Here is a 64,724-nt window from a genome sequence, read left to right as displayed (position 1 = left end):
TGCATTTTACGTTATGGACACATGTTTGTGGTACCTTGACAGTGGATGCTCATGACACATGACTGGAGACCACTCTCTTTAAGGTTTTCAAGTCTAAAAAAGGTGGAAATGTCACGTTTGGTGATGGGAGCAAATCACAGATTAAAGGGAAGGGAACCATTTCTCTACCTAGACTGCTAGACATTTCAAATGTATTGTATGTAGAAGGTCTGAGAGTGAACTTGTTCAACATAAGTCAGATATGTGATCAAGACTTTATGGTGCTGTTCTCAAAAGGGAAATGCCTTGTGTTGAATGAGTCTGGGAAAAAACTCATAAGCGGTGTCCACACTCTGGATAACTGCTATGGATTGGTACCTAATGTTGATATTGTGCGCAATAGCATTCGTTTGCCAAATGAAGACCTATGGCACCAAAGGATGGGACATGCTAGCTACAAACATTTGTCAATTGTATCTAAGCATGAATTAGTTTTAAGGATACCAAAGCTTAGCAAAGTTAGCAATGTTGTGTGTGGATTGTGTCAGCTTGGGAAACAGACAAAAGCAAAACATCCAGGCACTCAAACATTAGCTACATCTAGACCTTTGGAGCTACTACATCTGGATCTCATGGGTCCAACCAAAACCAAGTCTCTTAGAGGAAAGAGATACATCATGGTTATGGTAGATGATTTCACCAGGTATACTTAGGTCATTCTTCTAAGATCCATGTCAGATGCTTTTAAGCACATTGAAGCCTTGTGTACAAGATTGCAAAATGGGAAGAACTTGAAGATTGATCGAATTTGCAGTGATCATGGTAAAGAATTCAAGAACTCATACATGGAATCCTTTTGCATTAGATCAGATATATCTCAAGAATTATCTGCTCCTATTACTCCTTAGCAAAATGGTGTAGTAGAAAGAAATAACAGAGTCATTCAAAAGATGGCTAGAGCCATGTTGCACAACAAGGATGTGGCTAGAAATTTATAGGGAGAAGTAGTCAATACCGCATGTCATATGGTTAACAGGGTGTATTTCAAACCCGATACAAAGAAAACTCCCTATGAATTGTGGAAGGGAAGAAAGCCAAATGTGAAGTATTTCAGAATCTTTGGAAGTACTTGCTTCATCCTTAAGGATAGAGAGAATGTGGGAAAATTTGACTTCCGAAGCGATGAAGGAATATTTTTGTGATACTCCTCCACTAGCAAAGCTTATCGGGTGTACAACAAAAGAACCAAAAAGGTGATGGAAACAATCACGATTGTTATTGATGAAGCTTCAGATTCTGGTTCTAAGAAAATTGGTGAGGAAATACCTAAGGAAATTCTTCCTTCAGAACCTAAGGTTGTTCAAGAAATAGTTAATCAAAAGCCCGTTTCTCCAAGTACTCCAAGTGTTGTAGAAGTCTCAGTAGACATTCCTACCTTATCTGATTCTGAATCTCATGAAGAGAAATGACCTTCCTCAAGGATTAAGTTGAATCACCCTCCTGAAATTATTGTGGGAAATATGAATGAACTTACACTAAGAAAGCGTACAGTTGATAAATGTGTTGCTAACTTTGTGTCTTATTCTTGCTATTTGTCACAGGTTGAACCCACCAAGGTTAAGGATGCTTTTTAGGATGAAAGATGGGTTGAGGCCATGCATGATGAACTACTTCAGTTTCAAAGGAATAATGTCTAGACCCTAGTACCTAGACCGGAAGGAGAGCACATCATTGGCACAAAGTGGATATTCCGTAATAAAACTGATGAGGAGGGAAATGTGATCCGCAACAAGGCTCATCTTGTGGCTTTAGGATACTCTCATATGGAAGGAGTAGATTTTGATGAGACATTTGCTCTTGTAGCTCGTATGAAATCCATCAAGGTTCTCCTAGCCTTGGCTTGTCACCTGAAGTTCAAGCTTTACCAAATGGATGTGAAGACTGCATTCTTGAATAGTTTCCTTAAAGAAGATGTCTATGTGGCTCAACTTGAAGGATTCATTGATCCACACTTTCCAAATCATGTGTTGTACCTCAAGAAGGCACTCTATAGACTAAAGCAAGCACCCAGAGCTTGGTATGACCGCCTTACACAATATTTGGTCTCACATGGTTTCACAAGAGGACATGCTGATCAAGCTCTCTTTATCAAAAGGGAGAATGACGAGTTGATAGTTGCTCAAGTCTATGTTAATGATATCATCTTCGGGTCTACAAAGGATGAACTTGCTCATAATTTTTCCAAGCTTATGCAAGCTAAGTTCGAGATGAGCATGATTGGAGAGTTGAATCACTTCCTTGGATTGTGGATCCGTCAACAAGAGTTAGGTATATTCATATCTCAATCTAAATATGCTAAAAATCTTGTGAAAAAGCTTGGATTGGAATCTGCTAGTTCTATTAGAACCCCTATGAGCCCAAATGTTTAACTTATTGTTAATTTGTTAGGAAAAAAGTGTTGATTCTTCTCTATATAGAAGCATGATAGGTAGTCTCTTTTACGTTACTACTAGTAGACCTGACATTAGTTACAGTGTCGGAGTATGTGCTAGATATCAAGCTAATCTCAAAGAGTCTCATATGATTGCTTTAAAAAGAATCATAAAGTATGTCAAATCCATTGCCAATTTTGGTGTGTGATATAGCAAAGACACCAACGATGTCTTAGCTGGGTATTCTGATGCAAATTGGGCTAGGAATGCTAATGATAAAAAAAGTACTTTGGGGGGTTGTTTTCGTGTGGGTAATAATCTTGTCTCCTGGATGAATAAGAAGCAGAATTTCATCTTATTATCCACTACTGAGGCTGAATACATTGCTGTCAGTAGCTGTTGCACCCAACTTTCATGGATGCAAAAACTCCTCCTTGATTATGGTATTCGTCAATAACATCTTACCATTTATTGTTACAATACTAGTGCCATTAACATCTCTAAAAATCCTGTTCAACATTCTCGAACAAAACATACAGAGATTCGACACCACTTCATTCAGAAGCTTGTCGAAGATGGCACACTCACTCTTGAGTTCATCCACACTGATGATCAGAAGGCTGATTTGTTCACCAAGCCTCTTGACAGCAAACGGTTTGAATTCCTACCCCAAAACATTGGTGTAATCTCCATGGAGTGATATCTTCTCTTTCCTCATGCATTTGCATCTAGTTTTATGCTTTGCTTTTTTTAACATGTTTTTGTTTTTTTTTTTTTTTTGTTTTTTTTTTTTTTTTTTCATAAAAATAAAAATAAAAAATAAAAAAAATTGAAAAATTAGAAAAATACAAAAACAATGTGGGTTTTGTGTACATTGGTACTTGTGTACCTTGGATGACCATTGAAACAAAGTTTTCTAAACTTTGTATCGTTTGTAGCTTAGATGAGCATCTCAATGCACAACTAAGCAAGTAAGCTTTGTCGCTCATGTTTGTGATGAGTACGATTAAGTAATCTCTTATGCTTAACACTCATATCACTCTTTTTGACGGGAAGGACTAAAAAATCCTAAAAGAAAGGCATAAATAACCATCTCACCACTAAAGCCCGCCAATCATGAATAACATCTGCATGCTTCGGCATAGCAAAATTGTGATGTTTTTGGCTTAACATAATTGGGTATTTCTTCTCTCTCTCTTATATGCCCATGCATGATATGCTCAAAAAGAAAAAAATATGCAAAGAAAATAATAAAAAAGAAAAAGAAAAAAGAATCAAAATGCTTTCAAATATGGTTGCAAGCATGTTTCTAGGAAATGTGGGAGTTATAGGATGTACCTCGAAGGTGATAGTCCCCATCAAGCAATTATGATTATGTGTAAGTGATATTGATTTTCTCATATCTTAAATCGTCATAAATTTGAGACACTTATGTACTCTTGCTATGTTTTCACACACAACACGCAATTTCTTTGTTACTTTTGATACATGTGCAGGTACAATGTGATTTGGCCATCACAAGAAATACATGTGTTAATATATACTCACTAAACTATCTTAACTTGTTTTTGAAATATAAAATTGGTTAGACTTGTTTAATGTGTGTTTGTGTGTTTTGGATCATGAATGCTTTGCATTTTCTTGTTGAGAGATGTTTTTGAGAGCTTAACATGTTGATTGGATCTCTGTTTGAGTAGCTTGCTTGTTGCATTCATCTCTATGTGTTTTTCCTCTCTTTGAAAAACTCCTTTTCTTCAAGCTCAACAGATCCTCGATAGATTCTTATCTATCGAGCCCCTTGGACTTCCTTTCTCGACAGAAGTTAGCCCATTCTCGATCCATCAAGCTTTCTGGAATTTGTCTCGATAGCTTTTCGACACCTTCTTGATCCATCGAGAAACTTTCTGTTTGGCCAATAAATTCTCGACAGAATCTCGATCCATTAAGGTACTTTTGCCGTCGACAGATTCTCGACAGCACCTTGACAAATTCATATCTGTCGAGATTTAGTGCTCAATAGCTCCTCATACCATTGAGATGCAATTTCTATATATATACTCAGCGCGAAATCAGATTCATTTTTCTCACCTCTCACTCGACAGAAAATCTTTTCTCTCCCCCCAAACACTCTCTTCTCACTCAAATCCCTCTACCCACGTGATTTTTGGCCTAGACCAAGATTAGATCACTTGGTAAGTGTCCTAAATCCTTCATTCTTCATGCATTCATGCATTTTAGACCTAGGTTTTAGGGTTTTTGAAAATTTTTGGGGTTTTTGAGGTTTTTGTGAAATTTTTGGGTTGGGTGTTGTTTAATTGATGCTATATGATCATGTATTGCATTCCATTAGCATTTTTACAATGTTTCATGCATTTAGATGTGTGATGGTAGGTTTGGATTGGGTTTCAACCCATGATGCAATTACTTTTAACACGTCACATATTCATGCATATTTCATGCATTCGTACCATTTCTTTTTTTTTTTTTCTATTTGCTCTGTTGTGATTTTGTTTTGTTTCTCTCTCTCTCTCTCTCTCTCTCATAAACTGTGCATGGCACCCAAGTGCAAATCTAATCCAACTCAGAACCCTTTTCGTTCTAGGTTTTCCTCATCTTCTGATCTTCTCGTTCCCTCTCTTCACATTCGGTTCCGTGGTGAGAAGGCCCATCAAGACTTCTCTGAGAACTTTTCTAAACATGGTGTTCATCCGAAGCACCATGTGATTCTATCAAACTTTGTCGACACTCCTCTACCCGATGTCATTCACACTCGAGGATGGGAATCTCTTTGTGAGATACCTTTGAGGAGTCCCATCATGTTCATACAAGAGTTTTACTCCAATATACACGGTATCGATACCTCTGTACCTCAGTTTGCTATGATACTCCGAGGTACACGTATTGTAGTCACTCCGGATCTTGTATCCAAGATACTACACGTCCTGTGGGTAGCGCATCCTGACTACCCCGCTTGTCAGCATCTGAGGACTGTGTCCAAAGATGAGCTTCTGTCTCACTTCTATGAGATAGCCTCCATATGGGGTGAGCGTCAAAACACCCCATGCTCAGGCTTTGCAAAAGGTCCAAGATTCTTTAGTATGGAGATGACATTTGTTCTTGCTCCACTGTCTCACTATAACTCCATCACAAAGCATTATGCTCGATTTTTGTTGTCCCTCTTAGAGGATCTTTCCATAGACTTTCCCTTTCTTTTCATTATCTCTATCATAGACATCTATAGGGATATGATGACACGTGATAAGCTCATTTTTCCTTTGGCTATCATGTAGATCCTTCACCATTTTCTGTCCCTAATCTTGATTCTCCCTACTACACTGTCATGGGTGCCATCAGCGTAACTTCTGTTCAGCGAAGCAAGGCCTAGCTTTGATTGAAGCGGCCGTGGATGGAGACGATAGATCCTCCAGCCTTTAGCATTCCTTCCACCTCCACTCCTTCCAGTGGTGGTGTGACTCTCGAGACCATCATGGCGTAGCTTCAGTGCATGGATGCTCACCTTGATACTTTTACTACTAAGTTGTATCAAGTGAACACCCATGTCAATTGTATTACACGACGACAGGTTCACCTCGATGGTTTCGCCGCTTCTCCCTCTCCTTCTCTGGATGGTTTGGCAGATGAGGACGGCGATGATGGTGCTGATGATGATGATAAGGATGAGGATGAGGATGCTAGCTCTTCTTGTGATGAGGAGACGACAAACTCTCAGTGACTTACCCTTTGTCATTCATGACAAAAAAGGGGAATAGTTTTGGATGATAAGAGTAGTCTTATTTTTAGGGGGAGAGTTAGCATAGGACATTTTTGTTAGGGAGAGTATTTATATTTTGAGGGATGTAGGGAGGATTTTATGTACTTTTTTTTTTTTTTTTTTTTTATCTTTAGTTACATTATCCTCTTATACATCAGTCTTGTGACCATTTATTTATGACATACATTGTATTTATTTTCATTTATATATATGTTGATGTATGTTGTTTTTCACCTATCTCTCCATGTGTTGTTTTTGCTCTATCTTTATACAAATGTTTCTTTTTGTATGCAATCCTTTATTTCTGTTTCACACTAAGATGCCTTCATGAGTTTTGCTTAAAGTGTCTCAAAAAGATAGGTTATGAAAATCTACCATGCCATGAACTCTCTTCTTGCAAAGTTTTTCAAGAGTTTGTGTTAGGGTTAGATTTTATTGTATTCAACAAGTAGTTATAAGTTTAGTGATTTAAGACTTCTCTCATAATTCAATTGTTGTTGTGGTTTTGTCACGGATTGCCAAATGGGGAGATTGTTAGGACATATATGGAACTTGTTAGAGCCATATGTTATGTAAATTGGCTAATCCTTTAACAAAACGCACTTTACTTGTAATTGGGTAGATCTATGATGGATTTAGTACTTGAAGGAACAAGACTTCAAGTTTAGTATTGAAGCCAAGAAACAAGTGAAGAAGTGTTGTTTATTAAAGCTTGACAGATCATATCTATCGAGGTTTAATGTTGATGCTCGATAGCAGCTCAACAGAAGCTATATCTATCAAAAATTATGAAATTCAAATTCCCAAATCTGATTTCATGCATATCCATGTGTATTTGTGTAGGTTTCTTTTCTCACAACCCTAGATATATATAAGGATTTTGTTAAGTTCTAAAGACTTAGGTTTTTATGTATTTAGAACTCTAATGTATATTGTTGGCAAACCATGATCAAAACAATGTGTTTAGAAGTGTTTTAGTCTTGCTCAAAGTTGTATATTTTATATAAAGTTGAAATCGAGCTAATGCAGAAAGTATTGTGCATTTCGGCCTAGCTGAATCGATCGAAGCTTAGGCTCGATCGATCGAATCTCAGGCAGAATGTGTTTTTCTGCAGATTTCCAACTCAACCGTAGTTGTTTAAAACGTTTAGGATTTTCTAATTTTTCCTAAGTATAAAAAGAAAACCCTAGCCACGTTTTAGTGTTGCTCATATTGCTGTTTGTGTAAATCTCTTGTGAGATCTAGAAGAGTTTTCCTTTACACAAACTTAGGGTTTTCAATGAGGAGATATTATCTACACCTTGATGATCAACTCGGTTGCTGCCATTGAAGCTTAAAGAAAACACAAGCGGGTGTGCTTGTATCTAGTGGTGAATCCAAGAAAGAAGGAGTCCGTAGATTCGGAGCTTGCACGTGGTCGTGTCAGTAAGTTCTACTGGTTGGTAGCAATAAGAAGTCTAGCGTTGGGGCTTGTAAGTCTTATTGTATGAACTTCGATTCTTTCAAAATAGTGGATTCAAGTTGACCTTGAGGATAGTTAGGTCAAATTCTTCCCAGGTTTTTATCGGTTTGGTTTCCTGGGTGATCATATCTTTGTGTTATTTATCTTTCCGTTGCTTTGAATGATATGATCTTTATGATTGTGATAACCTAGATTTGTTAAATTGAACTAAGTAATAACTTGGCTAATTACCTAGGTTAATTCAATTGTGTCTTAAGGGGTCTAAAAACCATCAAGTGGTATCAGAGCAGGTTGCTCTCTTGTTGTTGATCTTTTGATCACTAAGCTGATCCTTGACCCCTGTTGTCATGGAACACGGACACTCTCTAGTTATTCCTCCTCACTTTGATGGGAATAATTATGCTTATTGGAAAGTAAGGATGAAAGCATTCCTGAAATCGATTGATGAGAGAGTCTAGAACTCCGTTGAATACGGATGGGAGAAGCCCACGACTCCTATTAGTGAGTGGGAAACTTCTCAAAAAGAAGCAGCTACGTTCAATAGCAAGGCTATGAATGCTATCTTTAACACTGTTTTTATGGAGGAATTTAAGAAAATCTCTAATGTTAAGGTTGCTCATATTGCTTGGAATATTCTCCAGACTGTGCATGAAGGCACAAAGACTGTCAAAATCAATAAATTGCAACAATTGACTTCTAAATTTGAAAACATTAGGATGTCTGATGATGAATCTTTTGATGAATTCTATGCTAAATTGAATGATATTGTTAATTCTGCTTTTAACTTAGGTGAAATTTATGATCAACCTAAAATTGTTAGGAAGATTCTTAGATCTTTAACTGAAGACTTTAGGCCCAAGGTGACTACCATTACTGAAAGCAAGGATGTGGACTCCATCCTTGTTGATGAACTTGTAGGATCTCTTCAATCTTATGAGTTGGACCTGCCCAAAACTACCAAATCCAAATCAATGGCTCTTAAGTCAGTTGATGATGTTGAAGGTGGTGGATTTGATGATGATCTCTCTGCTACAGAGATTGCTTACCTTGCCAAGAACTTTAGAAACTTTCTCAAGAATAGTAACATAAAGGCAAGAGGCACGAACACTACTGAACCTAGAAATTTTAGGAAGTATGATCCAACTAAGGTTAACAATAATGATAAACCTAGAAAAAAAGTAGGTCAATCTTCTAATAATTCTCTGGGTTCTCAGTGTTTTGGATGTCAAGGGTATGGTCACATGAAATTTGAATGTCCTACCTATTTGAAGTCTAAGGGTAAGGGTAAGGCTATGGCTGTAACCCTTAGTAATGGTGAAGTTTCTGATAATGAGTCTGATTGTGACGAGGATGGAAACTTCATTGTTTTCACTGCTACTACTATAGTTAATGAGAGCATATCTGTTGAAGAGAACCCTTCTGATGAGGAACTCTCTGAGGATGCAGATCTTCAAGAAGCCTATAATAAACTTTGCAAAGTTGCTGCAAGGATGCTATGAATGTTGAACTTGGCCTGAAGAAAATTGAATCTCTTGAGCTTGATAAGAAGAATTTGCTTGTAAAAATGTTTGATGCTAATGAACTTTTAAACAATGTGAAAACTGAGAATATGCTTTTGCTTGATAAAGTTAAATCTTTGGAACTTGATTTATTTGTTGCTAGATCTGCTAGTTCTAAACTTGATCAAATGTTGAGTGTTCAAAAGTCTCCTTCTGACAAATCTGGATTAGGTTATGTTGAAAGCATCTTTATGTCTGCTCCCCATTCCACAAACTTTGTCTCTTCATCTTCTTCTGAACATTCTGTGAGTGAGATTGTGAGTGAAACTGTCAAACCCCCCATGAGTGAGGTTGTCAAACCCATAGAAGTTTCATCATCTAGAAAGATTAGGGTTGATCTGAAAGAGTCTAAGTCTAAGAAGCCTACCCTATCTAAGGACAAGACACATGATAAACCTGCATGGGTTTGTCACTTTTGTGGAAAGTCTTGACACATATGTCCAAACTGTTACAAGCTGCAAGCTGCAAAGAGAGCAAACAAACCAAAAGTACTTGTGCGTCAAGCACAAGATCCTATGGTACTTATTAGTGAATTGGTAAAGGTTTTAAACTTTTATTCCAATCCTAGAGTTGGTAATCATTCCCATGTGAATAAGAACTCCAATGCTCATGGTGCATCTAAAAGGTTTTGGATGCAAAAGACTCGAACTAACTGAGTCTTTCTGACACGGTCCTTGTGCTTCATTGCTCTACCCTTTGTGACCATTGTTCTTTGGTTTTGTTTTTTTTGTTTTCTAAGATTTGCATTGCATAACATTCATGCATTTCATTCTAGGTGTTTTTTTTAATTAAAAAAAAGGGGGGGGGGGGGGGAAAGGGAAGAAAAAGAAAGCAAATTGTGTTTTGTACTATTCTTCTTGGTTTTTTGAGAACAAGGTTAGTCAATTTATTTTCACATAACATGTCTTTTGTACCTTGTTTAACTTTGATGAGCTTACTTATTGCACATTACTAGTTGAAGCTTTGTAGTGCATGTTGTGTGGGAAAGATGTTTATGGTTTTTGATTACTCTGTCTTGATCTTGAAGTCACATGTTTTTAACTGTCGGACTTGATCTTTTAGAGAAAGGCATAAATAACCATCTCACCACTGTTCACTAGCCAATCATGAACACCTTAGTGCATATCGTAAGATTTTGTGCTCGAGAAAGTGTAGCACATGCACAAAAAAACATAAGGTGAAGTCTCGGTTTAATTGCTTAATACTTAAAATTGGTGTGTACTATTAGGCTTGATGCCAAATCACATAATTAAAATTGGTGTGTACATTATCCTGGCTTTTTAATAAGTTTCTGAATGAATTAAAATTGGTGTGTATATTATGAGGCATAAATTCAAGAAACTTACATGATTGCAAGCTTATGATCTAGGAGATGTGGGAGTTATATGATGTAACTCTTTAGGTGATAGTCTCTTTTAAATTCTATGTGATGAATTTTGTAGACTTTGTGATTGATTGCTATTCACATATCACCTCACATGTATCTCAAACTTTTGCTAGTTGCACACACTACACAAGTTACTCTTTGCTAAACATTGTACATGTTATTGTGTGTGTTTATGGTCTGACCAACCAAGTTTTGCTAATACCTTGAATTTTGTGCAAAATTAACTTGAATTTTGAAAATTTATGGAGAATGCAATAAATTTTAATTTTGGGAATTTTGGGCTTAAATTCTTGTTTTTGAAAATCATATCATCACATACTCATGTATTTTGTTCCTCAATTTCAATGCTTTGAGTTGTTCCTAAATGTTTTTTTTCAAAAACTGTGTTTTTCCTCAAATTTAGTGAGCCTCTGTCTGTTTCGATCGATCGAAACTGATTTTTGATCAGTCGAAACTTTTTAAAAAAATTGTTTTAACGAGTCTCTATCTGTTTCGATCGATCGAAGCTATTTTTCGATCAATCGAAACTCGTGAATCAGGTTTTTTAAAAACTCAGATTTGACTTGTTCAAACTACTTTTTCAAACTTTCCTCTCTCTCTCCGACTTGGCAAGGCTCCACTGAGATTTTTTGTCGTTTTCGGCCAATCTTTTTGCAAGGTTTTTCTCTCCCTAAGCCGATATGTCCATTGTACCCTCTCTTTTTCATTTATTTTCTGTTTTACATGCATTTTTTTCATGCATTAAAGGGGTATTTTCAGACTTAGCATATTTTGGGGTTTTTGATGATTCAAACCATATTTTGTGAAATTGATCATTGGGTTTTTGTTCTAGGATGTTATAATCATGATCCTTGTGGTTTAATTTATCAATTTTGTGGTTTTTGAGGAATTGAAAATTCTAGGGCTTGTAATTAACCCAAATTGGGGATTTTGTTCAAATTTGGCTAAATTGATGAAATTGGCTTGATGATTTGATGTAATTGGTCATTATTTTCTGAAATCTATTTTGTGTGATGATCAATTAGTCAATATCTTTCCAATTGATCAAGTGGTTTTTCTAAATTTTGGGGTTTCTGTGTTAGAAACTCTATGCTTAAGCCAATTTTGTGAATTTGAACTTATTTGAACATAATTGCATTGCATTAGGACATGCATCATGTCATTGAATTTGTTCATGCATCATATAGATTTTTGTTCAATATTTTTTTGTGCTAACTTGCAGTCTGCCCTTTGTTTTTTTTTGTTTTGTTACTTTGCTTTGTGTTTTGGTCCTTATCCTAGCACCATGCCTAGGAAAACTAGAGCCCATAGGACCCCCTCCACTTCCTCTGAGTCTCCCTCTAGGAGTGAGGTGTTTCAGAATGATAAAAGCAGAGAGGCCTTTGAGACTTTGAACTGTAAGCGTAAGATTTGGGCTAAGCATGCTGTGATTTTAGATGAGATTGATCCGACCATTAGGGCTAACTTTGAGTCTAGAGGTTGGTTACCTCTCTTAGAGATAGATCATCCACCCCCGACTGCCCTGATTAGAGAGTTCTTCTCGAATCTCTCTTGCCACGTCTATGATTCCAACACCCTTGTTAGGAGTTAGATACGAGGTGTTGAGTTCACTTGTTTTGATAATAATGGATTCTCAAGAGTGGTGACCTTAAATTCACCCGATGGGGTTTTGCCTTGAAGGTTTTCCCCATTCGTAAGCAAATCACCTGTGTCAAATTTATTTTCCGCTGCATTTAACTTAGTTAGTGATTTGTTTGTGCTACCACGCTTTTTGCATGTAATTGAATCTAATTAATTCGCTTGGCAAATTAATTGATTAATTTGCCAAAAGGGGTCAATACATTCTTGGCCTATCATAGGATAAGTAGAAACATATTTAGGATGAGTTTTGATTTAAAGTGGCCAAGAATAGCAATGAACACATTCTGGGTTCATCCATGCGTGCACATGCCTCGTGTTTGCTTGTGCATGTTCGGGCTATATGTGCGTATACAGCATGCATGCGTATGCATACTTGTTCATAAAAACAAGCGTATGTAGGCTTCCTGTGTGCACACAGATACTCAAAAGTATATGCATGTATGCTTGGGCTTATAGACGCAGTTTTATGCCAAAAACATGTTGTAATGTTTTTCTTTCACTTATTTTATCTCAATTTGATCCTTATGCACTTGGTTCTATCACTTTTAGGGGTCGCCATCATATTTGGGTAGGGGTAACTCCAAAAACCTATTCGAATGGTACAAATCGTTGATGGCCAAGACTAAGGCCTTGGTAAGGGTGGTTGGCTTTGTGCCATTCTTGCATCTTCTTCCTAAGAGAGTTGCTAGCAGTGTGCTAGTTTGGGCACTTGCCAAGAGGTGGTGGGATACTACCCACACCTTCCACGTTGCTAAGACGAAGATGACTCTGACTCCCCATGGCTTCCATCGGATGACTGGGCTAAGATATAGTGGGCCCATCATCAATCTAGAGCGCGAGTCAGGTGTAATTCTTGGTACAGATCTTTTGGGGCATACCTACCCTAGTGAGCACGTCCTCTACTTTCACCTTGTTATGGATTTCAGGCGATTCCCGGAGGATTAGACTCTGATGGCTAAGGCATTCTTGCTTTTCACGGTGAGTGCATATATTTTTGCCAACGGTGGCCAAACAGTGTCTCTAAGGTGGTTGGCTCTCTTCTACACCTTTGAGGGGGCTTGAGAGGCAAATTGGGGGCATGCTTATCTCGTTTATCTATGCTTGGCCATGGACACATTGAGTCGGGGGAGTCTACACGAGCTTGTAGGGCCTTGGAAGCTCCTTGAGGTTAGAGTTTTTTTTTTTTTTTTTTTTTTTTTTTTCATTTTTAGATTTCCCTTCCATAACTATGTTCATGGCTAGTATTGCAAACTATATCCCTCACTCTTGCATTTGATTTGTATCTTCCATCTGATTTATGCCTTGCATCTGACCTGCATCTATCATGGTAGCTCATATTTGTAAACCATTCCTAACTTGCAAACTATATCTGTAATATCCTAGCCAATTTGCATGATTAATTGTTATGGATTTACATACTTATCATTCTTTTACTTACCTTAACTGCATAAGACTTTAATATTTTGATGTTATAGGATGAAGATTATGAAGGTAAGGGTATATGTGTAGATTTATTTCATTAGTTGGGCCTTTTTAGAAAATATAACTAATGGGGGTGGTAAGTATAAATTTTGAAAAATTTTAAGGATGAGTCGTCAACCTTTTTACTTATAATGAGACAGCCCTTTTACCTATAATGAGACTAGCCCACCCTTCTCCCTTGTCTTTGCTACACCAAATTGATCGTTCTTTGTTCCTCTTTCTCTGTTCCTCGTTCTTGTTCTTGTACCGGCCATACTTCACCTCACCAACAAGCTCTCATCTCTCTCTCTCTCTCTCTCTCTCTCTCTCTCTCTCTCTCTCTCTCTCTCTCTAAGGAACAAATCAAATACTTAACACTAAGTTTTAGCTTCAAAGTTTGTGGGTAAGTAAATAAAACTATTTATTTGTTATAGGTAATTTTAATGGTGTAATTTTTTGCTTTATTTTCCCCTTTATATTCTCTATTTTGATCATAGAAGCTGGAATTTACTGTATTACGTAAAATCTTACCTTCCACAACCTCCAGTGACCAAAAAGATAGATATAGACTTCCTGGCTCATGGCATCCATAATGAAGTACATGTAAGATAGACAAGAAATCCCCCAATTGAACTCCCTAGCAGCTTTGAAGTCTTTGAAAACCTCCAACCATCGAAGCTTGATTATTTGACCACTATTGGCAAAGAGAGTGGCCCCTATCACATAGAGTAGTAAGGCCTTGGCCATCTAGGCTCGATCCTTAGGTGTTGCCTAAGCTTGGGACTCAAACTCCCTAGCAAGAACATAATATCGGACAGTCTCATTATAATAAGAACATCCTAATAGCTCCACAATAAGAGCTCTCCCAAAAGGATGCTCAAGCTCAACAGGGTGACCGTAAGACCTCAAACCCGTTAGCCTATGGAAGTTGTAAGGGGTTAGGGTCATCTCCCTACCAGCAATGTGGAAAGTATGGATGGTATACCACCACCTCTCAGCAAGGGCCTACACTAGAATCCCACGGGTCATGGCTTCAGATAGATGGGTGACGAAGGCCTCAAAGCCAGCGACTCAGTCCGATTCCCTAGTCTCAGGAAAGAGCCTATCGTACCAAAGTTGGGCAGCAGCCAAGGTACTGTAGACACCGCATTTTATACCCCTTACGACTCAGGCCCCCGTTCCCCAATGATGTTGGAATTCTAAAGCCCAAGGTTAGTTTAGGGCCCGATCAAATTGAAATTTACTTGAGGAAGTTATTTTTGGGAAAATATAACTCTTTTATGATCTAAATAGTCTATTTTTGGAAATAAAAGGCCACAGAAACCCTAGGGCATGCGTACGCATACACGTGTAAGTGTATGCATGCTCTAGCTCTGTGTGTGCATGCTTCATGCATATGTACGCATGCTAGGGTTCCAGAAACTATGAAATGCAAGTTTTTCTACATTTTGGGTTTTGGAACGAATCCCACATCGTCTAGGGGCCATTCTAAACCCCCATTTTCAGAGTATAAAAAGCCATACATGGTACCTTTTCAAAACACGCAGAAAATCCTAAGGGAAAACACTAGATTCACTAGCAATTGTGAATCAAAGAGGGAGATTTTCACAAAACATCCTCACATCAATATTTTTTTGATTAAGGCCTTTTCTGGCCTTGATCTTTAAGTTTCAATTTTGCTAATCACTTTTTTGTTCAATTATGAATAGATTGACAAAGGGGAATGGTAAAAATCAAGCTAAGGAGCTTTGTGTTTTGCGGATAATGTTTTAAGTCATTTTTCTTTCTTTTCTTGTTTTAATCTTCTTTTTCTTGTCTTGTTTATGCAATAATATGCCTGTTTAGTTTAGGTTTTCTTGGTTTCATTATTTTAAGCATGCGAGGTTGCTAGATTTAGTTTTGTGCTGTTGTGTTCTTATTTTCTGGATTAGGGTTTTGGGGCATTTATGCATACACATGTTTTTTGCATGCACACGCATACTCGAAGTATGCGTACATATACAACTGGGTTGCACATGCAGGCCCTATGTGTGCGCATGCATACTTATGCCCAAAAACCCTAATCCAAACCTTTTTTACTTCTGTTTATTTGTTTTATCTATTTAATATGCATCTGTCTTAATCTTTTTTATGCTCATGAGTCTTTGCCTTTATGTTTTGTTTGTTGTTTGTTTTTCACAAGTTAGATTAGGTTTTCTTTTCTATTCTTTATTTAATATGCCATGAACATGCATATGATATGACCATGCATTGATGCATAGGTGCTGTGGTATCGTAAGGTAAGTGAGGTAAGTCATGCATTCATATGAACATACATTTGTTTGGAATATGCTTTTGATGATAAGTGTGAACATGCTTGGTTGGATGATGTGCTCTTAATTTCTAGATGCCTATAACATGTTGTTTGATCTTAATATGTCTATGTTTCTGTCTTGGATGAGATATATGCTTGTTTGTTTACTGCCTTGGATATGATAAGATACATGATAGATGTATGTTGGGGTTTGGGATGAAAAATTCCATGTTAATTGCTAGATGTATGCTAGTGTGTGTGTGAGTCTAGAATGATGAATGTTGAATGTGCCTTTAAAAAGATTAAGATGAAAGATACAATGAGTGGAAGCCAACCCACGGGTTGGATGAGTTAAGTGCCTAACACCGTCCCATCCCCATACCTAAACTCTAGACACATGCACTAGTAATAGATCAGTCCTTCCACAAAAGGGCATTATATTTGTGGTTCCTAGACCTAATCTAGGTGGCAACTCCATTTTCCTTCTCCGCTTCGGTCCACTCAGCCAAGGCGTAATCCCCGTCCTGTAACGCCCATAGGTACCTCAGCCCATGTAGGTTGTAATGACCTAAAATGGATGTGAATAGATGTATGAGAACCACATTAGAATAAACAAAGTGAAAGAAAAACGCAAACGCATGATGGGCTTAAAACTATGTCTACAGTCCCAAACATGCATATGCATGCTTTCAGCATGCATACGCATGCTAGAACCTACATACGCAGGCTTTAAGAGCAAGCATACATACGCAAGCTCGGGCAAGCGTATGCAGCAACCTATAGGCATGTACGCGGCCTTGAACCCAAAAAGGTGTTCCTCACTATTCTTCGGCCCCCTTAGATCAAAACTACTCCTAAGCATGTTTTCTACCCTTTTCTGGCCTAGGGATTTCATCTAAACCCTTCCCACAAAAAAATACAAGAATTTTCAAGGCTAAAAACATATCAAAAAACAAGATTGAAGGAAAACTTGAAAAATGAGAAAGTTTAGAAAACTTACTGATTCGGCACATTCAATTTGAGATAGATGTTGTCTAGGCCCGTGAAGAAGTGTAGGAGACTCCTTGAGATGTTAGGCACCCACCCAACGAGTGAGGTTGATGTTGTCACCAGAAAGGGTGTAGGAAGGTTTTGGTGCCATGGTTTTCTTTGAGAGAAAAAAGGACAGAAGAGAGGAATTTTGGACTTGAGATGGGAGAGATGAGAATGAGAAGGAGGCAATAGGTTTTTTAGAGGGAAAAGAGGAGTTGAAGAGTTTGAAAAGAATAAGGAAATGAAGGAGAAGAAGAATAGTAAAAAGAAAAAAGAAACAGTTTTTAACCATTGAGAAATGAAGAGGCGACAATGACACCTAATTGCAAAACGACACATAGTTTGGGCCATGTTGATGCCTCGTAGAGGCCAACCACCCATCATGGTGACGCACGTGCACTTGAAGTTAAGCTCGAAGCTTAGGTGCTGTGTGAAAGTGAGGGTAAAAGGGGTACCTCTAGTGTGTGACTTTGAATTAATTCGATTTTAACCTATAATTACCTAAGGTAAATGAAGTCGCCACCAATCATTGGGTTTTTTTCTAAGATGTGATTGTCAAATGACTCTATTTGATTTTATTACCAATCCTAGGCTAAGAAAAATGTCATTTTTCATAATCTAATGCGGACAGGTAAAAAGATCTTGATTCTTGAGTTCCAAAGTCTGGTTACGTGCGAGGAAGGTGTTAGGCACCCCGCAACGCTTGTCTAGAGACATTCCTTTGTTTTGGTAAAATCTTAATTTTTGAACATTGGCAATTTAAAACAAGCTATTAACGTTAGCTTCGGGGCTTTAAAATAATTGGGCTTTCAGGTTTGATTTTGGAAGGGGTATGGTCTTAAGCAATGTTTTACTAGTACATTTTTGGAATTGTTGCCAAATTTCCACAATGAAAATCTGGTAGCATTTTGCCTTATTTTCATGGCGAAAATCCAGCAGCATTTTGCCTTTGGTGCATCATAGCACACAAAACACTTACCAAGCTTTTCGTAATAAGAATATGACAGCAAAAGGGTGCCCCATTTTCTTGGCAAAATTCCCGCAGAATTTCACATTTCTGTGCACTATGGCGCACTAGCAGTGTTTCATGCCTGTGTATACGGTGCACATCAACATGTTGATGCATGCCGCATACACAGGGAAACCAATGTCACTAGCTGACATGGATCGAAATAATCATACTAGGATGACCATGCTACACAAATTGTGACCATGCACAAAATTAGAGTCATCTGCCGGCGATATAGCACGCACTTGGCGGGCTTCAGAGGTCCGTTTGAGATTACATGTAAAGACCTTGCAAGCTCAGGTGAGGTATCTTGAAAGTGCTACTGCAGCCAGAGAAGGGTTTACGTAGGAGGAGATTGCTAGGGTGCTAGCTTATGAAAGGGAGCAATGGCAGAGAGATCAGGAGAGCTAGGTCACTGCCATGGAGTGGGAGAGGAGCCAACATATTGCTGAGACAGCTTTGCTCTAGGGGTATATTAGCGTCTTGATCAGCGAGATGAGGGGATAGAGGATGCACATGCCTCCAGTGCCTACTATTCCAGGCAAGGATCCTCCCATTCGAAGACATAAACCAGAGTGCATGCTAGTGATGATGCTAATGACAGCAGTGCCGATCCTTCTTCCAGTCTAGTTACTGATGATGATGCCAATGATAGCAGTGTCGAGCGCTTCACAAATGACTCTATAAGAGATGATGATTCTCTTTAGACTAGCCACTATTGTCATACTATTATGATGATGTAGACCCTACGTGGGCATGTTTATCTTTTCATGTATCTTTTAGACATTGCCCCTTGGTAGGCCTTGTAAGGTTGAATTTATTCAACCATCTAATTGGCTTTATTCCGTGCCAAATTTGCTTGTAATTCAGCATTTAGTAATCCTGTATTTAGGTGGGTTTGTTGTAAGGGTAGTGAGTGAGATAGAGTGAAGATTGCTCAAGAGTGTGCAAGAAAACAGAGTGTCGCGGCTGGGACTCGCGGCTGCAAGCCGCCAGAAGCTGCACACGTGCCAAGCATGCTGGAAGATGAACAGTCATGCTAGCTGGAGCACTACAGGACAAAACAGGACAACTGGCCATACGGTTATCTCGCGACTGGATCTCGCGACTTGGTCAAGCCGCGAGGTCAAGCCGCGAGCCACCCCTGTTTTGCCAAAACCTGACGTTTCACATTCCTCTCCACTCTAGTATAAATACCCCTTTAACCCACGATTGAAAGTGAGCTTCCAGAGAGAATTTTGAGAGAGAAACCCTAAAGAAAAACAAGATTGTTTCACCCACAATCTATACCTTAGAGTCTCATCAAATTCCCTCACTCTCTTCCTCTCCATTGTCAAAACCTTGAGAGGCATTATACCAAACCTGGTTCTCACCATTATCATCTCTGTGAGACAGTCGTTTGGAGTTCTGGGAAGCAGTTAGGAAGGAGCCAATATTCATTGGTTGATGCTACGGTCTAGTAGCGGAATCCGGGAAGCTAGAAAAGAAAAAGGTTCGGCGCAACCTCGTTGGAGCAAGAAGCTTGGAGGGCTTAGGTGCACTGGGTAGATTAGGCTTGGAGGGTCTATTGCTGTCCTTGTATCCCAACTGTATTTTCTAGTGGATTGATTACCGCTTGGAGGGCGGCGGAGAGGTTTTTCGCCGAGGTCTTCGGTTTCCTCTTCGATAACACATCGCGTGTTGTCTTTGTATTTGCATCTTCCTTCCTCTCTATCTTTGCCTTTATATTATCTGCTGTGATTTTATTATGTTATGGCTTAGATAGTTTTTATCCTATTTCACATTATAGCATATGTTAAGTTTCCGCACACTTGTTGTTTAACATATTGCTTGTGTTGGTTAAGTTAATTTTTGGGGGTCTAAACGTTCAAAAGTGTATTGGTACACGTTTTTGAACTTTCAGGCCTGATATGTATTATATTATATTGCCTCTTGGTAGGCCTTTGACATGTATGTATTATTGCCCCATAGTGGGCCTCAGATGTATGTTTCTTGACATTGCCTCTTGGTAGGCTTTAGATATGTATGTATATATTATCGCCTCATAGTGGGCCTCAAAGGTATGTATCTTGACATTGGCCCCTAGTAGGCCTTAGATGTACGTATGTCAGTAGCATTTAGCATTTATAAGTTTGTTGTACCACCGCTTTTTGCTTATGAATTGTCACATCTCTAGGATAAACGATATTCTTGCATTAGTTTATATTTTATATTCACCCTACATTGGTTTGCATATCATATCTAGCATCTGTATCACACTGTATTCGCACGGATTTACTTGTAGACTCTGGTAAAGATTGTTCCACTAGGGAGATGAAATGGAGTGACAGTATAAAATAAAACTGCCCCAGTATAGGTTTTATGCAGTTTCTGACATGAGAGGAAAAATTCCCGGTGGGATGGACCCAACATTACACCTAAAGCTTTAATTTTAGGCACATCGATTTACAGAAATGGATCGAACTGCGCAAAATAAACTACCCTACTGTGGATTTTGCACGGTTCTAAACTGATGAGTCGACTTGAAATGGGATCCAACTCGTACTGGACGATCACACCATAATGGTTCTCTCGGATTTGCCTTGTGCATTGACCGGACCTAGCTATCCACTAAACCGATTGGTCTTTCGAAAATTCCCCAGAGGAATAACATGTGAAAATTAGCTTTTTCCATCTTCATATCAACCTAGATAAACCGTTATTAAAGATTGGGAATGACCTTGGCACTAACCCATCACGTGTCCTGAAGACATAGGCTGAATCGACCCCTAAACCGGGTAAACTGGGTTTCAACAATGAGGTTCAAGATATTCTAAGATAACGGATGAGAAACGCAAATAAACTACCCTAGTGTAGGTTTTGTGGGTCTCGATTTGCATGAGAATTTCCAAATGGATCGGTTTGCTACTAAACCGCCTCCGTTCCACTATCAGTGCACGAGAATCTTTGATCCAAAGCTGTTCGAAACATTTCATTTTTCAAATTCAGTGGTGAAAAGCATGTGGGGATGTGCTGGGGGGCCTGAAGAGGCTTGGCATGTGTCCTGAGGTTCGATGACCCTTTAAGGTGCACCGGCTAGGACAGGCAACCCTTAGGGGTGCACCAGCCCCAAAAATCATGCATAAAGGTCTGGGCACCCTCCAGACCTCCCATATTCCGCTATCCAATTTTTTAGGTCTTCTCCTACCTATTTTCTTCATTTAAAACATCTAAAAACATCATTTTCTTGCATTTTCTTACACAGATTGGCATCAAAACACTACACTTTCTCATATTTGAGCATGGATGCTCTTGAGTGCAAATCTTATGACACAGTTGTGGAGCTTGAGAGGCAGACTTTCCATGAGAGGATGCTTAAGGGGTGGTGGCCTTCATTCACTTCCAACAACCTGGCTTACATCAAGCATTCCTCGAAAATGCAACTGCACTATTTCGCACTTCTCTAGATTGGCACTTGTTGGAGGCCATAGTCACTTGTTGGGATCCCGCTTTAAGATGTATCACCATTGGGGATCCCAAAGGTGATGATGGTAGCGGCCTCCAAGTTTGGGTTCGTAATAGGAGGAAAACCCGCCCATGGACTCCAAATGACCTGTGACAACACATATGGTTAAAAGACAGATCCTAGGAAACTTGCGAAAGAGGATAATGGGAGAAGCTCTTCAAGTCCACCTCAGCTCCACGAGTAATAAGACCCTGTGTTATGATCCACCTCAGCTCCATGAGCAATAAGATGACAATTTGCAAGACGACAGTTTGTAAGATGACAGTTTGCAAGAAAAGCAAGTATAGTTTACAAGGTATGGATGTGAATGTAGATGTAGTTTATGAGATAAAGACTTAATGCAGTTTGCAAGAACATAAGGTACAATTTTGTTAAGCCTAGATGACATATGGATGAACACAATTGCAAGAATAAAAAGTACATACATATAATAAAAAGAAAACCAACCTAAAAGAGCTTCCAAGGCCGCACCAATTGATGCGAAGTCCCACAGTTGAGCATGTCCAAGAAAGAGTAAAGGTATGCAAGGCAAGCCTAACCCCAGTTGGCCCCCCAAGCATCCTCAAAATTGTGGAAGAGGGTCAACCACCTCAAGGAAACTATTTGCCCTCCATTGGTGAAGAGGTACGCCCCCAATATGTAAAACTGGAATGCCTTAACCATCCAGGCATAATCCCTAGGCATCACCCATGGAAGAGGCTTGTAATATGACTCGATGTCAAAATAATGGATCCTATCCATCATGTACCTTCGCCCCAACAATTCTATGCCTAGCTGCACACCCAACTCATCTTCCAAACTAATGATCGCCCTATCACATCGAAGGCCAGTCACCCAATGGAAGTCGTGGGGAGTCACTGTCATCTCCCTATTAACAATGTGGAAGGTATAGGTAGTGTCCCTCCACTTCTTAGCCAAAGACTGCACCAAAATAGCATTAGCATGACTCTCCGGTAGTAGGTGGATGATGGGCTCGAAGCCCGCTGCACGTATAAAGGCCTTTGTGTCATCAGTTAAGACCCCATACCATGAAGCAACACAATTGGTGCTTCCCCTACACGAGAATAGAGGTAGATCTGTAAAAAAAAAAAAAAAAAAAAAAAAAAAAAAAAAAAAAAAAAAAACATTAGAATGGTTTTCGGATGAGAAAAAAAGTGAAAAAGGAGCTAAAATAGTCAAATATGGGTTTTTGAGTGCCAACATGCGCACATAGGTCTATGTATGCATACGTAGAGACGCTACATGCATACGCAGGAATCAAGTATGCATATGCATAAATACAAGCTATGTACACAGGCCCAATACATGCGCACGCATGAACACAAACAAAGAGTGTTCTTCGACATTTCTGACCACCTTTTGATCAAAACTCATCCTAAACATGTTCCTACCCCTCCTAAGGTGTCAGGTTTTCATCTAAACCCAACCCACAACAATACCCAAGCATTCACATGTCCAAAAACATATTAAAATGGAAGATCATAGCAAAACTCGAAAATGAGAAAATTTTGGAAAACTTATGAATCCGGTCCTTGCATTCTCTGAAAGATGATCTTGTGCCCTATAGATTAATGGAGGAGACTCGTTTAGCCTTACAGCCCCATTCCAACGGGTGAGGTTGAACACATTGCCAAAAATCACGTAGGACGTCTTCTTAGACTTAGGTGCCATTGGAGAAGATGAGAGAGTTTGAAAGAGGATGAGAAGATCAGATTGTGAAAGGATGAGGAATAAGAGAAAGGTAGAGTGTTTTTATAGAGAAAAAGATGGAAGTTGGAGAGTTCAATAGAAAATGAAGAGATGAGGAAGATGTAGAGAAATAAGAAGAAGAAGAAGAAGAAACATTTGGTAACTGTTGGAAAAATATGAAGAGGTGGGAAGGCACCTGGTGGGTTAAACTACATGTAGATTAGCGCCCCCCTCCCCCCCCCCCCCCTCCACTAAACTACAAGTAGTGTAGTAAAAAACAAAATTCCAAATATCCCCAGCAGGTACCCAGAAGATAGGAAGTACAACAAAAAATTCAAAAATGCACCCAGAAATACCTTTAGTTGTGTAAAAGACACAAAGTCTCTCAAAGCATCCCCAGTAGGTTTGAAAGTATCAAAAACATCCCTCAACGGATCAAGATTCACTAAGGAAACTCCCCGTGAGTTAAGACCATTAACAAAATCTCTAGTAAGTTACAGTATTATAGAGGATTCCCCTGCGGATCCAATGTTCAAGGACAACTTCCCCGAAGGTTGTGAAGAATAGTAGTTCCCTATGAAGTTGATAAGACTCCCTTATGAGTGACATCAACACAAGTTCCCCAGTGAGTCATGAAGGAAAGGAAGAAAATTTTCCCCAGTGAACCATACAACATCAAATACTTCCTCAAAAGTCAAAATCACCACTAACACTTCTTAGCAAGTTACTTTTCTCAAGCAACTACACACCCTTAAGGACTTCCTTATGAGTCAAATCCCCAAGAAGTCTCCCAATGGGTCACCAACACACTCCTCAGTGAGTTATTCTTCCCAACAGATCATACACCAAGGACTTCCTCGTGAGTCAAAGTTACTAAGGCCACTTGTGCACATATCCTCAAGGAATTGAACATGCAGGCACAATGAAAGATGTATAGATAGGGAGAGAAACCTAGGTCACCATGAGGCAAGAGCCTTACCTGAAAAGGTAGGGATGGAGATAGAAAACAAGAATTGCCTAAAGGTGAAAGCCACCCGAAGAAGTTTGAGGCAAGAGCCCCAAATGGAAACCATATATATATCATTTTAAGCTTGTAAGAGCACCTGGTTTGTTTGGTCGATGATTGCAACCGTTGACCATGCTTCTTTTTCTTTTTAAGTGACTCTAGGATAGTGAGTCACTAGCCTTTTGCTTGCCATGGGCAAAATAGGTTCTGGGATAGTGATCCTATCGTTGCTCGTTTCCCAAGCGACAAAGGTGGGAATTCGGACATACGAATCCCATGCAACTCTATGGAGTTGCACCCCACCCCATGTATGAGTGTTGTTTGCCATGTGCGTGGGTTGGGCTTGAGCCGTATTTGGAAACAAAATGTTTTGTCTCTTATTCTTTTGATACCATTAGCAGAGCTCACAAATCAAAAGAGAGGCATCTGTAGACACTGCATTTTGTACCCTTTACAACTCGGGCCCCCATTCCCCTATGATGTTGGAATTCTAAAGCCCAAGGTTGGTTTAGGGCTCAATCAAATTGAAATTGACTTGAGGAAAGTTTTTTCGGAAAAATTTAACTTTTTCATGAACTAGATAAATTTATTTTTGGAAAATTAAGGCTAAGAAACCCTAGAGCATGCATACGCATACACGCGTATGCGCAAGCATGTCCCAAAGTTGTGTACGCATGTCTCATTCATGCGTACACATACATGGGCCTCCGCACGCATGCTAGGGTTCCAGAAACTATGAAAGACAAGCTTTTCAACATTAAGTGTGACATTTAGAATGAATCCTACATCGTTTAGAAGCCGTTCCAAACCCCCAGTTTTCAACTATATAAAGGCATACATAGTAGCTTTTCAAAACACACAGAAAATGCTAAGGGAAAACCCAAGATTCACTAGAAATAGTGAATCAAAGAGGGAGTTTTTCACAAAACATCCTCAAGACAAAAAATTTCTAATTAAGGCCTTTTTTGGCCTTAATCTTCGAGTTTCAAGCTTACTAATCACTTTTATATTTGATTGTGAATAGATTGACTAAGGGAAACGGTCAAAATCAAGATAAGGAGTTTTATGTTTTGAGGATATATTCTAACTCTTTTTTTTTTCCTTTCTTTCTTTAATCTTTCTGTTTCTTTTTTTCTTGATTATTTAAGATATAACATGTCTGCTTAGTTTAGGTTTTCATCACTTTATCATTTCAAGCATGCTAGGTTGTTAGTTTTGTTTCTACCCTGTTCTGCATTTATGTGTTTCTGGGTTAGGGTTTTAGAGTGTGTATGCGTATGCATGCTTTTTGTATGCACACATATACTCGAAGTATGTGTATGCATACAATTGTGCTGCGTACGCAAGCCCATGTATGCCCACGTATACTCGTGCCTAGACACCCTAATTCAACCATTTTTGCTTCTGTTTCTTTATTTCTCTTGTTTAACATGCTTTTGTCTTGTCTTGTCCTATGCTTATAAGTCTCGGTTTCTTTTCTTGTGTGTTTGTTTGTCCTTAACATGTTAGATTAGGGTTTTCCTTCAATGATTTTGTATGGTTGAATTTATTCAATTAAGTGTTGGCTTTATTCTATGCCAAATTCGCTTATATTTTAGCAATTAGATACCCTATATTTAGGTGGGAATAATGTAAGGATTGTGTGTGAGAGAGTGTAAAGAAACTCAAGTTGTGTGCATTCAAGAGGAGTCTCGCGATTGGATCTCGTGACTGACTCGCGACTGGCAAGTCGCCATAGTGGCACACGTGTGAAGCATGCAGGGAACTGAAGGGTCACGATAGCTAGAGCACTATAGGAAAAAATGTATAGTCTAGCTAGGTAGTTAGCTCGCGACTCGTTCCACTCATGAGACTGAGTCACCAGAATGCCCTGTTTGGATGAAAACTGACTTTTCACATTCCTCACATACACTACTATAAATATCCTTATACCCATAAAATGAAGAGAGCTTCTAAAGAGAATTTTGAGAGAGAAACCCTAGAGAAAAACAAGATTGACTCATCCACAATCTTTGTCATTTGATTCTCCAAATTCCTCTACTCTCACCCTTTCCATTGACATATCCTTGAGAGGTACATTTTGCCAAATCCTTATCTCACCATACCCATATCAATGAGGAGGTATTTTGGTGTTTGGGAAGCATTTCAGAGATGAGCAATTTACTTGGTTGATGCAATGGGCTTATTGCGAGATCCGGGAAGCTAAAGAAGACAAGGTTAGGCGTATCCTTGTTGGAGCAAGAAGCTTGGAGGGCTTAGGTTCATTAGGTAGATTAGGCTTGGAGGGTCTTTTGCTATTCATGTATCCCAACATTATTCTTTAGTAGATCATTTGACCGCTTGGAGGACAGCGGAGAGGTTTTTTGTCGAGTTCTTTGGTTTCCTCTTTGATAACACGTGTTGGTGTTATTTTTGTGTTTGCATCTCTCTTCCCTTACTCTTTACCTTTTAATTACTATTGTGTTTGTGATTAATTATGGTTTAGAGTGCTTTACCTATTTGGTTATACCTTATATTCATCATTCTGCACATATATTGTTTGTGTATAAGTTTGTGTTGGTATTGTTAAAATTAGGGGTCTGAACATTCATTAGTGTTTTACACACTAATTGAACTTTCAGATTTCTTTGCATTGCCATGAGCATGCATTCATTTGTCCATGCATTGATGCATAGGTGCTGTGTTGGAAAAAGATAAGTCATGGATTCACATGAACATGCATTTGGAATATAGGTTTGATAATGAATATGAATACATTTGTTTAGATGAGTTGTTCTTGATATTTAGATACAATCACATGTTTATTTTGATCTTTCCATGCCTATGTTTCTGCCATTATTGGTTTACTGCTTTGGATGAGATAATATGATATTCATGATAGATGTGTGTTAGGTTTAATATGAGATGAATTATAGCTGTATGTTAGGTTTGATATGAGTTGCCATGATACATGTCTAGATACTATATTTTGTCTGCCCTCGATTTGCATGCCAAACCCCAAAAATTCCAAAAATATTAACTTTCTTCCTTAGGGCCACGAAAACATCTATATTGACGTGACACAACCCATTCGAGCATCGGAGCACTCAAAATTCCATTTCAGGTCAAATTGACCAAAATGCCCTTGGTCAACCCTAGGTTGACCAAAAGTCAAAGTCATTCAAAATCATCCCAAAACAACATTTTTCATGTTTCTAAATCAAACCCGAGTTACTCAGTTATTTTGGTCAACTTTGACCAAGTTTGACCCGAGGTTAAATCTCGGGGGCTCCAAAAACTCTAATTTTGATCCAACCATCGAAACAGGTTGGGACTAGTGTCATTGCAAAGATTATTAAAATCCTTTTCCAACAACTATTCATGGGTCAAAATTGGAGTTAAAAAGATTGAGATATCCTGAAAACTGTGCAAAGTGCGTCAGCTTGATTCTTGAGGCCATAACTTTTGATCCAACCGTTGGAATTTCAATTTCTTTAGTGTTCTGGTAACTAGCTATCCAAACCTTTCTAGGGACACCAAGGTCAGCGCAATCGAAATCCGAGAAGACCTTCAAATATGCGATCGAATTCAGGCATGAAAAAGAAAAAATTGCTGATGTCAAAAGGCACAATTTTTCCATTTTTTTTAAATGTAAATATGGCATAAATTTATATAGTCACATGGTGCAATGAGGCACGGTCAACAAAAAATCAAACGTTTTGACTATTAAATATACTAGCATTTAACCCACGCAATGCGTAGGGAAAATTTTATACTTTTAAAATACCATCAAATTGACATAACAATACAATAAAATATAACAATTAATATGTTTATTAAAGACTTTGTTTTAATAATGCCAATCAATTCAAAAAACAAAAATTACAATTATGTGATGTAGAGTCAGGTTCAATAACAATGTCAAAAGTCCAAAATTCCCCATAGCAAAAAATAAAGTCTAAGTACTTATTAACCAAAAAAAAAATATCTAGTGAGCAAAGCCATATTCTAGCTAGGCCTGATTTACTATAAATGCCAACTCTGTTTCACTTGGATGAATTGAGTCATCATCAGCCACCTGCAAAAACTATAGCACATATGTAAAACTCCCTCATCAAATTGACATAACAATATAATAAAATACAACAATTAATATGTTTATTAAAGGCTTTGTTTTAATAATGCCAATCAATTCAAAAAACAAAAATTACAATTGTGCGATGTAGAGCCAGGTTCAATAACAATGTCAAAAGTCCAAAATTCCCCATAGCAAAAAATAAAGTCTAAGTACTTATTAACTAAAAAAACATCTAGTGAGCAAAGCCATATTCTAGCTAGGCCTAATGTACTATAAATGCCAGATTTGATTCACTTGGATGAATTGAGTCATCATCAGCCACCTGCAAAAACTATAGCACGTATGTGGAACCCCCTCAAATGGATTCTTTGGTGTGCTAAATGGGTGATTGTTTCCAACTGGAAGGCAATAGCATAATGAAGACCTATTCAAATGTAACCTTTGAAATAATAGAAACTAATACAACCTTTTGAGCTCCATGTAAGGAGAACATATTCAAAGTCCTTCACTTTAGATAGACTATTAATTCTACTTTAATTACTTATCAAAAAGAACTTTGAAAGAAAAAGACTTCCATTTCTGCACAAACAACATTAAAAAAAAAAAAAAAAAAACTTCTCAGTTGGTACAAACTACTTTCTATTCTTCTCAAATAGCACTTGAATTTACATATCCAAAAAGTGGGTCTTATTAAATACTCCAGAATATTGAAAAAAAAAATCAAAACTCAGTAAATAATTAATTATTTTCATTCATATACCAAAGCAACAATACCTAAATAACCTTCTAAAATATAAGCCTTTTTTTGTTCTTCATGAGCAAAATTCTAGCAATGCAAAACAGCTACCAATTCAACTTCTAGAGGATTTTCAAATTGTCTTTTTTTTTTTTTTTTTTTTTTTGGCATAGCAGTCATTGGAAGAAACACTGAATTTCCTATAACGGCACCCACTTTGGTAGCTCCCAACTACTAAAACTATATTCCTGTGGTGGTTAATTGTGCATTGTACCTCGGTTTTCTACACTATTTTATTGCTGATAAACTGACAGAATTCTTCCGAAAACAAACTAAATTTCAGTTATTGAAAACAACTGAAATAAAAAAATTTATTCAATTCGAAATGAATCTGTTTGACTGCCAAATGTATATTGAACAATTTATAAGAAAACCTTGAATAAAAAAATTTACATTAGCTCACATTTTAAATAAATAAAAAAAAGGTTGACTTACGAATCCAAAATCTTCTCAACTACATTACCACCAGCAAATCATTTCACTTGTCCTTACTAAATTGGCTTGCAAATACGTAAATTGACTGCTTACAAATAAAGAAAATATACATTGTTACACCTCTGTGATATAAAAGACACAATAACCAACATCTTGAGTTGTTACAGTACAACGTTATGGGAAAACAATGCACTTCAAAACACTAAACTAAGTGGCATAATCTTTAATGGGACGTTGTAGGCATCAAGACCTATTATAAAAATATGAAGAATGGAAGTATTTGCCTATTTTAAAAATACTAAACATTGATATATGAAACAGCAAATGAGTTCCACTAACCATTACATATATCATGAATTCCATCCAACACATGATAAACATTATTAATTTAGCCAACTTTGAAAGCAAAACAATATATATATATATATGAATAAAATTTCTACTTTGATTTTAGTTTTGTTTTAGACCTACTATCATATACTATATCTTCAATTTGTTATGCCTTCCAAAAAGAAAAATAAGAATACCTGGAACGAAAAAAAATTTCTCTTTTTCAAACTGTCCCGACCCGGTTTTTCTAGAAATGAAGCCGGAATGTCGTATTTTAATTTTTTGAATTTTTTTGGGAATGCTTTAGCCCACGTGGGGCAGAAACGGTACTAGGACCGAAAAAAAAAAAAAAAATTCCTCTTTTTTGGGCTATCCCATCCTGATGAGAATCAACAAGCATTCAAGGATCCATTGCATGTTTCAGTTGGGCCTATTACTAGAGTAAGATCCAAGAAGATCAAAGAAGCACTTAATGGACTGATTCAAGAGATTTGGGTTGATTCTAACGCAGGACATTCCAAGCTTGGCCCAAAGGAAGATGAAGGCGTAATAAATTTAATCCAAGCTATTGAGGGTTGATCTTGCTTAATTGGGCGTGATTTATGGCGTGGATTAACGGCTGATTGACTTTCCAGCTCCATATCAGTTAATAGACATTTTTTCTATTTTGGAGCTTCTAATTTCATACCAGATCTACCTTAATTTTAGGCTTTTATTATTTAGAACGTTTTTTAGCTATTTTCCTATTTTGGATCTACTAATTTCAAACCAAATCAACTTTTATTTAGGGTTTTATTATTTAGTACGTTTTTTATATTTTCTATTTTCAAGTCATGTCTTATAAATAGCATGCACTCATTGTAATAGAGGGTTATGGAATAAAAAATAAGAAAAATGTGAGGCTTTGCTCTTCTTTTGGTTCTTCAAGAACTGTGAATTATCAGGGATTCTTTCTTGTGGCATTCAAACTTTATACCTTCGGTTCATGATTTAATTATAATCATTGGGTCAAGGTCTGTTACTTATACTTTTGGTTCGTGTTTCACTTATAAACGTTGGGTCAGGGTTCTATCAAAAACTGAATTTTAGCTTTCTTGGGTAATTATTCCAATATTATTTGTTAGGTCTCAAAGCGTGTCGATTAAGGTTCGCATCACATCTTGGTTTAGCTAGAAATGAGGCTAGAATAAGAGTTTTTCTTTAATTTTTTGAGTTTTTTTTTTTTTAAAATTTTTTTGGGAATGTTTTGGCCCGCATCGGGCAAAATGGTACCCGGAACGAAAATTTTTTTTTTCTCTTTTTCTGCCTGTCCCGACCCTGGTTGTTTAGAAATGAAGCCAGAATGACGTTTTTTGAGCTTGTGATGAGCCTAAAAATAGTGTTTGAGCTTGAGCTTGTGGGAAAGCCAAAAAGCTTGAGCTTGGCTTGATTAATTAGTCAAGCCAAACTCAAGCTTAATATCAAGCTCAAAGTCGAGCTCAGGTCAAGTTTTTGAGCTTGAGATCTAAAAAAATTACATTATTAAATGCTTAAATCTCTAAAATTAAGAAAAAAGAAAATAGTATACTCATTTTATCATGCATTTAGTCTTACTTGTGATTAATCATTATTCAAATTAATAATTTACATAATTAAATTCATTCATTCATCATTCCTTGTCTATAGCTTCAACAATTGTTCAAAATACAATTTTTACATTTACATTAGATGGTGACGGACTAAAAAAATACCTATTTGTAACCATTATGAATGAAAAAATACTAACATGTTTCATAACTTTAATTTAGATGATTGATAGGGAAGGATCATATGTGGCCTACTTAATTATTTATTTATTTTTAAATGTAACTATGGTCTAAAGTGGTTCTTGATCAATTTAAAGGGAAGGAAAAAATTAAGGTAATATAGGTAATGGTTTCATGTTGGCCAGGTCATTATTAAAATATGTGTAATGAGTATATTTAACTAACACATATAAACTTATAAATGAGTCTATACTTGAATTGTTGTGTATCAAGCCTAATTGCTCACGAGCTTGATCGTGAACAAATTTTTTTGCTTGGACTCAGCTTGTTTATTAAACAAGCCTAAAACTAAGGCTCAAGCTTGGCTTATATATAAATAAACAAACATGAACAAGCTTTTTATTGAGCCGAACCCGAGTCGTTCATGATCGACTTGGTTCATTTACAGCCCTACCCGAAATGAAAAAAATTTTATCTCTTTTTCAACCTGTCCCGGTTTGGTTTTTCTATAAATGAAGCCAAAATGACGTTTTTTAATTTTTTTACTTTTTAAAAAAAAAAAAAAAATTGGGAATGCTCTAGCTCGGGTAAGGCAGAAACAGTACTTAGAATGAAATTTTTTTTTTCTACTTTTCTCATCCCAGTTTGGATAGAAATGAGAGTAGAATGATGTTTTTGAATTTTTTTACTATTGCTTTTTTTTTTTTTTTTGGGACTGCATCAACTGAGGTTGGGTAGATACGGTACCCGTAAAGATAATTTTTTTCTCTTTTTCAGCTTGTCCTAGCCCGGTTTGGCTTGAGATTAATCCTAAATGACGTTTTTTCAATTTTTCAATTTTTTTACTATTTTTTTGGGAATGCACCAGCCTAGGACGAGTAGAAATGATACCTAGAACGATTTTTTTTTTCTCTTTTACAGCCTGTCTCGGCCAAATTTGGCTACAAATGAAGCCAGAATGACATTTCTTAATTTTTTGAATTTTTTTGGGAATGCTCCATGCCAGGTCAGGCAGAAACGGTTCCCGAAACAAAAATTTGTTTATCTCTTTTTTGACTTATCCCGGCCCGGTTTGGTTAGAAATAAAGCCAAAATGATGTTTTTTTAATTTTTTTTTGCAAATGCTCTAGCTCGTGTTGAGTAGAAACGGTATCAAAAAAAAAAAAAAAAAATTCTCTTTTTCGGCTTGTCTCAGCTTGATTTGGCCAAAAATGAAGCCAAAATAACGTTTGATAGGCCAAAAACGAATTGACCCCTTGTGATGAATTAATTCATTAATTAACCAAGTTTATTAATTAATCAAATTAATATGCAAAGCGCGTGGTAGCACAAACAAATCACTAAATAACTAAATATGCAGCAAAAAATAAAAGATACAGTGATTTGTTTATGAATAGGGAAAACCTAACGGCAAAAACCCCACCGGGTGATTTTTAGGTCACCACTCCCAAAACTCCACTATTATCACAACAAGCGGTTACAAGTAAAGGAATCCCAAGTACCTTACCAACCTACAGTTAAACCCTTACTCCAATACCCAATTGGACTTGTTCTGTAGTGACAGTTCCCCTTTCTGATGCCCGGCTCCCAAGTACGTGACTAACCAATTGTACAGATTCCAATACGCGACTTCAATCACCAACTAAGAAGGTTGTGGGCTGCAAAGTTCTTCAGTTCATCCACACGATGAAAATCAAAAAGATGCTTGGTTATAAAACCCTACGGTGCACATACACAACAACTTCTTCAAGAGAAAGAGATGAATTAGGACAAGAACTTCGTCTCCGGTCACAATTTGCTTGAACAGAGTTTGCTCAATGCTTGTGCAACTTGTGTACTCTTTGACGGCCCTTAAAATAATCTTTTTATATGTTTAGGGTTAGAAGAAAAGAAGACCTAAACACATTATCATGGATTCCAAGAAATCATATCAGAATTCTGAATTTCTTAAATCTCGACAGATAAGCTGTCGAGCAGCTGTCAAGCCACGGGCTAAACAGCTTCCTTAAACCTCAATAGATGCAGCTGTCGAGCTTTAATGATTTTGCACTTCTCAGCTTGTTTCTTGTATAGACTTGATGACTTCAACACTTGATCTTAAAACTTTGTTTCTTGAAGTATTTGAACACATCCTAGAACTACCCAATTACAACTAATGTGCGTTTTGTCAAAGGATTAGCCAATTACATAAAATCATTACATATGTTCTTAACATGTGAACCACATATGTCCTAACAATCTCCCCCTTTGGCAATCTGTGACAAACAAATGAACATATGAAAAAAGTCATAAATCACTCAACTCATTTTCACTTGTTAAATACAATAAAATCTATCTTAACACAAACTCTTGAAAAACTTTGCAAGAAGAGAGTTTATGACAAGTAAACTTTGACAACCTGTATTTCTGAAACACTTTAAACAAAATTCATCAAGGCATCTTAGTGTGAAACAGAAATAATAGATTGCATACAAGTAATATGAAGCATGTGTATAAAGGGAGAAAAGAAACAACACATGAAGGGGTAGGTGAAAGAAGAACATACATCAACATAAATAAGGAAATAAGTACAATGTATGTCTATAAATAGTCACAAGAACTCATGTACAAGAATAATGTATCTAAAAAGAAATGAAAAGAAACAAAAAGATAAATAATATCCTCACTACATCCCCCAGAACTCAACAACACTCCCCCTCACAAAAAGACCTATAGTAACTCTCATAACCAAAACTACTCCCCCTTTTTGTCACGAATGACAAAGGGTAAGAATGTCAGGTAGACATCTCATCGGTAGAGCTAGCATCTCCATCATCATCATCATCTGAAGCATCATCGTTATCACCATCATCAGCATCCTTGTCCTCAGAATCAGAAGCCACGGGAGGAGGAGGTGAAGGAGTAGCCTCAGGAGCAAAACCGCCCATAGTCGCCTGCCGTCTAGCAATGCAGCCAACACGAACATTCACCTGATACAATTCTGTGGAGAGTGTATCGAGGCGAGCATCCATGCGCTGAAGCTGTGTCATGATGTCTCCAAGAGTCACATCGCCCGAAGAAGGAGAAGCGGATGTGGGTCGAGTAGAACGAGATGGAGTCGATCGGGAAGGAGGTGTAGAATCCTGCTATCGTGACCTAAACTACGCTTCACTACGTTTTACGGTAGCGGAATCTATGGCACACATGTAAGTGAAGGGGTCGGACGCAGGAAAAGGGACAAAGAAGTGGCATAAAATCCTCTTGATAGCAGAAGGAAAGATGAGCTTATCACGGGACGCCACATCCTGAAAAACATCTATCAAAGACAAAATAAAGTGGGAGGTGAAGTTAATGGTAAGATGCTCAAGAAGGGATAACAAGAAACGAGCACGAGACTCCGTAATGTAGTTGTAGTGTGAGAGAGGATAAAGAACAAAGGTCATCACCATGTTCAAAAACCGCGAGCCTTTTGCAAAGGCCGAATAGTAAGTGAACTGGCGCTCACCCCACTCTGAAGGACGCTCACAAAAAGCGGACATGAGCTCATCCTTAGACACAGTCCTCAAACGCTCACAAGAAGGATAGTCGGGAAACTCTATCTTGGGAACCCTAAGCACATCTGCAACAAGCTGTAGTGTGACAGGAATAGAAATACCTCTGACACGAGTAACGAAATGAGGTACAAAACGGTCAATCCCGTGCATGTTGGAGTAGAACTCCTGAATTAGCACGAGAGAACAAGTGACAGGCTCATCACAAAAAGACTCCCATTCCCGACTGTGAATGACAGTGGGAAGGTCAGTGTCAACAAAATGAACCAAAATGACTCGACGCTCCGAATGAATGCCTCATCGGGAAAAGTTCTCCGAAAATGCCTTGTGGGCATCATCATCGAACCGAAGAGAAAGAGGTGCATGATCAGAAGATGAAGAAGCATCGGAACAAAGAGGGTTCCGAGCCAGAGTAGATTTACGCTTAGGTGCCATAGACATGACTAACGTAAACAGAATGAGAGGGAGAAAGTGAAAAAGACAACCAAAAAAGTCCCAACACAGTTCTCAATAAGAAGAATATGTGAAAAGAAGTACATGTGCATGGAGAATGCATGAACATTGACGTGAAAAGTAAATACATCATAGGCTCAGTCCAATCCAATACTATCAGCACACAAAGAGATTGCACACATCTAAATGCATGATAATACTGTTATAATGTAAATGTAATACAATGCATGAAGTTTTTAAGATCAAATCTTCTAAAACTAACCCAAATTTTCAACAAAATCTCATCAATTTTGAAAAACCCAAAATTTTTAAAAAAAATCCCAAAACTTAGGTCTCAAAAACATGAATGCATGAAATGCAAGAGAATAGAAGCTTACCACGTGAAGAAAACTTGGTGAAGCTTGAAGAGCGTTATAGAACAAATTTGAGGGAGAGAAGAGATTGTTTGGGAGAGAAAACAGAGATCAATCGAGAGAGATAACGAGAAAATGACAGACGGATCGCACGAGGAGCTTAAATAGAACCTTCAGTAAATCTCGACAGATAAGGTGTCGAGGAATCTGTTGAGTAGGTTTCGAGAAACACAACGTCGACAGATAATGTGTCGAGAAGCTATGGAGGAATACAAACACCAGAAGCAAGAGATGAAGCTCGATCGATCCACCAGGTGTCGAGAAGCTATCGAGGGGACAGAAACTTTCTCGATCGATCCACAAGGTGTCGAGGTGCTAGCGAGATTGCAATAAGAAAAAGCTTAGGAAGCTCGACAATAACTAGCTATCGAGGAGGTGTCAAGGAGGTGTCAAGCCAGCTTTTCAAAACAGTTTTTCGAGAAGAGAAAAACACAAACATGAATGCAATTAAGCATGCAACTCAACCAATGATCCAAACAGCATATTATGCTTTCAAAAACATCTCTCAACAAAGATTTTTAAGCACATGGATCTCAAAAACACACACACACACTAAACATGTCTAACCAATTTTATATTCCAAAAACAAGTGAAGACAGTTTAGTGAGCATACATTAACACATGTAAAACCTTGTGATGGCCAAATCACATTGTACCTGCACATGTATCAAGAGTAGCAAAGAATATTGCATGTTGTATGTGAAAAACATCGCAAGATTGCATAAGTGTATACATGTTATGACGATTTGAGATATGAGAAAATCACTTTAACTCACACACAATCATAACTGCTTAATGGAGACTATCACCTTTGAGGTACATCCTATAGCTCCCACATCTCCTAGAATACACGCTTGTAATCATTTTTAAAGCATTTTTGATCTTTTTGCTTTTGATTTTTCTTTGCATATTTTTTTTTCTTTAAGCATATCATGCATGGGCATATAAGAGAGAGAAAAGAAATACCCAATGATATTTGACATTCCAATTTTACTATGCCGAAGCACACAAATGTCATTGACACTGCACTTTTACTATGCCGAAGCATACAGGTGTCATATTATGATTGGCAGGCAACAGTGGTGAGATGGTTATTTATGCCTTTCTCTTAGGATTTTTTAGTCCTTCCCGTCAAAAAGAGTGATATGAGTGTTAAGCACAAGAGACAACTTAATCTTACTCATCACAAACAAGAGCCACAAAGCTCACTTGCTTAGTTGTGCATAGAGATGCTCATCTAAGCTACAAATGATACAAAGTTTAGAAAACTTTGTTTTAATGGCTTTTCAAGGTACACAAGTACCAATGTACACAAAACACACACTATTTTTATATTTTTCTGATTTTTCAATTTTTTTTTTTTATATATAAAAACAAAACAAAGCAAAACTAAAAAATAACCAAACAAAAACATGTTAAACAACCAAAGCAAAAAAAAAAAACTAGACTGACTCAAAACTAGAAAGCAAAACACAGAAGTAATGCACACACAAAAACAAGAAAAGAGAGAGAAAAGTGAAAGAATCACTTAGAGCCCTTTTTCCTTCCACACCCTAGAAGAACCTTTCCTTTGATTAAACCCTTGAACCAGCGATAAGGGGGAAGAATTAAAACCGTTCAAGTTCGAAAGGAACATGAGGGCTTTGAGAAAATATCCAAGAGGAGCAAGAGAGGATTGAAGCTGATTCTGGTTCCCAGATGCTATCATACCGTTGCTCTGTTGAGTGGCTAGCCACTTATAGCAATTTGGTCGAGTATGACCGGCAGTTCCACAATGATGACAGAAATGCTGCTTCTTCTGTTTAGACTTTTGAGAGTTAGCCTTTTTAGCCCTAGGGTTTTTAACATCTTTCTTCTCAAGCTTAAGGGGTGCTCCTAAGATAGATTTACCCTTGTCTAAGTTCTCACTGGCTAATTCAGTTTTAATCTCATTGTTCTCAATTTTAACACTATTAGCAGGAGGAACAAAAATAGTAGTACTAGTAGAAGCAATATTAGAAGGAGAGAGACCATACCCTAAACCTGTTCGATCTGAAGTAGATTTCTGAATGCTGAGCATCTCATCAAGCTTCGCCCTCAAGCTCAGCCAAGAAATTGTTCTCAAACCTTAGTGCTCCAATAGTCTGATTAGCCTCATCAAACTTTGTGGAAAGCTCCTCACGGTCAAGTTCCACATCACTGAGCTTCTTGGTGGTCAACCTATACAATTTCTCATGCTTCTCAGAAAGCTTGTACAGTTTTTCATAGGCTGTATGAATGTCATCTTGATCATCCATCTTCTCAAACTTAGATTCCACCAATTCCTCTTCTTCAACCACAACAATCCCATCAGTAGGATTAACAGTGGCCGTGAAGGCATTTAAGATTCTGTCATCCTCATTGTCAGAATCATCCTTAGGCTCGGTGTCGCTCAAGGTGACAGCAAGTACCTTACTCTTCCCAATGCTCTTAAGATATGTAGGACACTCATGTTTCATGTGACCGAAACCTTGACACCCAAAGCACTTAGGTTCTACGGGAACAGTGTACTGACCACCTTCCTTAGCATCCTTCTTCTCTTTGTCTTGACCTTTAAACTAAGAAGAACTGGATTGCCTGCAGTCCTTGTCGAAACCCTTTCCATTTGCGTTCTTCATAAACTTCTTGAACTGCCTGGTGATGTAGGACTTCATCTTGGAATCTTCATCATCAAAAGACTCATCTATCTCACTGCTCTTGGCCTTCAGTGCCATGCTTTTGCCGTTACCGGTCTTGCCAATCCTTATCAATCCTAGCTCGTAGGTCTGCTAGTTTCCAACCAGCCCAGTCAAAGGAATCTTATCAATATCCTTCAATTCCTCTATTGCCGTGATCTTGGCATGGAATCACTCAGGTAGAGATCTGAGCACCTTCCTTACAATCTTGGGTTCAGGAATGGTTTCCCCAAGATTGAAGGCTAAGTTCACTATGTCCTTTAGCTTGGCATAGAACTCATCGAATGACTCATCCTCCTCCATTTTTATCTCTTCAAAGCTTGTAGTGAGCCTCTAAAGCTTTGAATCTTTAACAGCCAAAATAATGTTTGATAGGCCAAAAACGAATTGACCCCTTGTGATGAATTAATTTATTAATTAACCAAGTTTATTAATTAATCAAATTAACATGCAAAGCGCGTGGTAGCACAAACAAATCACCAAATAACTAAATATGCAGTGGAAAATAAAAGACACGGTGATTTGTTTACGAATGGGGAAAACCTAACAGCAAAAATCCCACCGGGTGATTTTCAGGTCACCACTCCCGAAACTCCACTATTATCACAACAAGCGGTTATAAGTAAAGGAATCTCAAGTACCTTACCAACCTACAGTTGAACCCTTACCCCAATACCCAATTGGACTTGTTCTATAGTAACAGTTCCCATTTCTGATGTACGGCTCCCAAGTACGTGACTAACCAATTGCGCGGATCCCAGTACGCGACTTCAATCACCAACTAAGAAGGTTGTTAACTGCAAAGTTCTTCAGTTCATCCACACAATGAAGATCAAGAAGATGCTTGGTTACAAAACCCTACGGTGCACATACACAGCAACTTCTTCAAGAGAAAGAGATGAACTAGGGCAAGAACTTCGTCTCTGGTCACAATTTGCTTGAACAGAGTTTGCTCAATGCTTGTGCAACTTGTGAACTCTTTGATGGCCCTTAAAATAATCTTTTTATATGTTTAGGGTTAGAAGAGAAGAAGACCTAAATACATAATCACGGATTCCAAGAAATCAGATCAGAATTCTGAATTTCTTAAATCTCAACAGATAAGCTATCAAGCAGCTGTCGAGCAGGTGTCGAGCCACGGGCTAAATAGCTTCCTTAAACCTCGATAGATGCAGCTGTCGAGACAACTGTCAAGCTTTAATGATTTTGCACTTCCCAGCTTGTTTCTTGGACAGACTTGATGACTTCAACACTTGATCTTGAAACTTTGTTTCTTGAAGTATTTGAACACATCCTAAAACTACCCAATTACAAGTAAAGTGCGTTTTGTCAAAGGATTAGCCAATTACATAAAATCATGACATATGTTCTTAACATGTGAGCCACATATGTCTTAACAATGTTTTTGAATTTTTTGAATTTTTTTACTTTTTTTTGGGAATGCTCCAGCCCAGGTCAGGTAGAAACGTTACCCAAAATGAAAAAAAATTTAATCTCTTTTTTGGCTTGTCCCAGCCTGGTTTGTCTAAAAATGAAACCAAAATGACGTTTTTTATTCTTTTGAATTTTTTTACTATTTTTTGGAATTTTTTAGGAATGCTCTAGCCCTGTGGTAATTGAATGCCTTTGGCTCTACTTGATTTTAAATTGTTACAAGAAATAATAGTCATATATCAACACAATGGACTCACACAGGTCGATTCATCATACTAATCTGGCACCATAAATAATCACATGACCTTGATCCTACAAAAGTGTATCCAAATAGGTGGATTTATAACAAAGGAAGTCTCACCCACTTCCCTTTACTTCTATAAACTGGACATGACAATTTACTCAAGGATTTCCAAAGCTGGAGCTTATCAATAAATCTTCCTGCTCTTCTTCTTGGCATAGAAAAATCCAGTGCCAGAAGCTGATACAAGCTGACAATTTTTTTTTTTTTTTTTTAATGTTTAATGAAGAGGAAGAATAGTGAGGTGACGAATTAGAGTTTATCGTTGACGAGTCCATTTGGATGGGCTTAACAGATCAAGGTAAGTGGATGGGTCCGGTATTAATGGGTCGGGGTGGATGAACCAACGGGCCACATGGCGCTAATTGATGATTATGTGGTCTCCAAGGAATCTTAAATGGAAAACGACTTGCATCTCACGAATAACCTTAGTCCATAGAATCCCGACATGAATAGAATTCTAATACGAAAAGGATTCTGGAAAATACGCCCATTAATGAGGATTTTCCCTATATGGAAAAGACTTGTTGTGCAAGCATAGGAGTCTGATTCTACACTACTATAAAAACCTTTGACCCTCACAAAACAGGTACGCATAATTTACCCCTCTCTAGAACTCTAGAGTTGTGAGAATAGTTCTAACTTGACCTTCGAAGGGTATTTGGCCGGCACCACACCAGTGCTCTCTGTTAGATCTTCTCTTTTTGTTGTGCATGTCTTGCTTCGAGTGTGCGAGAACTGTGTGGCTCACTGGTGATTTTTCAGCATCATCAGTTGGCGCCGTCTATAGGAAAGACAGTGACTTGTAAGCCATACAAACGCTTCCCGGACAAAGAGTTGCATGGTACTTACTCGCTCGACAGCAACCACCAACAACATTTAGGGAGACGAGCCATGACCTACTACCCTGGAGAGACAGGTACAAACCCTCACAGCAGCAGTGGAACGCCTCACCAGAAAAAACCAAACCCTAGAGGAACAACTGCAACAGAAGAACGCGGTGATGGGAACCCAAGAGGAAGATCAAGAAGGTACCAATGCTGACCGGAGGAACCAGGAGTTGCCGGAGGGTAGTAACGCCCTGAGTAGATCGAGTAGACAAGACATGAGTCGTCCATCCATTACTGATACGGCCCCGCCCCATATCGTCAAGGAGATGCAGATGATGAAAGAACGGATGGAATGCATGATGAACGTGCTGAAAGGAAGAGTTTCCAGTGATCTCGACGATCTGGTCCACAGAACAGATTCACCATTCACCATGGCCGTCAACTCTTTTCCCCTTCCTCCAAAGTTTCGTATGCCACAAGTGGAAAACTACGACGGAAACAAGGACCCGCTGGATCACTTGGAGTCTTTCAAGACCCTGATGCACCTTCAGGGGATACCGAACGAGATTATGTGTAGGGCCTTCCCCACCACGCTGAGGGGCCCCGCAAGGATATGGTTCAGCAGGCTGAAGCCCAACTCCATTAGTTCCTTTAAAGAGTTGAGCGCCCAATTCGTATCGCACTTCATCGGGGAACACAGGTATAAAAAGTCTACTGCATGCCTGATGAATATTAAACAGTGGAAGGATGAGACGCTGAGGTCCTACATAACCCGTTTTAATAAGGAAGCACTCTCGATAGACGAAGCCGACGAAAAGATCCTCGCAGCAGCCTTCACGAACGGATTACGAAAGGGTAAATTTTTATTCTCCTTATACAAGAATAACCCAAAAACCATGTCAGATGTGCTTTATAGGGCCACCAAGTACATGAATGCTAAAGATGCACTGCTGGCACACAAAGAAAAACCCAAGAAGAGAGAGAGGTTGGAAGAACCCCGACAGGATAGGGGTAGGAAGATAGCTAGAACAGGAGAAAAAAGAGACGATCGACGATTCAGGCCCCCAATGGGGAGGTTTACAAACTTCCCCCCCCCCCCCCTGAATACCCCGATTGATCAGGTCCTGATACAAATCAAAGATGAAGGAGCCTTAACTTTCCCTAGCAAGAGGCCTAAGGATAAATATTGCTGCTTCCACCGAGATCACGGCCACGATACATCTGATTGCTATGACTTGAAGTAACAGATAGAAGCCCTCATTCGTCAAGGAAGCTACAGAAATTCGTTGGCAAAGAAGGAACGGAGCAAAATCAAGGTGCACCAATCCAAAGAGAAAATAAGCGACCTAGGCCACCCATGGGAGATATAAGGATGACCACAGGGGGAAGCATTTCTAGTTCCTCTAAGAAGGCATGAAAGGCGTACCTACGGATGGTTCAAAATATTCAACTAATAAGATATGCCCCAAAGATGGCACGGGTTGACAATCCCGTCATTGGATTCATAGAGGAAGATGCCCGACATCTCCACCACCCACACGATGATGCACTCATAGTCAGTATACAGGTAAGTGACTATAATACCTACAGGGTGCTAGTAGACAACGGAAGCTCCGCCGATATTTTGTATTATCCGGCCTTTCAGCAGATGAGAATAGAGAAGGAACGGTTGATCCCAACCAACGCCCCGCTTGTAGGTTTTAGAGGAACATGGGGTGTACCCATTAGGTGCGGTCACCCTACCGATGACAGTCAGAGATTACCCTCAATAAATCACGACGTACATGACCTTCCTGGTCATTGATTGCTTGTCCGCATACAATGCCATACTGGGCGTCCTACTTTGAATTCATGGAAGGCTGTAACATCGACCTACCACCTGATAATCAAGTTCCCTACTGAGTATGGGGTAGGAGAAGTGAAAGGCGATCAGGTAGCAGCGCGTGAATGCTACGTTGCGATGCTAGAAATGGATGACCACCAGTAAACCATGTGCATAGAAGAACGACGAACAGCAGAGCTTGTGGAAGAACTGGAGGAAGTAACACTCAACGATTCCAGACTTGAGCGGATGACTAAGGTGGGAACGTTGGTGAGTCAGTCGGTTCGTCACGGGCTCACAACATTTCTAAGAGAGAATCAGGACGTGTTCACTTAGAGTCACGAGGACATGCCAGGGATTGACTCCTCAGTCATAGTTCATAGATTGAATGTGTCGCCCTCATCCTCTCTCATTCGACAGAAGAAACGAGTGTTTGCTCAAGAGCGAGACAAAGCGATAACAGAAGAGGTTCGGAAGTTGTTAGAAGCAGATTTCATTCGAGAAGTATATTACCCAAACTGGTTGGCAAACATGGTTATGGTCAAAAAGGCCAGTGGAAAGTGCAGGATGTGCATAGACTTCACGGACCTCAATAGAGCCTTCCCCAAGGACAGTTACCCCCTCCACGAATAGATACCTTGGTAGACTCGACCGTGAGACACCAGCTACTGAGCTTCATGTAAGCGTTTTCTAGATACAACCAGATCAAAATGGATGAGGCTGACCAAGAAAAGACTTCCTTTGTTACAAGCCAAGGACTCTTTTGCTACAAAGTGATGCCATTCGGGCTCAAGAACGCTGGGGCGATGTACCAAAGATTGATGAACAAGATGTTTGCACGACAAATCGGGAGGAATGTTGAAGTTTATGTAGATGACATGCTGGTGAAAAGCTTATGAGAAGACGAACACTTGAATGACCTCCAAGAGACCTTCGACACTCTTCGAGCGTCAACATGAAGTTAAATCCAAGCAAATGTGTATTCGAGGTTACAGCGGGGAAATTCTTGGGATTCATGGTATCCCAAAGGGGAATCGAAGTCAACCCAGAGAAAGTACGAGCTATAATGGACTTAGCCCCACCAAAGACGATCAAGGAGGTGCAGAGCCTGAACAACAAGATAGCAACATTGAATAGGTTTGTCTCAAGGGCAACAAATAAATGCCTACCTTTCTTCCGCGTGTTGAAGAGATCATTTGAATGGACAAACGAATACCAGTAGGCGTTCGAGAATCTTAAGTTGCATCTATCAGCTCCTCCCTTACTCAGTCCATCCAAACCGAGGGAAGAACTCTACCTGTACTTAGCTGTCTCGCAAGCTGTGGTCAGCATAGCTTTGGTAAGAGAAGAAGACAGGTTGCAGAAATCGGTTTACTTTACAAGCCGAGGGTTTCGAAGAGCAGAAGAAAGGTATCCTCTGATGGAGAAGCTAGCGTTCGCATTAGTGACCGCAGCACGGAAACTCAAGCCATATTTTCAAGCCCATACTATTGTTGTCTTGACAGATAAGCCTTGAGAAGAGCCATGAGTAGTCCCAAAGCTGCAGGACGGATGGCGTTATGGGTAGTTGAGCTGAGCGAATTCGATATACGATACTGTCCACGTACTGCTATAAAGGGGCAGGTGGTAGCTGACTTCATCGCCGAATTCACACTCATGGAAGGCAAGGGGGCAGAAGTAGTTTCACAATGGAGCGTCCATACAGACGGATCATCAAACAGGTAAGCTGGAGGCGCCGGTGTGGTACTCCGTACCCCAGAAGGAGATAAGATCAAGTGCATGATCCGCCTAGACTTTCCTACGACCAACAATGAAGCAGAATACGAGGCTTTAATAGTAGGATTGGACCTCGCAAGAGCGGCATGAGCTGAGAACATGGTTTTATACTACGACTCCCAGGTCGTCACCAGTCAGGTTAATGGTGATTATGAATGCAAGAATGGAAGAATGAAGAAATACCTTAAGGAGGTGAAGGGTCGAATCGACGGCCTCCAAATCAAATTCGTCCAAATCCCGAGGGAAGAGAACGAGTGCACCGACCGCCTAGCAAAGGCCACCTCAGCAGAAAACATGCACGTCCCCGATCAAGTACTATCCTTTGTTTAAAATTCTCCGCTCATAAATGAAGTAACTAGTGTACAGGAGATTGGTAGCGAAAACAACTGGACCACACCATTAGTCTCCTACCTAAGGGATGGCATGCTACCAGACGGGAAGGATGCCGTTAGAAAACTGAAGGTCCAAGCATCGCATTTTGTTCTGATAAAAGAAGTCCTATACAAAAAAGGTTTCTCTTGCCCGTACCTAAGGTGTTTAGGACTCGAGGAGGCAGACTACGTCATGAGAGAAGTCCATAAAGGGATCTACGGGAATCACTCGGGGGCACGATCGCTGGTGAACAAATTGATTCGCACAGGATACTACTGGCCTACTATGCAGAAGGATGCACAGACTTATGTCAGAGCCTACGACAAGTGCTAGAGATTCGATAACATCGCCAAACAGCCTCCGGAAGAACTAACGCCCATGATGGCCCCATGGCCGTTCGCTCAATGGGGATTAGACATCATGGGCCCTTTCCCAACTGCGGTCAGGTAGTTAAAGTTCCTAATAGTTGGCATCAACTACTTCACCAAATGCATGGAAGCAGAAGCCCTAGCCACCATCACAGAAAAGAACATCTGAAGTTTTATCTGGAAGAACATCATTTGTAGGTATAGGATACCTAGGGTGCTTGTCTCTGACAACGGAAAGCAGTTCGACAACAACGCATTCCGGGATTTCTGCTCGAAGCTAGGGATCAAGAACCACTACTTGTCACCTGCTCATCCACAAGCCAATGGACAAGTTGAAGTTACGAACCGATCCTTGCTCAAAATCATCAAGACTTGGCTCGAGGGGTAAAAAGGCATATGGCCGGAGGAACTACCTAATGTTTTGTGGGCATACCGGACAACAGCAAGGACACCCACAGGGGAGACACCATTTCGACTAGCATACGGGAACAATGCAGTCATCCTAGCAGAAGTAGGGCTCACAAGCTACTTGGTGGACAACTACGACGAAAGTAAGAACGATGAAGCCCTTCGCTTACAACTAGACCTGGTGGACAAAGTGCAGGCAACAGCAGAGCAAAGGTTGGCACGATACCAGAACCTTATGGCAAAGAACTACAATTCCAAAGTCAATCACAGAGACTTCCAGGTCGGAGACCTAGTCTTGAGGAAGGTAATGGGCGCGGCGAAGAATCCTTCCCAAGGAAAGCTCGGCCCCAACTAGGAGGAACCCTACAGAGTAACATCATGGCAAAGGAAAGGAACCTACCATCTGGAGACATTAAATGGGCGATAACTGCAACATCCATGGAACGCTGAGCATCTACGAAAGTACTACCAGTAAAGATGACGATATGGAAAGCAACACCCAACGGATCCTCATTTTATTCAAGTTTTGTTAGTTTTAAGTTAATTATTGCAACATTCTCCGGTTTCCTAGTTTTAACTACATAGACAGTTTATTTTTGCTTTTAAGCATTATTTTTAAGCCTCTTTTTTTTCGAGAACTACCTTTGGTTTAATAATAAGAGGAATATTCAAATATGACTAATGTGTCTTCTACAATATTTTATTTAGTCCATAAAGTGGATGGTCTTTCCAATAAGGATGGAAACTTACCAAGTCCATAGAGTGGACGGTCCATCTGAGAAGGATGGAAACTTTATCAAAGTCCACAAAGTGGACAATCCATTCTATAATGATGGAAACTTTATGAGACCACAAAGTGGACAGTCCATCCAAAAAGGAAGGAAATTTTATCAAGTCAATCCATCCAAGAAGGACAGAAACCTTTTAAGTCCATAAAGTGGACGGTCCATCCAAGAAGGACGGAAACATTTTTAGTCCATAAAGTGGACGGTCCATCCAAGAAGGATGGAAATATGTTCGTAATATGGACGGTCCATTAAAGGACGGAAATTTTACAAGTCCATAAAAAGGACGGATGAAAGTTTAATATCTACATAGCGGACGAATCATCCACCCATAAAATGGACAGATCCAATATAAAGACGGTTCAATATTGCTAGTCCATTAGTGGACGAATTCTAATTAGAATTCACAGTAATGAACAGGACAGGCTACACAACGGACAGATCCTTCTTAAGGACGGGTCCAACTCAATAAGTATTCACAATCCATAAATGGATGAACTCATCCTAAAATGAATGATAAGAACCAGTCCATATAATGGACGGATCCAACTTATGGTCTAATCAAAAGTTTCAAAGTCCACAAATGGACGGACTTGTCTTATCATGTGAATGCACCTATATAAGATTACGAAATAACAGTGGCCCGTCGTAGAGGATGGATCTAAATCAGCTGAATTAATTGTAATCACTGTGCGGACGGGCTTATCCTAAAGGATGGAACCCCAGTGAAAACAGTTGTAAAAAGTTTTTATAACAGGCTCAACGGAATATTGAAAATGACAATTCACATTACACCAGAGGACAGATATGTCTAAAACGAAGTTCTTTCAATCAATAGCTACATATTCAAAGTAATGTTTTTACATGCCACAAAATGACGGATAAAAATTAAAAGATTGTTCCAAAAATAGTTACAATCCAAAAAAAAACAATAATATTTTACTGCTGAGGGGAGGTGATTTCAACATTCTCTTCAACGTTTCTAGGCTGACGGACGTCACCATCAACGGGTTGGGACTGGTTCTCAGGAGGAACTGACTCCCCGTCACCAAGGGCTGCATTGTCAACGAACAAGTCCTCCATGCTCTCAGAGGCGACGGGTTGAACAGTAGCTTGGGGTTGTGTGTCTATGCTAAGTTGAGAAAAATCTAGGTCAGGATAAGCTTTCTTTGCCTGACGGATAGCATCGTCAAAGCCGTCCGCATAAGAGGTCCCAAGCTCCTCCAGGAAGGCGTCAGAGTTTCGATATTCACGGATCGCTGCCTCTTTAGATTGACGGAGTTGGTTCTTGGCATCCTTGATTTCTTTATCTTTATCTTCCAAGACCTTCCCCAACGTTTCAACCTGCTGATCAAGCTCCTTCCTGACCTTCTCCGAGAGGGAGAGTTTCTTCTCCATACTAACTCTCCAAGTCTTAAGACTGTTCAATTCCTCCTCCATCTCATTAGCTTTCGCCCTGACGCACCCCAGCGCTATCCCGTGATTCAGACACCATCCCATCAACCCTTTCATCATCACCATAGCCTGGAAATGAAGGTAATTAGTGACGGAGTTAAGTGAACGGAAAAACAGGAAATGAACGACATAACATACCTGGGCAATACTAAACAGCCCCTTCTCCCCCATGGCCTCGGTAGCATGATTGCCTAAGTCCTCATAGTCGTCGGACGACATGATGGACGAAAGCTTCTCAAAAGCGTATTTGGAGTCCTCTTGGAGAAGGAAGGGTGGCTTTTCTTGGGTTGTGGATGGGCCCTTCATCAAACCTTTTCCAACTCCATGCTTTACAGGAGTAACCATCTTCCTGCCCTCGGCCTTTAAACCCACGACGGGCTCTAAAACTGTTTTTGGTTTCTTAGGTTGACGATTTTGCTTCTCCGGCAAATTTCTTTTTGAAGACGGATTGGACGCGCCCGTCTCCTTGAGTTAGCCTTCAACCTCTTTCCTTTTTGCTGCCTGTTACTTGATGACGGCTCTTCTTTTAGCTGCATCCATTTCTGCCAAATAAAGGACGGACGTTGGATTTTGAGTAAATATAACAAAAACTCAAAGTGACGAACTTATGTGCTCTAACTTGGGCTTCCTATCGAAAGGCGGCTCTGGCTGGTTCTGGTCCGTCACAGTACCAATGCAATGTGTTGAGATTGACCAATTTAGCCCACGTCCTCTCTTCAAGCTGGGTTTTGTTAAAAATTTTCTCCAAAAAACTGAATTGTTCAAGCGTGACTGGAGGACGGTCCCAGGCTGCAAAGAAAGATGGGCCGTTATTCATTAAAGAAAAATGGAAACATAAAGTATTCACTGACGGAGGCATACCCGACGGTGGCATTATGCCCCATGTTTTGTCAACGAGCATGAATTCGGTGTCATCGAGGTGACACATCCACTCGTCACCCTCAAAAAAGAAGTAACGACTCTTCCAATCTCTGTTGGAGTCAGGATTCTCACAGATAAGCCTTAGTAACGAGCCCCTAGGCGCGAAGTTGTACGTGCCTTTGGACTGTGTAATCTTAGCAGGACGGTAACAGTGGAAAAATTCTTCCACCGTCAACCTCTATGCCCAGTCCGACATAGCACCATATAGGACCTCCACACTTAGGAAGACCCTCCAAGCATTTGGTGAGATCTGGTTGACGAACAGTCCAAGATATTGGAGGAGACAATGGTGGAGGGTGCTTAAGGGAAATATGAGCCCTGCCTTCAGCATTTGCTCATATACTCCTAAGTCTTCAAGACCCTCGTAGTAACACTTCTCTGATTTATAGGGTAGACGCGTGGGTATATTGTCGAGTATTTGATACTTATCCCTAAGTGTTTTGAAGTGTGTTTCTTTGATCTTGGAAATAAAATCATTAACCGTCCATAAAGGTAGAAGGATGAACTCCCTAAGTCCATCTGGTCCTATGACGGATTGGATTGGGGGGTCAACATCCATCGAACCGACATGGAGTCACCGTTTAACTCCTCCACCCCTAGATCCTCGTATATAGAAAAGGAAGCTGACGGACTCCTCTCACTGGGACTGTCATGGTCTTTGTGACCTGACCGGTACACTTCATCGTAGCCCGCTCCATCGCGGAAAACGACTGGTTACTTGACACACTAGACATGACCTACACATGACGGTAAATCCTAAGACTGAGTACTATAATGGTTGACAGACATGTAAGTGTCACAGAAAAGTGTAAATGTATAAAAACTTGAAGTAAAAGGGAGAAGATGCTTACCAGGACGGATTCAGACGATGACGGGTAATGGTGACGAATGCAGCAATTGAACGGTATAGGATTCTGACAAGAATGACGGGTGCACTCTGATCTTGAATTTCAGGAGAGAGTAAAGTAATGAACAGAAGAAGTCTTAGTTTATATAGGGAGAACAGCGTGGAAGATGAAGGGGCGTTTCTGTCACGCCCCAAACCCCAAAGGGTCCAAAACATGAGAGAGACGTCTCAAGTACCTGTAAATTTTTCCTTTTTGACAATTCAATCCACATAATTATTATCAAGTGCCAACAACAATAATTATCATAATCATCCCATAGAATATACTTTCAGAGTAAGTCAGAGCTCTAAGCATTAATTACAAGGACCATAGGCCACAAAAGAATAGAGGTCTGAAAACAACAATTATGTAACAACAGCTTGTCCCAACAGTGGAAATACAATCATAACCACTATAATACAAAAGAAAGAGTCAAGCCTAGACTAAGATGTACGCCATCTAATATATCCATTACACAAAAATTCAGCCTCCATCAGTAGTTAGTCTAACTACTATTAACCACCAAAAAGCTGTCTCAAAAGATTGTTGCCTACTCTGAAAAGTTATAAAAATAATGGAATGAGACAAAGCCCAGTAAGTAGCATAATTAAAGGGGGTGGGGAAATGCAAATTTCATGATGGTAACAATTTACAAATCATGCTTTTAATTCGGGAGTTTCCAAATAGTTTCTACAAAACCATTTCCCAAAAATAATATGACAATAATGAATAAATTGACACAGCACAAAACTTCTCAAAATGTTCTCAACATGAAACTACTTACTATACTGTATGCAATAACAACACCGTTCCAAACCAGAAAATCTAACCCAAGGCCACATGATAATCGCCGACACAAAGCCGGAACTCATTGCCGACACAAAGCCGGAACTAAACTGCCGACACAAAGCCGGAACTCATCGCCGACACAAAGCCGGAACTAATAACCATCACAAAGACGGGTGCTAAGATACTAATGTCACACAGACTATAGTATTTAGCTAGGTAATCACCGAGTAATCACATGTCACAGCGCATGGGTAGAACATAAAGAGCTCACATAACTTTAATTCAAAATACATAATTCGCTACTAAGTAGTTTCATAAAATATTTGAATGCCCAAGATATTCACAAGGTTCTCAATGCCTTCAACTTATTTCTTGCCAAAGAGATTTTGTATTAACTTCCCAAATAACATAGGCCAAGATAAAGCATCTTTATAATTTTGCAAATAATGCAATAAATCCATAATACGCATTTTCTAGAATTTAATCAAAGATGCTAGTCTTTTCTTTGATAACAAATCATGCCAATCCCCCATATGCAATAAGAATATGCATTTTCATATATAATCATATATAGTAGGGTCATAACACAACACCTTTTAGAAAAACATAGTTCCACCATTAATTTTCCAAAATGTGTTGACCCAAAACAATATTTATAAGATATGGTTATTTTTCAAAAATACCCATTAAAAGCTACTTACCTAGCAACCGCAAAATCCTAATTCTCCAAGCTCCAAGGGGAGATTAGCTAGAACCTAAACAATGTCAAGCAAATCTATCACAATGAGCACAAAGCTTGAAATTGTATCTAGCTACATATTAGGAATTGCCAAATAAGCACTAAATTAGGCAAGCCTAGATTTAGCCTCACAAATAATATTTTCCATCTCCAAAGATTCTCAACCAATTACTTTACAAGACATAGACTCCCATTATACTTATGAATCATACAAGGTGTTATTTCTAACATCAAAACCTCAATAATTTATAAATAGTTTCCACATGGTTTTCACAACATCATCAAGAGACCCATGACACCAAAATCACAATATCCTTTCAAACAAACAATTTAGATCTTTAACTAGCTCCAAATGAACCATAAAATTATATTCACAATTTCATTTCACAAGATATACCTCAAAACCCCTAAATTTTCACCATAACAAGCCCTAGATACCCAACATTGTAAAAAGCATGAACTCACTCAACAATTACATCCACCAAGACCAAAACCCATACATATAACACATGAATATCATTTTCAAAGCTCTTAAATCACATGAAAATCATTATTAAAGCTTGGGTAAAATAACCTCAAATAAGAACATAATACTCATCAAAAGAGATTAAGACTTTTACCTCAATTAACTTATGTGAAGGTGTGATGTTCTTGAGGATTTTCTAGTGATTTTGCCGGAAAAAATGGTAGAGATGAGGATGAGGAATGTACCGGTGGGAGGGTGAGGGAGAGGAGTGTGTGTATGTGTGTTGTGTTGACTGAAAAAGAAAAAGAAAAGGAGAACAAGAGTGGGAGTGACCGGCCAAAGAGAGAAAAGAGGGAATGGATTGTGTGATGGGTAGTGGGGTTAGGTGGGGGCACACTTGGTCCACAAAAAATCTAACTTACCTTCTTTTATTTATTTATTTTTTTTTTTTTTTAAAAAAAAACTCACGGGATGTTACAGTTTCGATTCCCATGATCAACCATTCAGTAAACGCCACGCGTCCATCATTAATTACCCTAGGCTAGCCTGTCCATGCTAGGGGGCACTCGTCAAAAGTTCAAAATGAAACCGTCACCCCAAGTGTTCGTCCACTCAGAAAGTACGGACTCACGGGGTGAAGGGGCAACTGAAGAGGAAGAATAGTGAGGTGATGGATTAGAGTTTATCGTTGACGAGTCCATTTGGATGGGCTTAACAGATCAAGGTAAGTGGACGGGTCCAGTATTAATGGGCCGACGGACCAACAGGCCACGTGGCGCTAATTGATGATTATGTGGTCTCCAAGGAATCTTAAATGGAAAACGACTTGCATCTCACGAATAACCCTAGTCCATAGAATCCCAACATGAATAGAATTTTAATATGAAAAGGATTCTAGAAAATACGCCCATTAATGAGGATCTTCCCTATATGGAAAAGACTTGTTGCGCAAGCATAGGAGTCTGATTCTACACTACTATAAAAGCCCAAAGACCCTCACAAAACAGGAACACATAATTTACCCCTCTCTAGCACTCTAGAGTTGTGAAAATAGTTCTAACTTGACCTTCGAAGAGTATTTGGCCGACACCACACCGGTACTCTCTGTTAGGTCTTCTCTTTTTGTTGTGCAAGTCTTGCTTCGAGTGTGTGAGGACTGTGTGGTTTACTGGTGATTTTTCGGCATTATCATTTAAAAATCTTCTCTTTCCCCACCTCCTTCTCCTCCTCCTCTTCTTATTTAAGTTATCACTCCTTTTCGCTCAAATTCTGAAGTTGAAACAATTTGGGATTTATACCTACAAAACTTTAAAACAAAAACGTTTTTGCTTTTCCAAGAAACCAAAACACAGTGAAATCTTTGAAAAACTTTTTGATAATTAAATGCAAGATTTCATGGATAACGTCATGATTTCTTTTCAAACAAGAAAAAATCATGATCTCAGAAAAGCAATTTGTTAAGCAAAGAAGCTTAAAGGGAGAAAAAAAATCAGTATCCTATGATTCATCAAAAAGTAGCAAGCCCAAAAAATTGAAAATGCCAAAGTGAGTATCTTTTTCTTTGCAGTGTTCGGAGCACATTCTTTTGGCATGAAAAAAAACAGGATAAACAATTTGCCTCTTAAAAGAGTGCTCATTGACAAACAACCTAACATTTGCAAGGTCCAGATACCCAAAATTCAGTAAATTTGCATTATGGTTATTTTTTCTTTTTTCTTTTTTGATGGGACATTATGGTTCATTTGGTTGCTAGGAAAAGGTCCAAGAATATCACAAATGGTCTTCATTGTCTTACCCTCTGGTTTCTGAGAAACAGAAGAAAAAGGAAAGAAAAATACTGATAACAGGGAGAAACAAGTCTGAAATACATGCGATATAGAACTCAACATTACTTAAGATTTTATCAAGTAGCTTACATAGTTCGCAAAATAGTAAGCATGTCCAATGCTTCTGTACACCAAACCTCAATACACTATTTCTTGATTCTATAACAGAAGTTTAAAAAATTGAATTTCAAGCTTGCTTCCTTTTAAAGTTTCAATGTTTTATGTTACCAAGGAGTAGAAAATGGGAAGGAACAAAAGAGAACGATGTTGCAGGTGCATGTAAGTGTACAGATCCAAAGCACAGATAACATTTTGTTTATAAATTATCAAAACTTCGTGGTAATCTGGCTCAAAAAGTTAGCATCGGTTACAAGAGGAGGAATTCATGAAGAAGTAAGGAGAATGTTGGGAAGCAAATGAAAATAAGTGGCAAAAGCAAGTAAGATTGTTCAGATGTATTTTCAAGTTTCATTTTCATTATTTATATCTGAACAAGATTGAACTCCTCCCATTATATGTGAGATTAGAAAAGAACATTTGACGTAATGATCATTGGCAAACCCAAGCAATGGAAGAATTTGTCAGCCAAACCATTTTACATCAGAAATATTAGATTCGCACAAACACAAGAAATGACCTTTTAATGATATATTAACCCATCCAGCTACTTATCTCTTAATCATATACAAAAGCAATTTTACAAGTTCTAGAATGCCTGGGAAACTCCTTGAAAAGATTAAACTTTTACTCTGAATCTGGAGGTTTAGAAGTGATTGTCATTTTCTTCAAGAATCTTGAACTATTTAGTAAATATCTAAGAAGTTCCAACTCATCCTTGGACCATCGAAAGCCTTCAAAATGAAGCGTTGTTAGGCATGATGACAGACATTTAGGAACATTCAGTGGCCATCTAACGTTTCTTTGTTCATCAGAAGATAAAGGCAGTGCAAGGACAAGCTCTTCTAGTATATCATGCTTATTACAAGAACTAACACTCAATTAATTTCATCAAAGCCAAATTATGAAACTTCATAGAATCATAAATAGAAGAACCGCAGAGGCAGTGCAGACAACATAATAATCACAACAATATTATTATTGGTTGTCAAAGAAAAAGGGTATAGCAATAGCAATTTAAATATAGACCCAGGAAAAAATGTCTTACTCTTACCCACATGGTGGACAAATGCAGGGATTTAACTAACGTTATAGAGTTGTCTGATGAAGTCCCATGGCAATTGTCCATAAATATTAAATATTAAATATTAATGTCCGCTTCGCTTCGCTTCAACTAAGATGCCCACCACTGAAATGAAGAAGATACGGGGCGTTTATCTTAAGTAGTACGTAAGCCTCACAATTAATCTAAATAAATATATAAATTTGCATTTGCTCTTCAAGCCAATTGCTTTTACGACCAAAATTTGGAGCCAACAGAAAGATTCGTCATTTGCATATATATATATATTTGACACACGTACAAGATGCAGAGCAACGCAATGGAAGAAGCAGAAGGTGGATCAATAAGAATATCAAATCCTAGTTTTAGAACCACTAGTGTTGTACAGTACAACTGAAGAGGCTAGCCAACGTTCGATTGAAGAGCCCAGATCGAACCTGAACAAAATATGGTACTGATCTGATGACGACGAATTTGAAATCCTCTTAAAATTATCATATATAGTCAAAAGTAAAATATTTGAGACGAGAGGAGAGGGTCCGGTAAATAAATTTGCTTATCCTGTCTCTGCTATTACTTTGGCCCATTGGTTTTGAGACACAAGATTAATTTGATGGATACAAAAATATTTATACATACTGGTGTTTGAAACTCAGGAAAATGGACGACCGTATGAGCAAATTATTACGGCGCACACACTGTGTTGGAGTCGGAGTTGGAGATAAATATTTCTCCTTATTATCCTTATCATCCCTCACCTTTTTCAAATTCGAACCATAAATGAATTACAATTTTTTCCAGCATTTTAATTTAATTGGGTGGACTTAAGTGACTAATTGTGTTAATTTGCTCTATCAAAAAATAGATAAATAAAATAAAATTGTGTTAATTTGCAGTCTATCAAGACACAAACCTCATCTACACAAAAAATTAATTCATATTTTAGCTTAATAAATGATGATGACAAGCAATCATTATTAGAAGAATATCATGAGTTAAAATTTTATATTATCTAAAATAAATATAAATAAAAATAGGAAAAGTTGACAGATGCATTGGTTTATGATATACTTAATAAAAATAAAAAATAAAAAATTTAATGACTTTTTATATTTCTCTTAAAAATTGTATCAAACTTTCTTAAAATGATTTAATAATTTATAAATAATTGTCTTAAGAGCACCCATTTATCATGACTCTTTACAAATTTATTGATTATTCCACTTGGGATCCACTTTGTTTATTCATTCGTATCAGCTTTTGGCATGACTCACAATTATATCCCCAGAAGATAGGCATCATAGAAAGGAAATTGGATAAAAACAATGAATCCATATCAACAAGATTAAGCAATACACTGTCAAGCTCAGAGGTTATAGATTACAAGAAGCTAACAGATTTTGCAACAACAAAAAATAAAAAACGAAGCTATAAACTAATCGACAACTACAAGTACTCAGAATCCTCAAAATTTTGAATGATAGGATTCATATAACTCTGAATAAGGAACTTTAATATAGGATTACATAATTTTTCACAGCCTGCAGGGGATTCTACACTGCATTGACAGTGGCAGCCGGAGTATACCAGCCATGGTGGATCTCCACAGCCTTCTTTCTCCGGGCAAGCCGAGACTTCCTGCGTGCTCCAGTGTTCCTGTGCAATGTTCCCACTCTCACTGCCTTGTCTATAACTGAATATGCCTCTGCAATTAGTTTCTCAACTGGAACAATTTCTTCAGATGCTGCATCAGTTTTCTTCTTGAGCACATCAAGAGCTTCCAGAACCTGGAAAAGTTGAAATAAATTTCACAAAAAACATCAGGAACTTCTTAGAAACAATTCAATACCTTTGTCACAAGATTTTGATAGATTTTTTACAGGACATCACCCTAAGCTTCTGCCTTTCTCTTGTTAAATCATTAATATCATCATTGTTATAGAAGATTATTTTATAAAACGGGTAAAGTAACATTATAGTAACCATTACTTCAAGTTATGGAAAACAAGTCATCTTCCCTTTCCCTTTTTTTTAATATCCCCTAAGAAATAATTACAGATACAAACTATCAAACAAAGAGATCAATTAAGAGTGCGAGGACAATGAGACATTCCTTCATGGTGAACCAAAAAGGAGGTAAAAAAAGGCATTGAGCACATTCTAATTCTTAAAATTAATAAATAAATAAAAACCAACGATAAAAAGTCCTATTAGCCCACAGCTAGCTGGGACTTGGGATTAATAACACGCTATTTCAGTCAAGTCACATATAGTAGAAGCAATTTTGGACAGGCACCTCTATTTTTCATACCAACTTCATCCAAATCTTTTTCCTTGCCCACAGCTTTCAACTATGTTAGCTCCCTCCTGCAGTCCCTATGAATATCCCAGATAATTGATAATGATTGTCTGCGTAGAATTTGCAATGGTACTTGACATAGTGATGTCACATATACTTGCTTCATGGACATGTATTTGGTTATATAGATACAATATATATATACACACATGGAGAGGTAAGGATCAACAAGCATTTTAAGGGAAACTCCCTCTTTCTCTCTCTTTTGTACCTGCTTTCTAGTTCTACTTACAAAAAAGGCCAGTTCCAGCATATACTCAGGTGCTTCATAGTCTTTACATGGACATTTTACAGATCATATAAAGGATGAACTACTTGTTAAGAGGTCAAGTAAAAATTACAGGAGGCTCATATTTAGTCACCAGCTAGCTTGGTGAGTCTCCAATTGAATGCCTAATGTTTAAAGAGGGTATTGATAAATATCAAGCAACGGTAATTATTTTTGTACTTCAAATGCCACTCCAAAGACAATCAGGATACCCTGACCAGCTCACACCCACTTATGCTCTCTGTTGTAAGGTACACAACCAGTTCAAGAGAGTTCATACAAATTTCAAGAAACTGTATATATTTGTCCTTCAGCTACCACTGTAATGCCAAAATAATTAACCATGGTATAACCAAGGCAGTCAAAGGTGAAGGCAACCTTAAGGCGCCAAGCAAGGCCTTGTGTTGCCCAAGGCATGAGGCAACAAAAAGGCACTAGCCCGAATAAAGCAAGGCGCCAAATTCTTAATATATTTATTATACATATAGAACTTAAATCATATGTACCTAGTGTATTATAATATTATAATGAAGTGTTTTTCAATATGTAGCATGAAGAAATTAGGTCTATCAAATTATTTCAAAATAGGATTAACATTTTAGGCTCTATTAGTTAGTTCTAACAATACATTTTACAACAAGCTTCTATACAACAACAAGTCTTACAAAACAAATTTGTAAATTTTTTTTTTTTTTTTTTTTAGCAAAACAAATTTGTAAATTAATTTTACTAACAATAGGTTTTTATAACATGCCTTTTGAAATTAATAATGTAAAAATAGGTTTCACAACAAACTTCTACAAAAAATTTATAAAAAAAAAAGATTATTTAAAAATAAAAAATAAAAAAACACTTGAGGCTCTCGCCTTAGTGCCTTTTTCATGCCTTAAGGCAGTCGCCATGCTCGCCTAGGGTCTAAAGGCAAGCGCCTCACTAAAGGCGCCTCTCCTTAGAGCCTTTAAGGCGCCTTAGTGGCGCCTCACCTCGCCCAAGTGCCTAGGCAAGCACCCAGCTTGCCTTTGACTACAATGAGTATAACAGCTATCATGAAATTGAAGATGACAAATCGGTTCATCTTCAATGCAAATTAATAATATTTACTAGTAAAGTAATGAGCATTTTATTGACATCCAAATTCTATAATGTGCTCAAATTTGTCCAATGTATGTACTATATCCATTATCCAGAAAGAAGAAAACAATTGCTTAAACTGACTCTTGCATGATGCTAGTAATGGACTTTGACACATTTTTGAAGAACACATTCATTCATTGTAGCCATTAAACTTCTTATGATCTAAATGCATGCCTATTTTAGCCAGTAAAGAATAATGGAGAGCTTTCTAATATTCACTTCTTTATCACATTTAGAAATATGACAAACATGAAGACAATATTTAAAATAAAATAAAAAACTGGGCAACAAATAAAACCAATTTGAATGCCCACAATAGTGTTCACCAAAAGACTTCTAGGTCAACCATGCAGCAAGATGGAGTCTTTGCTGGCTAACAACAATTGTAATTCTCTCTTACATGAGTGCACAAAGACACACACAGAGACTATTTAATGAGGTTTTTAGCAAATTTTACACAAAAATATCATACTTATTCTTTTATATAAGTTGCAAGAATATCATACCAAAAACTATGGAATTGCTAAACATCAGAATTAGACCACTGAAATTTTGCAGAAAAAAGCTCCAAAGAGCGGACAGATGGGCATGTCAACCAAACACGCGATAATAAAAAAAGGGGTCACAATTAAGGTCACTTTGAGAGTGCCTAAGTTCCAATAAAGGACCATGAGATATCACACAATTTTCAAATTCTAACTTTTAAGCTCAGTTGGAGTTCCAAGACATCTCTGAATAACACTATAATAATATTTAGAGAGTTCAATTTTGGATTCACTCATGAAAGGTTCTGTCCATGAAAGTCAGCAAATAATGAGGCCTACGGATTGAAACTCCAAATTCTACCTCAATAATTTAAAGATATAGGAATGATACCAATCTAGACATCAACATGGATGTTTCATGCAGATATGGACCAAACATTAAAAAATAAAAAATAAAAAGGATATTTTAATTTGGGACAAAATTTAGGTAAAGTTAAGTGTTGTACATTAGGTTCCCCAAATAAATACAAACACATAGTTGCATTGACCAATGAAACACAAACAATATTATATTTCCAAAGACAAGTAACTTCAATGCAGCTGCGTTTGAACATAATTGGGAAACATATATTGCACCTAAGAAACTGTGCATAAATTTTACCCTTTTATTTGATTTAGTTTAACCACACATGAAATATAGAAGAAGAAGAACAACAACAAAAACAAGAAATAAAAATCATAAGAATTTAGGTCTCCAAAGTTGTGCTGAGAATCGTCAGACTGCCAATGTTGATAGGAGGAAGTGCGTTTCATGTTATAGTAGATAGATCACACTAATTTGAAGAAAAGCAGATCTTTGATCTTTATCTTGACCCTGTTAATGATTCTTAAACAAAAAGAGAAGTTTCATATCAAGATGATTTGATACATAGCTTCATAATCTAAAAGGAAAATTTCAGTTTGAAACAATATATAAAACATTATTATACCATTAATTTTTCTATATATTGGTAATTTACACACACACCCTGTATGGATCTTGAACCCACAACCTCACCCCCTACCTTGCTCTTACAAGGGAAGAAGCCATTCAAGCCAGAGCTCATTAGCTCTAATATCATTATATCATCACTGATATCTAGAAGCATTTTACTGAACAATCGAACATAAAAACTATCCTAATACCAGATATAGTGCGAGCCCACAACAAAAATAGAATTAAACATAGTCCTCTTTACAAATTTTCACACTCTCAAACTTTTTTAGAGCGTTCAACACAAACAATGAAAAATAAACCCATTTTACACAAACAAGAATAAAAATTAAGGAGGAAAAAAAACTATAAATTTATACAGAAATTAAATTAGAAGAATGTATAATAAGCACCTTCTTCATACGGGTCTTGATTTCAGATTTGCGGGATTTGTTGTAGATGCGCCTTTTCTCAGCTTGACGAGCCCTCTTTGCAGCTGAGTCTGCTTTCTTAGTTGGAGCCGCCTCACACACTACACTTAAATGCCGACTTGGCCTTTCTGTTGTCCTCATTGACAAATTTCCTGAAAAATTCACAAAACCCAGAATTTCAAATCCTCTTAAAATTTCATTACCAAAAATTGGGGTTCTGAGAAAAGAAATGAACAAGGAATTGTCATTCCAAAACACAAAATTAAAATAAAAAACTTTATTCAGCTGTACTTTAGCAACTGGATTATTTTCAATTTTCGAAAGTAACAACATGAATCATAAAAATCTAGTTTTTTTCTATACATTTCGTGTATATTGCTTGTTTCTTTTTCATAGCAACCAAATAAAGATATATTAACAAAAAAAAAAAAAAATGGATAAAATGCAGTTTCAGAGAGGCAAAGAGATGGGTTATGAGTAGAGAGTGCATTTACCATTGGAGAAGAGATAATTGTGTGAGAGGTTAGTTGAGAAACCGAGTGATTTGAATGTACTTGACTGATTTGAAGAAGGGCCAATTAGTGAAAGATTTCTGAGTTTCGAAGGGAGTGCTAAACAAGATAATGATAGGGTTGCCATTTCTCTCTTGCTCTCTACAGAGACCAACCTCCTCAGCTGTTTTTGTCTTTGCTCCTTTATCCACAACCACTGGAGAGAGAGAGAGAGAGAGAGAACTAGCAAGATTTCGCTTTTGTCTTTGTAATATGTAAGATGGGCTCTTTTCCTGGGCTTGTTATTTGGTAATCTAAGACTTCCAGCCCTTGACCCAATTTTGTTTTGATGTTCATGTTTCTCCGTGTTAAACAGAAACACGGGCCAAAATGCCAAATACCACCATTTTCAAAAATTTGTAGCAAAAAAATACTGTTTCTGAACTATATAGGGAAATATCACTTTTCTAGAACTCGAGTTCCAAATGGTACTCGAGTTTATGAAACTCGAGTACTAGAAAAGTGGTATTTCCCTATATAATTCCGAAATAGTGTTTTTTTACTACAAATTTCTGAAAATGGTGGTATTTGGCCATTTTGGCCTAGAAACACGCCTCGGACAAAGTTTCACTAAGAGAAACTCTTCAAACCACTTTAAAATTATGTCATGTGTCCTTTCAACTTAACCCAACGAGTTTTATTTTATTTTATTTTTTTAATTCTCAAACCATCGATGGTGTTGGGTTTAATTGGGTCAAGTTGAAACGACACGTCATAATTTTAAAATGGTTTAAAAGGTTTCGAAGAAAAACTTTAGCTTTTTTTATTATTTTATTTAATCAATTTCATTGTCAAACTAAAGAAAGATATTACAATAGCTTGTAAGCAATAGTTTTGAAGGGTTTGCCTTTCAAAAATGTATATACCCCAACTTCTTTTTTTGGAAATTGACAAAATGCAATTGAACCATTTGTGGCAAAGATGTTGAAGAATTTGAAATTGCTAGATATTGGATCTTTTAGGAGTTTAAATTGGGATATGAAACTGGAGAAAAGAAATCATTTCCATTTGGGAGATTGGGGATACCAATGCCCGGGTTTGAGGACAGGAACAGGTTGATGTTCCTTGCCCTTGGACGTTTGGAGCATCTTTAAAGATGTATGCTTATCTCAGTTGATATTTGTTATTCGATCAAAAATAGAAAATAAATAAATAAATAACAAGCCCAAAATAGAAAGGGAGACAAATCTAACATGGTTCACCATTGAATATTCAAATAGTGTGTAAAACACCAATGAACGTTTAGATCCCCAATTTACAAATAACCAACACAAGCTTATAATCAAACAATATATGTACGGAATATGAATATAAGCTAAACCCAAACAGGTAACACACTCTAAACCATAATTAATCGCAATCACAATAGTAATTAAAAGGTAAAGAGAAAGGGAAGAAAGATGCAAACACAAAGATAACACGATGATGTGTTATCGAAGAGGAAACCGAAGTACTCGGCGTAAAACCTCTCTGCTGCCCTCCAAGCAGTCAATAATCAACTAGAGAATGAAGTTGGGATACATGAATAGCAGAAGACCCTCCAAGCCTAATCTACCCAATGCACCTAAACCCTCCAAGTTTCTTACTCTAACAAGGTTACGCCGAATCTTGTCTTCTCTAGCTTATCGAATCCCACAATAGCCCACTACATTAACCAAATTGAATTGGTCCCTTCTGAACTGCTTCCCAAGCACCAAAATACCTTCTCACAGATATGGGTATGGTGAGATAAGGATTTGGCTAATGTACCTCTCAAGGATATATCAATGGAGAGGGTGAGAGTAGAGGAATTTGGAGAATCAAAGGATGAAGATTGTGGATGAGTCAATCTTGTTTTTCTCTAGGGTTTCTCTCTCAAAATTCTCTCTAGAGACTCTATACATTTCGTAGGTATAAGGGTATTTATAGTAGGGAGTATGAGGAATGCGAAGAAACAATTACAACCAAACAGGGAATTCTAGTGACTCGAGCTCACGACTGGAATGAATAGCGAGTTTAAGTCGCAAGCTAACTGCCTGGCCAAACTGGAAGTTTTTTCCTGTAGTGCAACAGCTAGCATGACCTTTCAGCTCCCCCTGCACGCTTCACACATGTACCATTCTAGCAACTTACTAGTCGCGAGCCAGTTGCAAGTTCCAGTCGCAAGACTCCCTTAAATTGCACACTTTTGAGATTTCTTCACACTCTCTCACACACCACCCTTACATGAATCCCACCTAAATACAGGGTATCTAATTGCTAAATTACAAGAAAATTTGTTATGGAATAAAGCCAACAAATGATTGAATAAATTCAACCTTACAATCTCCCCCTTTGGTTATTCTGTGACAAAACACTAAAACAGACTCTAGGCTTAACATGTGAGTTGTGAACAGTTGCCAAAACTCACTCACACCTAACTCTAGAAACTGTGAAGCTCTTAAACCATAAGAACAAGTTTTTCCTAAAAACAATAATACAAGATGATCATTGTAAGCAGAATTCTTGAAATGCATATGGAGCAAGCATATGCAATCAAGCAATAAAGAATTGAAGCAGTAAAGCATGGCTTGACCAAACAGGAACAATCATTATAAATAGTGATCACAATGAACATTCACACAAGGAATGAACATCCGGACATGCAAGCTAATAAGCTCAATGCAAAGCATCATTTGCATGTCCAACACTCAACCGATACAAAAACTCGAGGTAATTGCATCAAGGATATAAAATCCAACAAGGGCACAAGAGTGATGTACTAAAGAAAATGCATAACATTAACTAAAAGTATTGAGCTACAAAGCAAAGGTACAAATCATAAAGTGCTTAATAGAAACTGAAATAATTAAACCAAAAGTTTTAAACAGTAGCACAATGTAAATACCAAGAGTTATGAAAACTATAAACACATAAGCTGAAAACAAAACAAGCCAAAAGTATGTATGTATGTATGTATCAATATTCTTCTTTTGAGCTCACACAACTCCCCCTTTCAATATGCACACTTCCCATTCTTGTGTTGCTTTCCCCCTTACTGTATGCTATCTCTCCCCTTTTTGGCACAAATTGCTAAAGGCTGTCCTCCAGCTTTTGTTGAATAGCATCTAACTGTGTCTTAATGGTTGTGAGACGCATTTGAACTTGGTTGTTGGTGGAGTAGAGAACCTTTTCAAATCTGGAAATACGTTGATACAAACCCTCAATCAAAGTACTTAACCTGTTAGCTTGAGAGCTAGGTTGTATAAGCTGAGTGCTAGTCGTCTGCAACTCAAGAGTGTGAGGAGATGCAATCTCAATATTCACAGGCATAGTGTGAGTGGCTGAGCCATGACCGGAAGAAGTAGCATGAGGGAAAGATTCACTCTTAGGTGCTTTGGAAGAGTGACCTTTGCTCGCTTGAAGAGAAATCAAGGATATTGGGCGAAGACGAACCGGTATTTTCCCATCTTTTGGTGAGCGAATATCTTCAAGAACCATGATCTTCATGAGAAGACTACAAAAG

At 38.2% G+C, this 64,724-nt stretch overlaps 2 protein-coding genes and 1 long non-coding RNA gene across 3 annotated transcripts; 1 reads left to right on the top strand and 2 right to left on the bottom strand.

Annotated features, from left to right (window-relative positions):
* The first annotated feature begins 41,418 nt into the window (after positions 1-41,418).
* Positions 41,419-43,049, top strand: LOC126696090 (uncharacterized). Its single transcript, XM_050392869.1, has 2 exons — positions 41,419-42,320; positions 42,836-43,049. Exons 1-2 carry the CDS (start codon positions 41,419-41,421, stop codon positions 43,047-43,049), a joined length of 1,116 nt encoding a protein of 371 aa, XP_050248826.1.
* A 7,250-nt stretch (positions 43,050-50,299) lies between these two features.
* Positions 50,300-52,369, bottom strand: LOC126695090 (uncharacterized). Its single transcript, XR_007645966.1, has 3 exons — positions 52,188-52,369; positions 51,530-51,583; positions 50,300-50,594 (listed from the first exon to the last, which is right to left on the bottom strand). It is a non-coding gene; the product is annotated as an uncharacterized LOC126695090 (long non-coding RNA).
* A 3,982-nt stretch (positions 52,370-56,351) lies between these two features.
* On the bottom strand, positions 56,352-61,423 carry LOC126695089 (30S ribosomal protein S20, chloroplastic). Its single transcript, XM_050391707.1, has 3 exons — positions 61,184-61,423; positions 60,672-60,841; positions 56,352-56,826 (listed from the first exon to the last, which is right to left on the bottom strand). The coding sequence occupies exons 1-3, from the start codon at positions 61,326-61,328 to the stop codon at positions 56,593-56,595; spliced, it is 549 nt and encodes a 182-aa protein (XP_050247664.1). The 5' UTR covers positions 61,329-61,423; the 3' UTR covers positions 56,352-56,592.
* Positions 61,424-64,724: the final 3,301 nt, after the last annotated feature.

The sequence above is a fragment of the Quercus robur genome, chromosome 8, assembly GCF_932294415.1.
Source record: "Quercus robur chromosome 8, dhQueRobu3.1, whole genome shotgun sequence".
Lineage (NCBI taxonomy): Eukaryota > Viridiplantae > Streptophyta > Magnoliopsida > Fagales > Fagaceae > Quercus > Quercus robur.
Note: the sequence above shows the minus strand (reverse complement) of the source record. Positions and strands in the feature narration are given on the sequence as shown.

What these genes read in the sequence shown, in the direction of transcription:
- LOC126696090 (XM_050392869.1), top strand. Translation starts at nt 41,419, where the DNA reads ATGGGAACCCAAGAGGAAGATCAAGAAGGTACCAATGCTGACCGGAGG. An exon ending in TTCAGGCCCCCAATGGGGAG is followed by an intron (nt 42,321 to 42,835) that starts GTTTACAAACTT and finishes TAATACCTACAG; the next exon opens with GGTGCTAGTAGACAACGGAA.
- LOC126695089 (XM_050391707.1), bottom strand. Translation starts at nt 61,328, where the DNA reads ATGGCAACCCTATCATTATCTTGTTTAGCACTCCCTTCGAAACTCAGA. An exon ending in CAATTATCTCTTCTCCAATG is followed by an intron (nt 60,842 to 61,183) that starts GTAAATGCACTC and finishes TGAATTTTTCAG; the next exon opens with GAAATTTGTCAATGAGGACA. An exon ending in TCAAGACCCGTATGAAGAAG is followed by an intron (nt 56,827 to 60,671) that starts GTGCTTATTATA and finishes CAACTTTTCCAG; the next exon opens with GTTCTGGAAGCTCTTGATGT.